The 69,349-nt window shown below is 49.9% G+C and overlaps 14 protein-coding genes across 14 annotated transcripts; 8 read left to right on the top strand and 6 right to left on the bottom strand.

Annotated features, from left to right (window-relative positions):
* Positions 1-2,885: 2,885 nt before the first annotated feature.
* Positions 2,886-3,759, top strand: UCRPA7_7977 (putative fad-linked sulfhydryl oxidase alr protein; the record flags this gene model as incomplete). Its single annotated transcript, XM_007920487.1, has 3 exons — positions 2,886-3,142; positions 3,250-3,675; positions 3,741-3,759. 3 exons carry the CDS (start codon positions 2,886-2,888, stop codon positions 3,757-3,759), a joined length of 702 nt encoding a protein of 233 aa, XP_007918678.1.
* Positions 3,760-4,354: 595 nt separating this feature from the next.
* On the top strand, positions 4,355-5,431 carry UCRPA7_7976 (putative proteasome component pre3 protein; the record flags this gene model as incomplete). Its single annotated transcript, XM_007920488.1, has 6 exons — positions 4,355-4,388; positions 4,476-4,521; positions 4,575-4,589; positions 4,644-4,678; positions 4,744-4,984; positions 5,113-5,431. The coding sequence occupies 6 exons, from the start codon at positions 4,355-4,357 to the stop codon at positions 5,429-5,431; spliced, it is 690 nt and encodes a 229-aa protein (XP_007918679.1).
* A 7,545-nt stretch (positions 5,432-12,976) lies between these two features.
* Positions 12,977-14,974, top strand: UCRPA7_7975 (putative amino-acid permease inda1 protein; the record flags this gene model as incomplete). Its single annotated transcript, XM_007920494.1, has 5 exons — positions 12,977-13,214; positions 13,280-13,393; positions 13,446-14,025; positions 14,091-14,646; positions 14,708-14,974. The coding sequence occupies 5 exons, from the start codon at positions 12,977-12,979 to the stop codon at positions 14,972-14,974; spliced, it is 1,755 nt and encodes a 584-aa protein (XP_007918685.1).
* Positions 14,975-22,067: 7,093 nt separating this feature from the next.
* UCRPA7_7974 (putative nadp-dependent l-serine l-allo-threonine dehydrogenase ydfg protein) lies at positions 22,068-22,597 on the bottom strand (the record flags this gene model as incomplete). The annotated part of the gene is made up of 2 exons (XM_007920495.1): positions 22,068-22,440; positions 22,587-22,597. The coding sequence occupies 2 exons, from the start codon at positions 22,595-22,597 to the stop codon at positions 22,068-22,070; spliced, it is 384 nt and encodes a 127-aa protein (XP_007918686.1).
* A 3,539-nt stretch (positions 22,598-26,136) lies between these two features.
* UCRPA7_7973 (putative dihydrodipicolinate synthetase protein) lies at positions 26,137-27,081 on the top strand (the record flags this gene model as incomplete). The annotated part of the gene is made up of 1 exon (XM_007920484.1): positions 26,137-27,081. One exon carries the CDS (start codon positions 26,137-26,139, stop codon positions 27,079-27,081), a length of 945 nt encoding a protein of 314 aa, XP_007918675.1.
* A 4,527-nt stretch (positions 27,082-31,608) lies between these two features.
* UCRPA7_7972 (putative hexose carrier protein) lies at positions 31,609-33,283 on the top strand (the record flags this gene model as incomplete). Its single annotated transcript, XM_007920496.1, has 3 exons — positions 31,609-31,685; positions 31,766-32,307; positions 32,379-33,283. The coding sequence occupies 3 exons, from the start codon at positions 31,609-31,611 to the stop codon at positions 33,281-33,283; spliced, it is 1,524 nt and encodes a 507-aa protein (XP_007918687.1).
* Positions 33,284-36,604: 3,321 nt separating this feature from the next.
* On the top strand, positions 36,605-38,366 carry UCRPA7_7971 (putative major facilitator superfamily transporter protein; the record flags this gene model as incomplete). Its single annotated transcript, XM_007920493.1, has 4 exons — positions 36,605-36,639; positions 36,820-37,931; positions 37,984-38,195; positions 38,253-38,366. The coding sequence occupies 4 exons, from the start codon at positions 36,605-36,607 to the stop codon at positions 38,364-38,366; spliced, it is 1,473 nt and encodes a 490-aa protein (XP_007918684.1).
* Positions 38,367-38,720: 354 nt separating this feature from the next.
* UCRPA7_7970 (hypothetical protein) lies at positions 38,721-39,293 on the bottom strand (the record flags this gene model as incomplete). Its single annotated transcript, XM_007920498.1, has 1 exon — positions 38,721-39,293. The coding sequence occupies one exon, from the start codon at positions 39,291-39,293 to the stop codon at positions 38,721-38,723; it is 573 nt and encodes a 190-aa protein (XP_007918689.1).
* Positions 39,294-45,974: 6,681 nt separating this feature from the next.
* On the top strand, positions 45,975-49,656 carry UCRPA7_7969 (putative serine threonine kinase irei protein; the record flags this gene model as incomplete). The annotated part of the gene is made up of 2 exons (XM_007920489.1): positions 45,975-48,453; positions 48,509-49,656. The coding sequence occupies 2 exons, from the start codon at positions 45,975-45,977 to the stop codon at positions 49,654-49,656; spliced, it is 3,627 nt and encodes a 1,208-aa protein (XP_007918680.1).
* A 206-nt stretch (positions 49,657-49,862) lies between these two features.
* On the bottom strand, positions 49,863-51,979 carry UCRPA7_7968 (putative choline dehydrogenase protein; the record flags this gene model as incomplete). The annotated part of the gene is made up of 3 exons (XM_007920490.1): positions 49,863-50,719; positions 50,774-51,351; positions 51,585-51,979. 3 exons carry the CDS (start codon positions 51,977-51,979, stop codon positions 49,863-49,865), a joined length of 1,830 nt encoding a protein of 609 aa, XP_007918681.1.
* Positions 51,980-55,030: 3,051 nt separating this feature from the next.
* UCRPA7_7967 (putative vitamin b6 protein) lies at positions 55,031-56,673 on the top strand (the record flags this gene model as incomplete). Its single annotated transcript, XM_007920485.1, has 2 exons — positions 55,031-55,356; positions 55,773-56,673. 2 exons carry the CDS (start codon positions 55,031-55,033, stop codon positions 56,671-56,673), a joined length of 1,227 nt encoding a protein of 408 aa, XP_007918676.1.
* Positions 56,674-60,903: 4,230 nt separating this feature from the next.
* On the bottom strand, positions 60,904-61,932 carry UCRPA7_7966 (putative swib mdm2 domain protein; the record flags this gene model as incomplete). The annotated part of the gene is made up of 3 exons (XM_007920486.1): positions 60,904-61,647; positions 61,720-61,859; positions 61,920-61,932. 3 exons carry the CDS (start codon positions 61,930-61,932, stop codon positions 60,904-60,906), a joined length of 897 nt encoding a protein of 298 aa, XP_007918677.1.
* Positions 61,933-62,997: 1,065 nt separating this feature from the next.
* UCRPA7_7965 (putative oligopeptide transporter protein) lies at positions 62,998-63,874 on the bottom strand (the record flags this gene model as incomplete). Its single annotated transcript, XM_007920492.1, has 4 exons — positions 62,998-63,015; positions 63,345-63,396; positions 63,483-63,605; positions 63,675-63,874. 4 exons carry the CDS (start codon positions 63,872-63,874, stop codon positions 62,998-63,000), a joined length of 393 nt encoding a protein of 130 aa, XP_007918683.1.
* Positions 63,875-65,640: 1,766 nt separating this feature from the next.
* On the bottom strand, positions 65,641-66,286 carry UCRPA7_7964 (putative oligopeptide transporter protein; the record flags this gene model as incomplete). The annotated part of the gene is made up of 2 exons (XM_007920497.1): positions 65,641-65,683; positions 65,817-66,286. 2 exons carry the CDS (start codon positions 66,284-66,286, stop codon positions 65,641-65,643), a joined length of 513 nt encoding a protein of 170 aa, XP_007918688.1.
* Between the last annotated feature and the right edge of the window lie 3,063 nt (positions 66,287-69,349).

The raw sequence follows: 69,349 nt of genomic DNA, 5'->3' as shown, positions 1-69,349 counted from the left end.
CATGCATGACGGCTTCCCCTCCTTGATCTTGCAAGGCAGCAGCACCTGGTGAGTTGACCATAAAGCTCAAACCTCTCTTTGAGCGTTTGTGTTCGAGACAATCATCAATCTCGTTGATTCGATTCTAAGGGTGGTCTTGTAAAGAGCCCAGATACATGGGATTTTCTCAATGGAGAGGACGTTTTATATGCATTGGATTTCGTACTGATAAATCTATGATCGCCCGATCCCGCCGTCGCCATGCAGCTCCGTTGTGTGTAACCCCGCCCCCACCCCACGATCCGAATGGTGTACAGTACAGCATTGTACTTGAGAGGCATCCAACAAGGCGTGCAAAACTGCAAGGTCTGCTGGGTATCTGCATCATCTCCTATCAGTCACATGTAGTAGACATGTCAGGGAGCAAACCACATCATGCAGCCCCTGGAGCGAATCTTTGAGGGCATGCATCCGGCTTGCCGCGATTGGCCTGGCATTCACAGAGCCAAGCCCGAGCTGATCAGGATATAGGTGCCAACACACAAGCCAGAATGGCATTGTAGAACCCCGACGTATTATGTGGTGCTTCTGATCATTCAGCTCGGGCCTTCGCAAACTCGAATGCTTGAGTGATGGGCTTTGTCTTCCACATTTTTAGATTCTTTGTGATCTTTAAGGACGTTTCATCTCAGGCTCGACACCAAATTTTCTTTGATTATTCCAAGTGTCAACCATTAATGTAGGCTACAATCAACTCAAACCCAATTCACCCACATCTCTCCAATTGAAGTCTCCCATTGAGTGCCACTCGTCAAATACTCAGAAGTTTACAGACTCGCACGGACCAGCTCAGTCGAGTATATAGACCCGAGCGCCCAGATGTCTTTCAAGATTTTACGTCCCTTTCTTTATCATACTTACATGTCCTGTCTGCTGGGAGATCATAGACACCGAGCAGTGGGCTGAGGGCCTGCATTGTACATCGTGGCGCTACTCATCCTGGTTGCTTCCTCTGGAGGTACTCAGGCGTAATTTTTGTTGGCATCTTCAACCCTTTTCCATTGTGATCGTTACTTCATGCGACGACACGAGGGGGAATTACGGATATGTACTTACCTTGAAGAGGTGCAAATGACATTGCCTGTCTCGAATCGGTGCCCACTAGGAAGATAGCGGCGAGAACCTCGATGGCCATGATAATCAAGAACCCTGATGGTTCTCTACTCTCCGTATGAGCATATGATAGATTATAAACTACGATAAGTCACCACTTGCTTGATAAGATTATGTTCAGGCTGGTCTATTCGATTTGAAGACGATTGGTACCATCATTGGAGACCATGACCTTGTCCTGTATACCCGATACTCTCGTGATCACCGCAACAGAATCCAGAACAGCTCAACCGCACCTAGGGTCTCTATCAATACTTCCCGCCGAGATTCGCAAAAGCATTTATGAGTACTACTTCTTTGCCGAGGATACTCTGTGTCGAGTATTCCAACCTTCACGGCAAGATCCCTCCGAGGAATGGATAATACCATCAATCTTCCCTTCCTGTTCGCAAACAAACTCTTTGAGGGGAAGTCTAGGCGGGCTGTCCCTTCTCTTAACATGTAGGCGAATGTAAGAATCTTATGATCTTATATCCTATAAGACAGACTTCTCATTACCACTTACACAGTTACATGGAAGCCAGCGAGGCGCTCTTAGCCGGGACCGAGTTTCACTTCAACGATCTGTGCGCTCTGAAAAAGTTCCTGCTCACAACACCGCGGCCACACCTGGACCTGATACGAGCGATACGTCTGGACTGGGTCAGCTTTGTTTGGTTTGACTGCGGATGCAGAGCTGTTTCCGGAGCGTATATCCGAGAATACTGGGAGCCCGTCTGCGAGCGTCTAGCTTCCATGCAAGGCCTTCGGACCCTGCATATCAGCATAGCCTCCTCCCGTATGGCAGGAAGGGGGAGGATAGGTTGTGATATGGCATATCTTGAGCCGCTGAGACATATTAAAGCACGCGATTTTGTGCTCGAATTATAATTGTATCATTGATAGATCCACACATGACAGCCAGAACACCTGTAAAGAATAATTATTTGATGGTTGAGAGGACGAACACCAAGGTCATTGCTTAACCAAGAACGATTGATTACGTCATACATCTTGGAATGTCGATATTATCTAGTAGTCTAGGATCTTTAAAGTGAATCAAGTGCTTTCCGGTAACTCATTACATCATCTTGAAGCGCCTCTTCCACCACTTGAACCACCTCCGTGGAAGTCAAAATTGATGTATCAAGGCTGCATGCTGCTGTCATCGACTGAACTGTATCGCAACGCATCGAAAGCTTGGAAACGCCATGGCTTCTTTAATGAGGGGGGAAAAAGTGTCGAAAAGCCTAAATTCATCTTAAGGTCTTGGAGCAGACATGTGAAGAAGAACTGTGAAATCGGTAAAGCAGGATTTGAAATCATCAATAATCCGTCTAAAGCCTTTGGTGGGACGCGACAAAGATCGCTAGCACAACCTTAACCTTAAACTCTCAGTTACAGGCGTCGCACACCCACTTATTAGCGTGTCCCTGGGGGCCATAGCGGCGCTGACACCGAGTTTCGGATGCAACCGAGGCGCCAGGCTGGCCTCCTTCAGGGGCCAGGGACGGGGACACGCTCCAGATTCGCTGGATTGGCCCATTTTTTATCAGCGTCGACTGATCGACTTTCTTTATGGACGATAATAGAGGAGAGGACAAATTACCTACGGCGAGGCATTCGCAGCAAGCTCCTTCGACCGCTACTTGTCTGCCCTCCGAGGGCAGGTCCGTCACTCGACCGTCGTTTCATTCTCAAGTTGCAATCCGCGCTGCAGTGGCTACCTAGGCATCGCATCGCGACCGGAAATCATGGCGCGGCGGCAACACCTCACGCTGATGGTGGTGCTGGCTGTCGTAGCATTCCTCAGCTTGACCTGGTTGATGTCTGGCAGCCCAACCGATGCCAACCCTCCATTTACACCCGCGAGCCCGCCGCTTGAGAAGTCGGGAGACGATGTGAAGCCTGCCGCGAAGGTGGACTCTACGGAAAAGGGCGACTTCGGATTGCCCGGCAGCATCTTGACTGGAGGCGCCATCGCGCCGAAGCTGGCAAATGCTACGGCCAAGTGAGAACCGTCTCCTTCTTCGCATTCGTGCGAGATACTTGCTTCCTCTCTCCCACGTGCCCTATAACGATGCCGTACATTGATGCTGACTTTGTCTCCTTCCGCAGAGCCGAACTCGGCCGAGCCTCCTGGAAGCTGCTCCATACAATGATGGCACGATTCCCCGAAGAGCCTACCGCAGACGACAGCCTGGCGCTGAAGACCTACATTCAGCTATTTGCGCGTCTCTACCCCTGCGGAGATTGTGCCGCTCACTTCCAGAAGCTCCTCGCCAAATTCCCGCCGCAGACATCCAGTCGCAATGCGGCCGCTGGCTGGGCATGCTTCGTGCACAACCAGGTCAACGAGAGGCTCAAGAAACCCATATTTGACTGCAATAAGATTGGCGATTTCTACGACTGTGGCTGCGGCGAGGAGGGTAAAGATGGAGAAGGAAATAAAGATGTGAAGGAGACGTCGGCGGACGGCGAGCTCAAGGAACGCGAAGGCGAGAAAAGAGAGACCGAGGCGAATGTCCCTGTCGAGAAGGAAGGGTGAGTTGCAATCTGTCGAGCTGGATCACTGGATTATTTCTCTAGGGGCTGACATGAGCTCCTAGACTCACCAGTGGTGGTTGATATGGTGCATCTTTGGCGTTTCATGGCGACATATAATCAGTGGGGACAGATTAGGTCCAAACCGATTTATTCTGGTTGTAATATAGAAAGTTGGTTCATAACCTGTATATATACATATGTTACAGCATCGAAGTCATGCTTTGTATATTGTGTGTTAGCCTTGCAAGTATTTTGTCCTGGTGACTGAGAAATAGGGATCTTTCAAAGCTCTCTTCATCTGTTCTTGCTTGAACAATTTGCTAGACTGTACTGCTGTTCTAAATATCATTTGTAATACATTTTGATTGAACAATTTCATGAATTGTCAGAACAGGAGGAAGTCCGAAGGAAAACAATTATCGAGATGATGGGCGGGAATCTGAGTCACGTGTATACGCACGTGGTAATGCCAGAGCTGTACCTAGCTGAGGCTAGGCGGAGGCCAGCCAACGCGTCGGAGCTGCCTGAGCTCGGAAGCTTCATCAATCAGCCTTCCCCTTCTCCAACCCCGAACATAATCTCCGTTGCCAACAAACCCTCAGAAATCCGAGCCGAATAGCTTCACTCCTACCGAGATACCCAAAGTCGATACATCAGCACAACATCTCGAACAAATATGGAGTTCGGCCATTCTGGCAAGCTGAGCGAAGGTAAGAACAGCGGCTAGCCTCAAATAGAGGCCAGCACAAGCTGTCTCAGCCAGCAGAGCAAGAGCGAAGCTGACATATCCTTCACAGATGGCATTCATCTTGATATGGATAGGTTGAAGAAGGGTGAAGTCAAGTAGGTTTCCATCATCGCCGACTTTTGCTGTCGGAAGCTGACAACCCCTCTAGTCTAGGAACATCAATGTGAGCTCGTTCTGCGGCATTGTATCATAAGAGTCGCATCTGATGATTTTACAGTATGGCGGTAACATTCAAGGATGGCGTCATTCTCGGTATGTCTCGAGATTACCCATCGGGGGGGTTTGCTGCGTTGCATTACTAACACCGTCTTGCGCAGGCGCGGACTCCCGAACGACGACAGGTGCATACATCGCAAACCGAGTGACCGACAAGCTTACCCGTGTTCATGACACAATCTGGTGTTGCCGTTCAGGCTCCGCCGCCGACACACAAGCCGTTGCAGACATTGTTCAGTACCAGCTGGGGCTATTTGCCATGATGAATGGCAAACCCCCGACCACGCAAACGGCGGCGTCTATCTTTCAGGAGATTTGCTACTCCAATAAGGACCGACTAACGTAAGTTTCACGGCCGGATTGACGCACAGAGGAGGACAAGAGACTATAGCTTGCTGCTGCGTTCTTCGCAGTGCAATGCCTCTTTACTCCTTGATACATTCAGTCATGCTTACTGTTTCTGACTACAGTGCTGGTCTCATTATCGCAGGCTGGGATGAGCGTCATGGTGGACAAGTCTACAGCATTCCTCTCGGTGGTTCCCTACACAAACAAGCATACGCGATTGGCGGTTCCGGATCGACCTATATCTACGGTTACTGTGACGCAAACTGGAGGGAGGGAATGGACGAGGCTGAAGCAGTTAAGTTTGTCAAGGGTGCGCTACAGGAGGCGATCAAGTGGGACGGAAGCTCCGGAGGCGTTATACGTATGGTTGTTCTCACTGCGAACGGTGCCGACAGACATCTGTATCTACCCGACTCCGACTACCAGGTACGGCATCAATAGAATCGGGCAGAGTGGTGTTGATGGTGGTGAGGCCGTTAAACGACCGGTCGAGGCCGGTTGCGACATATAAGACGGCGTCAGAAAGGATCCGTCCACTTGGGTGGACGTGTACAATACTACAACGATTGCTATGGCTAGAGTCCAGCCAAGACGGACACGGCCTGCTAAATGATTAGAGCATTGAACAGGAGAAGGGCGTCTTGCGGTGTGATGCCGAGTTGCCCTTGGCCTTTAACTCTTTGGTGAAATGGCTAGTAGTTAGAATGATTGGAGGCGATACCGGTTGGCTGGAACCCGGGGCAAAGGTCATTGCAGAGACCGTTGCCCAACCTTCTTGTCACATTCGCAAACAATCTGCTGATATCAGACACATCTCCCACTAGAGTCCATATCCACATCGAACCTGATCACCTTATATGCTCGGTAAACAAGAAGGCAGTAGATGCTGAAGTGGTCATCGTGCATTGACTACCAAAGATCTGAGATAATCCACCTCCGTAGCATCCGTTGGTGAGGCTGTCTCGCTCCGTGGAATGCCATCGTCAACGAGCGTAGGCTCTCTGTCGCAAGGCTCTCATAAGCCGATAACCATATACAATCACTTAGATCAGGCCGGGTCATCCTCAATGACAGCTTCGCAGAACAGCGATGGAGCAATATTGATATTTATGCCTTTTCTCAGTAATTTACTTGGAGAGCTGATATTTCGAGAAAGCCGGCCCCCTTGGGGCTACCGCAAAGACATGAGTCTGGCGCAAACATGCTTGGATTGTGCAAGTGCTAATATCCTGTCATGCCGGTGCTAGGATGAGCATTGACGGTACTGGGAGGTGTGCCTCGAGATGGCCTCCTCATTCGCTGGCGAGATCCAACCCCCTGCATGGGGCCACATCCCGCCGCCAGAATTAACCGCGTTCTTGATGGGCTGCCCGCGGTGGCTTGATTGGGCTTGGGGTTGCCCTCACCGCGAGAACAGAATGCGTGCAGCCTTTCCCTATCTAAGATTGATCAGCGCCGCCGATGCTTTACGTTATGTGCGCTCTTATCAGCAACAAGACGAGTCGGTCTGGGTGTCTACATATTGACTCCTCCCTCCCTGCGACTTTGTAAAAGGCAGTATATGGTAAATGGGTGGTGCCGAAGGGGATGACCAGGGAGAGGTTCGTGAGATGCTTGATGCAAATCTCGAAAAGATACACCACCGAGGAATTTTGCTGGAATAATGGTGTCATGTACCCCTATCCATGAGCATCGTCATCCACGAGCCTACCTACCCAGTCCCAGCAGCTCCCCCACGTGGCAAGGGGGCTTGAGGAGCTTGAAATTCAGTGTCTCGCAGCCCTCCAGATCGCCAATCTCAGAGTATCCTCAAACCTGCATTGGCCCTTTCCCATCCGTTGCTGAAGGCCAATCCTATTCTTAAGTCTCAAACCGTTCAAATCATCTGCAACTGATCTACATTCGAAGGCCTTCCTTGCAGGTCATGTCCGCACGTGTCCACATCCACGGCCGGTCAGTTCTTGGTTAGTTGTCCTATTCAACTCGTTACGTTAAATGGAGAATATTCCGGGTTGATTCAAGTACCAAGTCTACCTACTTGTTTTTATGTGGACGTATCATGAGGTTATTATGTCATAAGTGATTGGCTGGGATTGAGGCTTGAGGAGCAAGAAGATCAATAAGTTTTGAGAGTAATGCCAGTAATACCTACCTGATAGTGTAGACAGACATCCGTCTGATTGTCCCTGTTCAATTCTGGCGGTCAGAGTCTTTCATCAGTGAGACTTTGCCACGCATTGCGGTCGCAGCGTCCCGCCATCCGTCTGTCCATCCATCCATCCATCGCCTTGATTGGGGTTCACAGATCTTTTGGGGGGGAGAATTGGTAGTTAGGAGGGAGCAAGTTGCGTCAACCTGCTTTTGTATTTTGCCATCCGTCCATTCACAGCTGGTCATCGAACCACCACTTCGAGGTTCCCACCTAAGTGCCTACTCCAAGCCCCAAACCAACCGCCAGCTCCACCGCCCCCGACCGACTTGCCGGCTCCATTCATCGTCCCTCATCATCGACCTGGACTTTCTCCCTCCTAATTCTCCGTTCATCGACCAAGTCAGGGTCGGCCTTCCCTTGGGACACTTCAACTTGCAACATCAGTCAATTTGTGTCGTCCCCGCGCCGTCCTCAGACCACCAGCCGGCATCTGCATCTGCATCTGCATTGCATCTAACGTCGCCGTCTCTCATCCCATCGGGGCCCAGGACACTCGCCGCGCCGCATCTCCTTCGCCCGGAGATCGCTCCTACGCGAGTCAGTCCACTACTCTGAACTGAGAGGCGAACCTGCCACCGCCCGGGGACCAGCTTTGATGATACTAACCCAACGCCGCGCGATTCCCTATCTCTATCTGTCTATCTGTCTCTTATCAACCTCTGTCGTTTGACCGGTTGATTGGGCTCTTGTCATTCGACAACGACACAACAACAACGACGACCGTCATTGACAAACGAGGACGACGAAACTTCATTCCCTCACCTCTCATCACCACTCGACAGTAGACCCAATTCCAAGAAGCTTCCCATTCTGCGGCGTATTGTACATCACCGTTCGCTAAAGGCACCAAGCACATCTCGACGCCCGATTGTGACGCATCGTTTTATCTGCCCAGGTAAGCATCTTCATCCCTCTTCGACTTGCTCGTCTACATCTTGTTGCACCTCCTTCTTGTCCCTGGCCCGTCGCGTCCTCATTGTTGTTGTAATCCCTCTCCGAGCCTATCGGCATCTTAGAGACACGTGGTTCTACTCTTGCTCAAAGTCGTGAACCCTCTATCGGGCGTGACGTCGGTGTGCACACGCCAGCCCAGCCCAGTCCAGCCCAGCTCAGCCTATCCATCGCCATGAAAACACAGGTATTGGAGATGATGCTATTCCCTCATCTGCAGCTGATGCCACTATTCCCAAAGTCCCAAAGCGAGCAACGGCTGCGGTCGTCATCCATTCAATGTCTTGGACGCCATCGCTGAGATATCTGGGGCCGTCATTCGCTGTCGGCGACCGGCCAACCAACGCTCATTCCGCTGCCTGCCTGCGTGCTTGGACTGGAATCTGCACGGCGAGCTACTACTACGTAGGCAGCTTGCTGGGCTCTGACGTGTGCGCCTAACAGGAAGTCCTGGTTGTTGTCTGCGGTGCATTTGCGCAAGATCATTCAATTCTATATCCCCAAACTTGAGAAGGCAATTGAATTCGTGCATCTATTTTGCCTTTGCGTTTGTTGCCGATTTGCTATTGTCGACTATCCGTTGACAGTCTTCTATTTCTTCCCGGGCCTTTATCGTGTCTCGCACACAGCTCTCGAAAAGAATCAGGGACGCTAACATTTAATCGCCAACACAGCCTTCTTGATCATCGCAGCGCATCATCCACCACCTCCTCTTCTCCCCCATCGGACTTTGCTACAGTCCTAGATTTCCTGCCGTACGAATCCTTTTCTCGCGATACCGTACGATGCTATGGCTACTCTGATCGGTGATTACGCTACGGAGCCGTCTCGATTCCATACCATGATAGCGACCCCCGGCCTACAATACAATCAGCAACACTCCGAACCACCCCACTATCGCTCCACCAGCCGGTCGAGGGAAGCTCCTTCCCGCCAACAATCCTCATCCAGCCCGGCACGGTCGCAGAGGCCAGCACAGGCGCCACCGTCCTCCTCATCGCCGTCCTCGTCGTCAGCTGCGACATCGCGATACTCATCATCACAGGCGCACTCCGGTAGAGAATCTGCCCTCGCCGCTGCAGCGGAGAAGAATACCACATCATCTAGCGGCGGCGCCTCGCGCTTCCCATCTCCGCCTGATTCATCCTCACCGTCTGGGAGCGCCACGAGCGCATCACGTTCGGTGGAGAATCTGGCGCAGTCCCAGCATGGGATCAGGTCGTCATATATGGACTCCACGGCGCATGATTTCGCGCAGGAAGCGTCATCCTCCGCCTCGACCCAGTCCACAATAACCGCAGCTCCTCCCGCCACGACCTCCCGCGGTCCGCAGGCCATACCATCTCCGGCGTCTGATGCTGGTGCACCGTGGACCGCTTCACAGCAGGACCTATCTCCCACTGAGCCGCAAACTCAGACCACGATACGAGTTCGAGACTTGGCACATATACAAAGCTTGGCTCGAGCGGACCTCCTCTCGGGCAATGGACCGGGCATCTTGAATGACCCGCCGCTACAAGCGATGAAATATGAGATCTCGGGGATGCCCATTAGCGATATCATCGAGATGGTTGCTGCCCTGCTCACCAAGATTACTACTACGAACGACTTGCAACACGATGCTCTCAACCGCAACGCCAATCATGTGAAGCAGGCACAAGCGCAGAACGAAGGATCGGCCGGAGAGAACCACATGTCGCCGATGAGCAGCTCCGTGCTCGCTTTTCACGGCAAAAATGTTCCAGCAATCACAATACTCAGCTACTTGTCACGGATACATAAGTACTGTCCTACAACGTATGAGGTATTCCTGAGCTTGCTAGTTTACTTTGATCGAATGACCGAGCGTGTGAATGATATCGTCATGAAGGCCGAGGACGCGAGGCGGTCGGGGCAGGCGGCAGCCGTGGTGGAACAGCCCCAAGTTGATGTTGTAATGCGCGATGAGACGAGCCATGTGGTGGAGGACGAGACAGACGAGGATCTGGCAGATGACTCTGACGATGATCAAGATATGGGTACTGCTCCCAAGCCAGCCAGTGACAGTCGGGAAAACGCCGGCGCTGCCTCAGAGGCTACTAGAAGCACAAGTGCACCGATCAATCAGCAAGCGACCTTCTTTGTGGTCGACAGTTTCAATATCCATCGCCTGATTATTGCAGGCGTGACTTGCGCCAGCAAGTTTTTCTCGGACGTGTTTTATACCAATTCGAGATATGCAAAGGTAGGGTCTTGCTTCCAATCTTCTGTCGCTCGCTTGTTGGGCGACTTATTCTTTGATATTTGCTGACTTGCGAGATTTTAGGTCGGAGGTCTTCCCCTAGCCGAGCTCAATCACCTGGAGCTCCAATTCCTTCTTCTGAACGATTTCCGACTCGCTGTGCCTGTGGAGGATCTTGAGGCATATGCTACAATGTTAGTAGAATTCTATGCGCGAGAAGTCGTTGCGCAGCGATCGCGTCCGGTTGTCACGATGGATTAGAGCAATCTAGCCTACACACATGGGCAGACAGAAGCTCTCTGGCGAATACAAGTTGAAAAGGACGCCAGAAGCTTCATACAAGTTGCCACTTTGATAGGTACGCCAGGAGACGGAACTGCGCAACCTGAAAATGGTTGGCGGAACCGCTTCAAAAGTATCACAATATAAGAATTAATGGGAAGTTTTCGTCGAGGGCAGGTTTGAGACTTGCGCCCCGGTATCGGCGGGTGGAGGCAAGCGCCAGCGATCGTGCCTGTCTTTAGCTGTGGATGAGTTATGGCGGAATATGTGATGGATAAACAAGAGTTTTCACTTTTTGATACCCGGATAGATATGTCGGGCTCCTAGACGTCGAGGACAAATTGAGGGAATGCCGGAAGGGCTCGGTGCTCCTTGCCCGCAGTGTCGGTGGAAGGTCTAGCTTGATGCAGTTGGGAGAGCAGCGATTGTTGACGATATGTTCGACGCTCAAGATGATGATGGAATTCGGCTTGTGTGTGTGTGTGTGTGTGTGTGTGGTTTCATGAGGTATCTTTGTCTATTCGATATGCGCGATGATCAGGACCGGAAGAGATCATATCAACAAGGCGTTTAGAGGTATCTCTTTCTGATATGTTTGGAATCCATGACTTATAGATTGGGTGTACAAGGATGCATGCTTCTTCTGATTGTGCTGCTGGTCTTCGTGTCCGTGTTAAAGTGACATCTTTGGGTGACGTCTCGATATGTGGCTGAGAGTAACATCACGTTAACGCGTGCGTTCCTCTCCAGTAGATGGTACGTCTTATCATTCATGCAAATCTATTTGGATTGTGTCAAGACGATCGATGTTCTTGACGTCTTGTCTTACGATCAGGATCTGCAGACGAGCGATTGGCAAGAAGTGACTAGGAAAGGATAAGTTACCAAGACCAAATGATTAATAGGTATGACAGAGCGACACTGCTCATTACAGCCGATAATGACCATAACTTTCTCTACTCTGCTACATACTCGAGTAGTATTCGTAGATACAGCCCCATGGCCTGACCCCATCGTGCCCCCGATCGAAGCACTTATCGAAGCTTGGTGGCGTCGTCGCCGAGACTGCTACTACGCAAGGCCAAGGCGCCACCCCCGAAGAGCGTCCGACACAAGGCAACACGCAAATTTCATTCCACACAAGCTTCCCAAGACTTCCCAAGCGCGGGCGATCGCGATACCTTTATTCTCGTGGGAAAATCGGGTAGTGCGTGTCCGTGAACGTGACGATGCGGTCACTACGAGTTTCCTTGACGTTGATTTACCGGCGCCCTGGAGGAAGAGGGTCTGGACCCCGGATCAGCCAGCTACAAATCTCCGGCATGTCAGATGCAACCCCCGGCCGTGCTAAACACTGGACTGCATGCGGCGTCGTATCAGATCCGCATCCCATCAGTCGGTTTATTGACCGACTATAAAAAAATATCATCGTTAGATTTCGAAACAAGGAACATGGCAACGCAGTTTCAATCCATCATCGTCTGACTCGCAAATGCAACGGGCCAGCATTGATTGGGCAGGTCATTTGCGTCGCCTATCGTTATCTATTGCGTTTAGCTCTTCCAAGCCCTTGGCTGTTCTTGTCCTATTTCTTGTGCTCCTCCAACTGGACCTCGAGCCCCGTGCGGAGGCCAAACAGCTCTGCTTCCTGTCAGCTCTGGCTTGCTTCTAGCGGCTCGGCCATTCTTGGACGCTGCAACCGTGGGCCCGTGGAGCATTGCGAGCAGACGACCCCATGGTATTCATGGTATCCATCGCCTTACCACCTGCCCAGTACAGATGCCAATGCTCGCGGTTGGCGGTCTTGGGCTCTTGGTCTTTCTTGTCCGCTTGGCGTCGCCGCCCCCATTGGCCTGCGCGCACACGACAAGACCTATGCGAACGGGTGAATGTGTCGCTCCCGCCGAGGAGGCCTAGCACAGAGGTTCCAATGCAGCCGGCGCTGTGCCAGCAAATACCGTGCTAGGTGGACGAGGGAGTACTCGAGAGGTGTCTATCAGCAGACGATCCTTCGTTCAGTCCGAGGCAGCCCAGCAGGGAAGTAATGAATGAGGGAGAGAGGATGGGAGGCAAGCCCAGAACGGGAGAAGCTCTCCACAGCTTCCATGCATATATAGCCTGCTTGGGTTGCGCACCCCGTCTCCTGGGTCCTTGTGATGCCATCTCTGTTGCGCCTAATCCGATCTGTCAGCTCGTAGGTCGATCTCTATATTGCTAGCCTATCTGTTTGTCCTAGTAGGATAGTCTCAGCCTTCTGCATCTTTGCAAGTCTCCGTCTCATTATTGTTGCCTTGTCCCAAGCCTATAGGTCGCATCAACCATGTCATCGGCCGCGGAGAAGGGCGAGGTCGCTGCCTCGGGCAGTGACAAGGATGCCTATGTGCGAGACACCACGGCAGTTCATGGTACTCCTGATACTCCTCGGGCTCGAACTCAGGAAGACTTTTTGACCCGTAACGGTCTGAACCTCAGGTCCTTCCAGAAGCGAGAATATGGTGCAGAACTCGTTCATCTTGATCAGTCCATGAAGAAGCGACATTTGCACATGATTGCCATTGGTATGCATTATAGCCATTACAGGGTGAAATGGACACGGCACCCGAGAGATACTAACAAGGTCCAGGTGGCTCGATTGGTGCTGGTTTCTTCGTTGGTGCAGGTGGTGCACTCTCCCGTGGTGGCCCTGCTACACTGCTCATTGATTTCGCGATCGTCGGTGTCATGATGTTCAACGTCGGTAGGTGTTTCCTGCTCCTGTGCGACGTTGTATAGATACTAAGACATTACAGTATATGCTCTTGGTGAACTCGCTGTTATGTACCCCGTGTCCGGTGGCTTCTATACCTATTCGACTCGTTTCATTGATCCTTCCTGGGGCTTTGCCATGGGTTGGAATTACGTCTTCCAATGGGCTATCGTCTTGCCTCTCGAACTTACAGTCTGTGGTCTCGTCGTGCAATATTGGAACCAAGATATAAGTGTTGCTGTATGGATCACTGTATTTTTGGTTGCGATTGTGATCGTCAACGTTTTCGGGACTTTAGGATTCGCTGAGGAAGAGTTTTGGAGCTCCTGCTTGAAGCTTTCTGCCATTGTCATTTTTATGATCGTAGCGATGGTCCTTGTCAACGGTGGTGGTCCGTCTACTTCCGACCCGGCTACTGGTGTCTACGATGAGTACTGGGGCGGCCGAACATGGTCGAACCCTGGTGCCTTCCGCAACGGTTTCCGTGGCTTCTGCTCCGTCTTCGTCACTGCTGCCTTTTCCTTCTCTGGAACGGAATTGGTCGGTCTGGCAGCGGCTGAGTCTGCGAACCCTGCTAAGGCTCTCCCCGGTGCTATCAAGCAGGTCTTCTGGCGTATCACTCTGTAAGTTGACCACACACTCTGCTTCGACGAAGTATCTACGTGTTTGCTGGACTAACACGCTGCAGCTTCTACATTCTGGGTCTCATGTTCGTCGGCCTGCTAGTGAGATCTGATGACGGGCGTTTGATTGGCTCCGGCAGCTATGTTGATGTGCGCGCCTCACCCTTTGTGCTGGTTGGATTAGATGCTGGCCTCAAGGGATACGACCACTTCATGAACTTCATCATCCTGGTCTCCGTCATGTCTATCGGTGTCTCGTGCGTCTACGGTGGCTCGCGAACACTGACAGCTTTAGCTCAGCAGGGCTACGCCCCGAAGCTGTTCACTTATATTGACCGATCTGGTCGTCCCCTGTTCTCTGTAGGGATTATCCTCATCTTCGGATGCTTAGCCTACATCAACTTGGACGCCGATGGTGAGATGGTGTTCGGCTGGCTTCTCTCCCTCTCCGGTCTCGCCGCTCTCTTCACATGGGGCTCCATCTGTCTAGCGCACATACGCTTCCGCAAAGCCTGGGCTTATCACGGCCATACGCTTGACGAGATTCCTTTCAAGGCAATTGGTGGTGTCTGGGGTTCTTGGTTGGGCCTGACTCTGTGCTTCCTTGTTCTTGTTGCTAGTGTGCGTATTCATATACACATATCCTCTTAAAATGGTTTTCATTGGCTGACATCAGAAATAGTTCTTCAGCGCTGTTGCACCACCCGGCGCCGAGAATGGTGCACTCAACACCGTCGAGGGATGGTTCAAGGATATGCTGGCCTTGCCTGTGGTTCTTGTCTTCTGGATCTGCGGCTACTTCTGGAAGAAGCAGGGCTGGCTCCGCACAGCACAAATGGATGTTGACACTGGTCGACGAGAGCATGACTGGGATGCCATCAACTTGTACCGCGAGAAGATGGCTGCTATGCCGGCGGCAAAGAGAATCTTCCACCTTTGGTTCATTTAGAGACGTGGCTCGAAACTCACCTCATGCTTGTACGGTCGTGCCGCATTGACTAGAGTTCATGACGAGTTTCCTACAGATCTACCTCCTTGTAGGGTGGGGTTTACTTGGTTCAGTAGCTGTAGATCGTAAAGTCAATACAGATTTTCATGTATTCTAAATGTTTTGTCGCTGTATGGTGTTTCCTATCTCAAGCGTTTAATATATCGCAAGAACGTGCAACGGTACCTCACGATAAACTTAGTTGCAGGAAAGAGTAGGGAAACTTTTCATTCTTATGCACACTGTGCAGGTATCAAAGAACAAACAATAATTGGTGCCTACTGCCTCGATTAAAATGCGAGAATACAAATGAGTGGCCTGGTTTTTTGTCTGCCCATTTTGATGCACAGAGTAAGAAGTCTTGCTTAACCGTCAATAATTGGCAAATTATGATGACTCAATCGTCATTGAGATGTCATGGAATTGCGTATTGCAGTTTATTTTCAAGGAAACGCGAGCAACGGTTGGCTTGCAGATGTCTATGTACTCTTGCCACGTGAACAGTATCGAGAACATGCATCTAGCGAGCAATAGTACCCTCAGATTGAAAATTAGTGGTCATGAGCATGACTTGGTTGCCATATGTGATTGTTAGAAGAGGTAAGGTGGTGTCGCCTTGAAGATGTGTGCTAGAGACAAGGGGGAGACATAGAGGCGATTTGGCTTTGTTGCACAAGAAACATTGATGTGCATTGGTAACATTGTTCTAGCCTTTAGGTCTCGGAGGCCTTTCCGTTTTCTGTTCTGTCACACAACTTTTTGGACATGCATGCCCTGTATCCAACTCTCGATGCACACATGGGTCCGTTCTGGCCAGGGTGCAACTGTTCTGGTACACAAACAACCGACACTTCGTGCCAAAGCTTTTCTAAAACATTTCGAGAGGGGACAATGATGAGCACTTAATGGGACGAGACTCCACAGATTCGCCATCGTGTCCCGGAGTACGCTCCCGACGGCCAGACAGGAGGCTATTACAGAAACACTCACAGAGCCAAGTATTTCGCAAGATTAACGATACTATTGCGTAGCCATGGCACAATGCTATCACCCGCGTTCATCACCGAAGAAGTGCGGGTAGCCGCTGTTATATTTAGCCAGTCACTACCCAAAGTCCAGACTGGATTTTGTCGATCCAATATGTCCCCAAATCTTTGAATCAAAAGATATTTCCTCAACACTTCAATACCATTTTCAAAATCGTAAAGTTGCATTGCCGAAACATGCTCTGTTACCCTTGTATTGCGATTGTGTGTTTATTTACCATGGTTCGACTGGTTTGTGCCTTGCCGACCTCTGACCATAAAAATGTATGAGGAGCCGCTGTGTCATTCATCTTATTCTGAGAGAAAATCGTGCTAATGATCAAAGCTAACATCCACTTTGGTTCCAACTCCAGTGGAAGACGCCTCTGAGATGTATGGGCCACTACGTTGTGTCTATAAAATCCCACCTTGGTGTTCCGCAATCAAAGACGGCGGGCTATGGTGCCTTGATGGGGTTTGGTGGTGTTCGTGGCCTGATCCTGTATATGGAAGCCCGCTTTTTAAGCCAATCGACGATGCGTGCCAGTGTTAGAGTAGCACAGGGGGACAAGACATCGTGCAAACCATTGAAGGGTATTCAAGTTTACAAACATGGATGCATCATGGCTGATAGACCACAAAGATAGGAGGACATGGATAGCCTCAACTTCTATAATAACATCACGAGGCGTTGTATGCATCAATATCTATATTACTCATACTTCTTTCAGCATGGATAGTGTCAATACGTTTGCATACTGAATCATTATACAGTTATTTGCGATGCTGTCGTATTTCCTTATGCCTTGCTATGTATTTCGAATCGTTCGGTGAAACTAGTTACCATTTCTACGGCAAGATTGAGGCTTTTCTGTTTAAAAATATCTCGATGAAAGGAATCACTTCAAAAGGTGCATGACGCGTCAGTCTCAATAGTCAGACTGACTTCGGCTTGAAACCTATCTTCCCTACCACTCGGTCCTGATAATTCAGTCCAATCTTGACCAGAACCTATATCGACACAATCCGAATTCATGTCAGATCAAACAAGTAATCCCCCGGTTGCCAAACTCAGCAGGTGAACTACTCGATATAAGCGTCCCTCTTCAAAAGCTACAAGAATGGAACTTACCGCTGGTCCTCCGGGTACCGTATAATTGTTGAAGTTTGTGTAGATCTATCCCGATGAGTAGGTTATCCATAGTGGCAAGGCTTCTGATAAAACTTACATTGACAGTGTATCCGGGATCAGTACTCTTGAAGGCACCAGGAATCGAAATTGTCGGTGTAGGTGTCGTACTACCACCTCCCGTAACGCTGACTTGTGCACAGCTGATGTAGAACTAATTGAATCGTAAGTTCGTACTCAGGCAAAGTTTCTTTTTTTTTTTTATTTATCTTTTCTTAATTACCTGGGGGATTCCAGCTGGATATGGATTATGGATGGCGAGGGATTGGACTCTCAGCAGGTATTCGCCGTTGGCTATGCATTTAGGAATGGTATAGGTGTAAGTCTCTGAGAAAACTCAATCAGCTCAGGAACTAGGAATAAAATTTTTGGCATTAAATAACTCACGGTACATAGGCCAGGTCGCTTGACCGTTGCTAAATGTAGGACCGAAATCATATATCTTAAACCATGATCCGCTGCCGTCGTACTCTTTCGCTGTAGATGGAGCCTTGGACATAAATCTGGCCAGTCAGCATGTGATGTTCTATTCGTGATGTGGATTCTCACAGTGAGATTGGACCTTGGTGGTAAACAGCAACGTCCAAAGTAAAACTAAAGGAATCACCAGCTTTCACGCTAATGGTATCTGTGCTAGACCCATTTGCACCAACATTGCATCGTAAATCGTTCGAAGCAAGATCTAATCATGTTAAGCTTGTCCAATGAAAAAGATGTTTGTAAATGGAGTTCACCTGTGACTGGGGAGTTATAATTAGTGTTTTCGCGGATATACTGGTATACGCCATACTTAGTGGAGCCAATAGACAGCTGTTCGAAGATGTAATGACCGTAAGCCTCCTTGATGACCAGGGAGAGTGTGAGCGCAAGGCCCAAGATGAACTTCATATTTGCAGAGAAGCGGATAAAGTCCACTTAGAAAGACTATTTCCAGTTACCAGGGAATCCAACTGTCGGTAATATCGCACAGCAAGACGAAGGACGGCTTATAAGTGATTTTCATGCGCCAAGACGTTGTCATGTAGCCTTAATCCTGGGGTCAAAATGTTAACCCGGACAGCTCGGCATTGCACTATATATTTTGTAGTGTTACAGTGATGGCAGTGTTTATATGAAACGGGCCGTGTCCCCTTTCCAAGAAAGGTGCTTGCCCATAGAATGTTCTATGCTGTTACATTGATGTCGAGGTTGTATTGATATTCACGCTATTTGCAGTCTTGGATTCATTGAGGATCTACAAATGAGGAGCTTCCAAGGGTCTCTGCTGTGTGGTCCCCGCTATTCCCAGAAGGATCTTTTTGAGATAGTTGTGGCCAGCTCAGCCGTGGTATGTTCTTTCCGTATTTCTGTAATTCACAAGTGCGGAACTTGACCGTCCGAAACGTTCCTGTCAGGTGCTCAACTACCCCAGGTTTCTCCACTCAATCTCGGGGTTCTCAGGTATCGGAAGTGAAGAGACGAAGCATGATCAATTAATGGCAATTTAAAATAGTCAACATGCCCCGGTCGTTGATGTAATAATGCACCGACGTGTATGCATGCTGATATGCAACCATTCACGGACAGACGGAGATCAGTTCACTCTGGTTGTGTAATCCTGTAACATTTCGTGGGATGAAGTACACCTTATAGACTGTCAGTCTGCGACCGCCATGGATGTCTCGGATTGACTAGTGGAAATTTATCAAGACTCTTGTCTAATAGCGGGTCTGGATATCGCATATATTCTTCGGCCATATAGTTCAGTATGGTGAGCACGCAACGGCATTCCATGGGGTGATCGGTATGTCTTAATTGGCCCTATTGGTGCCGGTGGGTGCGAAGATGGGCTTCAGTGTCAAACCATTGCATTACCGGGGTACAATAAAGCATTTCCTTCGGAGGTGCAGATCTATGGCTTCCATGGACTAGGACAACTATTGTCTTTGCCAAATTGCTGCGAGCAGTGTGGATTATATGTCTCGTTGCCGTAGACGTCCCCACCATAATAGAAGTACCCTTCGCTCTCTTCGAGAGGTATTTTTTGTATATCCGCAGCATTCCCAACCACCCAGAGAGTTTGCATACCTAGCTTCTCGTTAACACTGATGTTTTTCACAAGGGAAGACGAACTTACCCATGATCATATGCTGCAAGGTGTGGCAATGAATCATCCAAACTCCTGGGTCCTGGACCCGAACACGCCATGCTCGCCAACCAGCATCGAGGCCAGCTTTAGTGACCGACGTATATCTGTACAACATTGACGTGTCCCGCTTGATAGGGTGGTAACCACTGGCCACGATCTTGGCCTCGTTCTCTGTAGCATTATAGGTCCCGTTTCCACTACCGATATCATAGAAATGCTGTCCATGTGCGTGAAACGGGCTAGAGGCAATGTTATTTTGACAACGACGAAAAATATAAGAAGGAAAACTCACTGTACGTCAACACCACCTCCACTGTTGGCAAGTGAGCCGGTATTCTGGAAGACAATTTCCAATACCTCCCCTAATCTAGCAGGGAATGCTTTTGTCTTGGGATCCCAGCCATAGTTTCCTATCGCCGCATCATAATCTGGGACTGCATCATCGCCTCGTTGGTAGATGTCCACAAGCAATGGTGTCTGTACAATATTCTGGGTCCATGATAAGTTTGCCATTCTCCAAATCCATTGCCCAGTCTCATTACTAATCATTTGACGTGCGTCTAGAACCACCCGACGAGTGACTTCTGAAAGGGTAGGGAAGTCTGGATCAGGTTGCAAAGGCTGAAACTTGTATTCCGCCCAGTCATAAGTTGCGTTTGGGAGGCTCAAAACGGGCTTCGTTGGTAAAATTGGTAAAACACCACAATTCTTATACCGCAACACGCCATACCCACGATATACAGAAGGCCGGTCTCTTGTCTCAAATTGGATGAAGTAAGACGACTTCCCCTCAGCTTTCAGCTGGTCCTGGGTCTTTGTCTTGAATAAGACATCGTAACGTTGGCCAGACCCGAGCTGAATTCTGTCGAGCGTTGCTGGCTGGGTCCACTGTCCCCCGTCTACTTGGATGATGGTCAATTCATCGTGCCCCTCAAAGCCAATACTTGTATGTGACAGGCTCGTTGATCCAATGAAGCGAAAGCGATATGTCTTTCCCGGCTTTACATCGATGACTGGTGGTCCGCATGTACCGTTACCGGTCTCGTTCGCATTATGCCCAACACCGATACCCTTTCCATTCAGAAGCACAGCATTCGTTTCGCCGCCAAAGACGAAGGGAACACCTACTAGACCAGCTTCAAGGGACTCATCCGTCTTATTAAAATAGTCATTCCAAAATAAGATTCGCTCTTCGTCGTAGTCGTACGGAGGCTGCACGCAATCATCGACAATAAGCGCGCCGGCGGCTGTAAGAGCTTGAGTGCCGATATGAGAGTGATAGAAGTAAGTGCCCGCATCATCTACTTCCGTTTCAACTTCGTAGTCGAAGAAGTGCAGGGGCTTGATAGGCCATTGCGAAGCTTGCGGGCTTCCATCCGAGAAGTGTGCGAATCGCTGCGCGAGACCATGCCAATGCTGGACTATGTCAATACGATGCTACCAAATAATCCCCAAATGCTTGCTATATGCTCACCATGGTGAGATTGCTATCCGTCATATCGTTATATACTCTGATCCAGGTCGATGCTCCTGGTTTGAGTCGTAGCGTTGGACCAGGGCTCGTGCCATTGATAACCACTGACAATCGAGACTCGCAAGCGACCGAAATGTTCTGTTTCGTGATTCGCAGGACATGGTCGGGGGTAAACGTTTTGTCGTGAGTAACCAAGACCGCTTGCACCAAGCTTAGCGTACACCCGATCAGGATGGATAGGGCGCCCGATGCCCTCATAGTAGCTACCCAGGTTATTACTGTGAAAGTTGAATCAAGCGCAAGGCATTTCACATGAAGTCGCGGGCCAAGCTTCATAAGTATTCAGCAACAAGATCTAGGACAAGGGCATCTAGGCTGATGCCTGAAGGATTTAAGATATTCGACGTTGTCAGCACCTACTGCGCGTTTAAGATGATATTTACGATATACGCCAATGCCACGGATGGATCCTAACTTTAGCATCAGGATCGCCTAGGATCATGTCTTCAATTGGGCACTATTTGGTCGATCATCATAGCTGACTGCCCTGCGGAGGGAGCTAAAATCTCACAACGCTTCGGGCTGAAAACACGTTACTGGCGAGCCACATACGAAATCCTTTTTTCGTCGAATGCGTCATTTGGTGTGGAATCAGGTAGGCTGAGCTTATTTCATTCTTTTTTGAGGCGGTAATATGGAGCTTTGCAGAAGGATTAAACCGCCATTTCTTTTTTGGGGCTTGGTGGCCTACCAGCTCGTCGGTAATTCCCCTGATGATGTTGTACTTGACTATGGAAACATTGACACTGGCTGCTTGTTTCAATTCTCATCATAGAGGGCAAAGGTTCTTGGTCTCCCATGTTTTTTCAATTCTCTTCTTGTCCGATTATACCCAGGCATGTCAAGCTGAATCCGTTTGATTCTAATCCATTATCAAATTAAGACTAAACACACTTTGTAACTCTTACCAAGGCATTTCCCCTCTCAATATGGTCCGATTAGCGAATCGCTCGCAATTGCTTTTTGTCTTCAGGACTTGCGGTGCATAATAGTAGCACTAGCTTGGTGGTTCGGGAAAATAAGAGTATCTGCAACAACAACGTTTTCCCTTCTTCCAGCAGTGAAAACAATCACCTCGGCAATATCGTCTGGTGTTAATGGTTCGCAACCTCTGTAAAGGCAAATAATTAGCTCTATTGCAGCACCACCCGTAGCAGATACGGGACCATAACCAAGACTTACGCATAGACCGCATCGGCTTTAGACTTGTCGCCGCCGAATCTTATAATCGAGAACTCCGTCTCAACCTGGCCGGGGTCGATGCTAATGACCCGAATCCTTTTGGCAATGAGCTCTTTTCGTAAACTCTCGGTGAAAGACCGTACGGCTGCTTTGGTTGCACAGTATATACCACCGCCAACGTATGGTTCGCGGCCCGCAACTGAACCTATGTTGATGATGTCGCCCGCGCCTTCGCCATTGTTACGCTTTAGCATAATGGGCAGGATCGCCTGTGCCATATTGATCAACCCCAGCACGTTCGTGGCGAACATGATGTTCATGTCCTCCTCTGCAATTTCGGGTGCCTTGGCAACACCCTTGACTAGACCGCTACGTTCACCCAGAGTCGGTCAGCTAATTACTCTGCAAATCACATTTTATATGCTTGGAAAGAACGATAAAAAGTCTCACGCATTATTCACCAGTACATCAATCTCCTGAAATTCGGTCGGCAAAGAAGCCACAAACTGCCGCACCTGATCCGCATTGCTGACATCTAGCTGTACCGGTAGAACCTTCACTCCATCGCCGATCTCCTTTGCGATGTCAGCCGCGACTTTGTTGAGAGTATCGACTCGGCGAGCTGTGAGAACTAGCTTTAGGTTTGTAGGGCATGTGCGAGCAAATTCAAAAGCGGTAGAACGCCCGATGCCTGAAGAGGCCCCAGTGATGAGGACTGTCTTGCCTTGGAGGCGTTTAGCCACAGCAGATGCCATTGTTGCCAGATGGGCTCTAAACGAGGGGAGGGTTTGGTAATTGTGCGAGCTAACCCTATTGCGGTTTCCAGAGGTATGCACCTGTAGAAGCCATGATTAAATAGAATCACAATTGCGAATCCGGATACATATGCAAGCTGGCCAGAGTCTCATGTCATGTGTGATGCAGAGACGGCCTTTGACGGTGCGTGTTTGCCATCCACAATGGAGCGGAACTTGGCACCCTTAGGGGCTTTTCCGTTACAGCGATGGATGGACTTTTCCGCGTCGCTCTGCTTGTGCCGCAATTAGGCTATGCAGATCAATCCGTGCCATCCATCAGCTTTGACCATTCTCACTCAGCATGTCAGCCAGCTTGCTTGGGTTAGAACGAGTAAATAGCAGACCTTCTCAAAAGCTATTATCAGTAAACTATCACGTCCGCAATTCTTACGAGCGCGATAGGCATACCAATACTCAATCATATTGCTATTCAGTTTCGACCTCTTAGAAACCAAAACCGTTATCTTCGAGAAACAGGTCGAGATTACCCAACCCTGACGAAACCATCGACGCAAAATGGCCCCAGTCTGAAGAGTCAGAGGTTGTGGAACCTGGCACATTGTTGAAATCCACAGCACCTGCATCTCCCAGTAACTCGGCATAATTGCCAGCGACATCATTATTGCCATTCATAAGCATTGAGGGCGTTGCAATATGGAAATCGCCTTGCGTGCTATGGTCGGGCCCATCAACTGTCATGGCCGGATTCATGCGTTTCGCCTGACGCAAGGCTTCAATACGTAATTCTTCGAGCACAAGACAATAGCGTTCTGACAAGGAACCTTTCTCGGCCATAATAGAGATGTGAGACTGACATCGGGCAGCAGCTGCGAAGTAGGAGCTGTACATCTCAGGCGGGGATGCTCGCTTCTGAATTACGTAGATATATAAGACAATTGTTGCGGTGAAAGCAAAGTATGCTGTGATCTATAACTCGTTTAGTCTAGGTTTTCAATCAACTCTTAATTAGACAAGCACTCACCCAGAACGCACGGAACATCCCTTGGGTCGTCGAGATTTCATCAATAGTATTCACCGTATTCATAGAAGCTGTTAGGCATTGCCGCACGCATTCCTCGGTGTCTATGTCTTCACTACCTGTGTTCCCACTGCCACGCCTGGAACTTCGAGCAAAGTTGTTCAAGAGAAATGGGCGATAGGTGAGAATTATGGCATGCCAATAGGTGAAATTCAAGACATTGCGTTGTCGTTGATAAAGGGGAACAGATAAAGATGCAGTGGAGAAGTCGGCATCTAGGAATCGTGACAGTTCAACTCGCCAATCACTAAGATTCTTTGAAATCCTCTCGGTTAGAATTGACCGACGGCTGGCTGATATTGATTTGATAGAGTAAAGGTCGCGTACAATCTTGCTCATAATGCGAGCAAGCCTATCTCGTTAGCTAAGTTGTCTGGGGATAGACGGAAAAATCCTACTTAATATGAGCAAGCGGAGCAAGCATTGTTGACAGATTCCTATTCGAACTGATGGAATTAATTTGGTCTATGGTGATTTGGTGATCATCAAGGCATGCTGGGTATTCTACATCAATGTCATCGTCGTGAAACGATCGTGGTCTACCTAAGGTAACGCTGAGGTAAGCATCTAAGGTATAGGCGCACCAAAAGGTTCGACGACGAGATTCAGCCTCAACGATGCCGGAGCCGCTTGTCGCATCGGGCCGCCGGCATCTATTTAGACCAAGGGCCAGCGCCAAACGTGACACGGTTCCAAACAGACTCCAGCAATGATTAATACGGGATTGTGTAAGCAGATAGCAACATTGCGTAAGACGGACTTGTACACTGGTCAACCGTATAGATCCCCGCTCTTTCGTGAGTTGTTGATCTGCCGCGAGGAAGTAACGCGTGCTACATCATGCCTTAGCTTATTTGCTTCACGGAATTGCTGTAAGTAAGACATAGACTGACCTCAAGTCTGGCGGACCTGGCCTGTCATTTTCGGGCATATATACCCTTGCATGGGCAAATATCGTAAATAGCAAGGCAACCTTCGCTGGAGCGCCCTGCGTACTACGCATTGTGCCCAGCGTGTCATAGAACTCGTTGAACCATTCCTGAACTGTTGGCCTATGAAGAAAACGGTAGGTCGGCATAGCAAAATCAAAATATCGATCGACCAAACGCTGCGCATCGTCCCTAGGGAGCATCATACAAAAGCTTGGGTCGAAATCGGGAATCTGCAGAGGAGCATCGCCGAAAGTAAAGATGGTCCCATCGCCAGAGAAAGACACGGCCTGATGGAGGCGCTTCTGAACTCTGAGCAAAAATGAAACTCCTGATGTAGGCCCAACATAATGACCTTGCAAATCTGTTTGAGCCGGCTCGGGGGAGCTTCGCGATGATGGAGCTATAGCCGCGTATTCCAAGGTTTCGGGAGCCAAATAACTCGATGAGATATCACCGGTCTGTAAAGGCGCAATTTGCGGTATCGTTTCAGTCAAAGCATGCCCAACTGGGACTGAGTCACTACCAGCGTCAACAGCAGCCGTTGGTAGAATGACAGATGACCGTCGACCTCGTCCGTAGGCAGACTTGAATGTGCAACTAGTCTTGGCGCGCGTACAATACTCGCACGGTTGTTCGCCATTGCATTTGATCTTCCTTCTGGATGATTGGTTAGTCGATGTTTCGCAGTGAAAGCAAGAGTACCGTTACGTTTTGCACCTATCGCACGCCCGAGTGACCCTCACCCGTTCGCCGTTCCTTCTCCGCTTCTTAGACACGGCCCTACCTCCATTATCTGCAGAGACCGGTAGAGCTTGGCCGGCCGAAACCATGAGATCAGCCGTCACTGATTCCCGAAGGCGGATAAACTTGATATTTCTGAAATCCTCCGGCGAGCTGCGGGTTGTTGTTCTTGGATGGAGATTCCGTTAGTGGAGTGGCATTCAACTACCTTATTCGGGGCATCTGGTTTTTCCGACGGAAATGACAAGGCGGATCCGCCATTAGCGCACTTAGGTATGCATCCGTACTCGATGGAAGAGAATCTAGGTCGAGCACCTACCAGCCCCCATGATCATTTCTCTTCTCCATATGACTTTCTGAGATGAGCAAGCCGGGAAGGAGTGGGAGAAAAGCAGCCTTGGTGTTTGGTTAAGTCAACACACTCCATCTAACCACTAACCACGCAAAGAGCTTTATGTATCTCCCCACAACCTACCCCTATCTCCAATAGTATTTATGTGCGACTCTCTACACAAATCAAGCCAACTTCTATTCTGACCTGGAGCAACCAGCCATCATGTCTTCAACTACAGTACCGCCAAGCGGGGTCTGGGCCCCGACTATTACCTTCTTCGACCATAGCACAGACACACTCGACACAGAATCACAAGCAAAGTACTTCTCATACCTTTCCAAAACTGGCCTTGCTGGGCTTGTTGTACTGGGTACCAATGCTGAAACGTTTCTCCTGACACGTGAGGAGAGAAAGACCCTCTTGGAAACTGCTAGGCAAGCATGCGGGCCATCGTACCCCATCATGGCTGGAGTTGGTGGCCACTCAACCAAGCAAGTATTAGAATATATCACCGACGCCGTGGAGGCTGGCGCCAATTATGTTCTTCTGCTGCCCCCTGCATACTTTGGAAAGCAGACTACGCCAGTGGTTATCAACAACTTCTTCAATGATATCGCTAAGGAATGCCCACTCCCTATCATCATCTACAATTTTCCGTCAGTCTGCAATGGGATCGATCTCGATTCGGCTACCATTGCCAACCTGGCAAGGACACATAAAAACATCGTTGGCGTAAAGTTAACCTGTGGTGCCGTGGCTAAAATTACACGACTTGCGGCCGAGCTTCCGGCAGGTTCCTTTGCGACTTTTGGAGGACAGTCGGATTTCCTGATAGGTGGTTTGGCTGCTGGTTCCGTTGGCACTATTGCAGGCTTTGCCAACGTATTTCCCAAGACAATCGTACAAATCTACAAGTTGTACCAGGCGGGCAAATTTCAGGAGTCAATGGATCTACATAAAAAGGCTGCTCTCGCAGAGCAGCCTTGCAAGGCTGGTATCGCCTACGTCAAGTACGCCGCAGCTCTGAACACGGCAAAGGACGCTGGAATTGAGGGGGCTTTAGAAAAGTTGAAGCCCCGGCGGCCCTATGTCGAACCTACAGATGCTGAAAAGAGGTCTATCGAAGCGCAAACTGCTAGCCTAGTGGGTATCGAGGCGAGTCTATAGTCGCAATTATGAAAACAATATCCTTATAGAGAATCCTATAATTCTAGTCGTTCATGACTATGTGACGCAAAGATCCATGATATTAAATGGAAATATGAATAAACCGCGCAGCATTAGCGTGATCCATCGTTAGTTGATGGATGGAGTACCCCATCCATCCACTGTGATCAACTTGAATGGTAGGGACGGAACTTTGCTAGCGCTTACTTACAGCACGGAAATGCCTCCATGAGCATTTCCGCAGTGGACCATTGTGACACTTCCCCGCACAATGACTCCAGATTGGCAACACAAAGATATCCCGTGCCTCCATGCACCCCTATGGTGAGAGCAAAGACTGGCTCCCAATCTTGCCGGAGCATTGAAAGAGCAGCCCTGGTCTTGCATTTTCTGTGACCAATGTATAGCCCATCTGGACAAGACCAATTCTTAAGACGTGAAGTTTGAGCAAAAATGAGCAATCCTTCAATAGAAGTGCTTGTCTACGGCCTAGGAGCGTGTGTTAAAAAGATATCCTCCAAGAACATTCTTTTGATAGCGGAGATAACTAAAATCTTACCTCAGAATAGGCTCTTTTTATGCATTCATTTTAAGCCGTGCCGAACAAGTCCGGCTTACCGTGGTTGCTCGATCTAATTACGATGCCGTCAAGTCAAACGGCATCAAAGTCGTAAGCCAAAACCATGGCGAACATTGTGTGCAACCACACAAAGGTCAGCAACTATCGTTTCAAGATCATCACCCGTGTGGTCTGATGTTGACTTCTTCAAGTGGTGAAGAGTGTTGCCGAAGCGGATGATCAATTCGACTACATTGTTTGTGCACACAAAGCGATAGATCAATCTAGCGTTCCACCACAGATTGCACTTGGAGTCGATGAGAGAAGAACGACTATTGCCATTATTCAGAATGGCGTTGGCAACGAGGAACCGTTTCGTAGCATGTTCCCAACAGCAACTATTTTTTCGTGTGTGGTGAGTCATCATAGATTCACTCCATTCTGATATCACAGTTCGCTAATTCAACTGAATTGTGACTTTAGACTTGGACCGGCGCGCGACAGCCCCAGCCTGGACTCATAACTCACACCAAATCAGAAGATTTGCAAATCGGGCTGTTTCCCAACCCGGGTGGCAATCAAGCCTATGACGCTGAACGGCTTGACAAATTTGCTACTCTATTAGCCGCTGGTCAAACGTCTTTCCAAATTGTGCCCGACATTCAAGTGCAGCGATGGGAAAAGGTGGTCTGGAATGCTGCTTGGAACTCATTAACAACGCTTACCCTCCTGGACACTCACGCTTGGCTAACCTCTTCAGAAGATGCAATTCCCTTGACAAGAAAGCTGATGGGAGAGGTTATTCACGTTGCAAGGGCGCTGGATGTCGCTTTGGAGGACGACTTGATCGACAGACTAATCGATAAAATCAAGGGAATGCCACCTATTGGCAGCAGTATGCGAACAGACTACGAGAAAGGCAAGCCTATGGAGATTGATATCATTCTTGGCTATCCTGTAAGACGAGGTCGAGAACTTGGCCTTGACGTATCGACTATTGAGACAATCTATGTTATCCTGACGGCCATCAACAAAAGGGTTATGGCTGCATGAAGATTTTAGGAGTGCAGCTGTAAATGAACAAGAGAAACATCACATGTTTCTCAATCATAATCGTATCTATCCAAGTCAATAACAAAGATCATCGCGTATTCTTCGTTGTTAGTAGATACACATCACTTGAAAAATGGTGAACGGCTTTGAATAAAATGCGGTTGTAGTGAAATGAAACTATTGCCTTCCCTTTGACAGGGCTCCAATTAGGCTTTCCGCTTCGCCTTCCAGCGACGGCAGATCCGTTGTGTGACGCCACTCCGATGCTTTGCCGATGTTTTTGAAGTCGCAGACCCCTGTCCCTGGTTACCCCATCTATAATCGTGCACATGACCCGGAAACACCGGTCGCCGCTAATTGCAAGATGCCATGCGGAGAAGGTCAAGGTTCGGAGGAAGGGTTGCTCGAGCCGTTCGCGCAGCCTACGGCATACAATAGGGTTGAAAGTCTTACCTTTGATGAATAAAGACGCACTGGGTCGTTTGTATGTTTCCGCAGTCTGCTCAAATAATTCTGTAGCTTACTGCAGCGTTCCCACCCAAAGTAAAAAAGCCACCGAAAACAAACCATGTCTCCACGCAGCACTATCAGGGATGTCATTATTACACCAGTGGCATTCCATGACATGCCCCTGTTGAACAGTGTCGGCGTGCACGAACCATGGGCACTACGCAGCATTATTGAGGTAGTAGCAGATGACACTTACGGCTTGGGCGAATCATACGGAGACTCAATTCATCTTGCTCGCCTCGAAAAGGTTGCCGTAAAAATCAAGGGCCTCTCGGTGTACGACACAAACTTGATTGATAGGATATGTCGTGAATCCCTAGTAGACGACACTACCACTGATGGAGATGGCATGGCCGGCAGTAAGCAACCTATCTTCCGTGGCTCAAATTTTGTCTTTTACGTCTTGGTTTGTGCATGTTAGACGGAGTAGCCTCTGACATATCTGTGCACTCTTTCTGAAAATTCTTCAATTCCCTATTCTCTACGTCCATGAGGCAATTACTGACCACGATATCTTAGTGGTCACTACAGCATCTGTTTCCGATAAAGTCTTCTCACCTTTCGAAGTTGCGTGCCTCGATATACAGGGGAAATTGGCAGGCATCCCGGTGAGCGAGTTGCTCGGTGGGCGTGTCAGGGACAATGTCCAGTATTCAGCTTACCTCTTCTACAAGTGGGCAGGGCACCCAGGAGACTCCGACGATGAGTATGGTGCCGCACTTGACCCCGCTGGTCTTGTGGCACAGGCGCGCAAGATAATAGACGAGTACGGTTTCCAGGCTATCAAGCTCAAGGGCGGTGTCTTCCCGCCGGCTGATGAGGTTGCAGCTATCAAAGCATTGCATGTAGCTTTCCCCGGTGTGCCATTGAGACTTGATCCCAATGCCGCGTGGTCCGTTAAAACTTCCATATGGGTTGCCAAAGAATTGGAAGGCATCATTGAATACCTTGAAGACCCAGCGGGTGAAATTGAGGGCATGGCTGCCGTCGCGGAGCGGGCGTCGATGCCACTGGCTACAAACATGGCTGTAGTAGCCTTCTCTCAACTACCTCCTGCCATCCTACAAAAAGCCGTTCAAGTTGTCTTATCCGATCACCACTTCTGGGGCGGCCTGCGAAAATCCCAAACACTAGCAGCCATCTGCGCGACCTGGGGCATGCGGCTCTCAATGCATTCCAATAGCCATCTGGGCATCTCGCTCGCGGCCATGACTCATCTAGCGGCAGCAACGGTCAATGTCGATTATGCTTGTGACACACATTGGCCATGGAAGCGTCGTGATGAGGACGTCATCGTGGACGGTGACTTAAAGTGGACAAAAGGTGGCGTAGTAGTACCCACAACTCCCGGATTGGGAGTCGAGCTTGACCGAGAGAAACTCGCGCACCTCCACCAGCAATATCTCAAATGTGAGCTTCGAAAGCGCGACGACACGACCTATATGAGAAAGTTTCAACCGGACTTTTCAGCCGCAATCCCTAAGTGGTGAAATGATGAGGCAGCACTTTGGTTCATCGATCTTGTTTACGAACCAGATAATGGACACAGCACTGTTCACTATCAAGAAGAAGGCTTTCTCACTCTTAATATTGTACGATACCGAGCTTATTAGCATACAAATGACGAGAGATATAATCTACAAATCTCTTTATTACTCTAGTGATAACTTGAGGGCTGCTTCCTTTTATCGTTCCCTGTTGATAAATTGAGACAATTTCTTTCGAAGGCTAAATTTTCTGTAACTCAAACGAAACAAAATTTTACCGATCTCAAAAGCCAAGAAAATCTGCAACTTTTATTGAGTACTACCTCTGTCTGTTGATACAAAGATCCATTGGCCAATTCTACGTGGATGCCAAGATATCTCTCGGTTTGTTATTAATGTGATTGATACATGAATCTTTAGAGTGGACCGAAATGAACAAGGCTCTTGAAGCACGTTGATTTGCAGTAACCTACATCCCTTCTGCAAGTGGGCTACACCGAGCTTGCTTAGGCCTTGTCAACAAGGCGACAAACGCGGATGTGCGACGGAAAAGCCATCGGAGGTGGACGGATGTGCTAAACTAGACTACCCCACACCAGTGGAGCAAAGAGAATTCCCCACGGGGAGGCACGAAAGCCGGAATTTGGACAGAGGGAGAGTCTTCACTTCCTACCGCCGATGGAGCACCTCCAAGTGACTGCTGATGATGGATGGTTATCATCCTATTCTTCCTATCTAATGCGGGGAACCCAGCTAGCTCGAGCCATAGCAATGCTGTGCTCTGAATACAGCAGTTTTTCAGTTATAAATACCACATATTGATACTGCCAGAGGTTGGCCGACGGGTCGACTCACTCGCAACACACAAACTCCATTATTAGTTCTTCCCCAATCACTTCAGACACAGCAGGTCGAAATATGGACAAAAAGCACACAGGCCATCGCGGCAATTCGGCTAGGTCAATTCTGATCGGCTTAGCAATTAGCCTTGCAGGGTAAGTTGTTTGATTTAATAGTCGTTGTAGTGCTGCCAGCATTCACAGCCAGCTCAACTAACCCCTCGAACTACTATTAGGTTCATCTACGGTATCGACACAGGTATCATCGCTTCTACTATTGCACAATCTACTTTCAAAACATACATGTATGGCGGACTCACTGCCAATGCCTCGATAACGGGTGGCATCGTTTCCGGTTACTACGCCGGCTCAGCCTTTGGCAGCGGCGGTGCCGCTTACTGCATGGACAAGTTGTCCCGCCGCTGGACACTGCTCTTCGGCTGCTGTGTAAGCATTGTTGGCGCCATTCTACAGACTGCAGCTCAGGGTCCGGCTATGATGATTGTCGGTCGAGCCTTCTCCGGCTTTTCGACTGGCATGGTCTACCCAACTGCCCCTGTCTACCTCGCCGAACTCTCCCCTCCAGAGAACCGCGGCTTTCTGGTCGGCCTGAAGGGGCTTATGAATACACTTGGCTTCTTTGCTTCCGGATGGATCGGCTACGCAGGGTCTTTTGCCGCCGGGCAAGCCCAGTGGCGTATACCTTTGGCCACTCAGATACCGCCTGCACTATTGTTGGCAATTCTTACTATATTCTTGCCCTACTCGCCTCGTTGGCGTGAGTATTCCCACATAAATGACTGCCATACACACAAGAGACGGGATCTAACCATTTTTAATGTATTTTAGTCGCTAAGCGAGAACGATATGACGAAGCCAAGCAGATCATGTACAACCTCCATGGTCACCGTGGGAGAGAGTTCATCGAGACTGAATTCGCCGAAATGTGCAATCAGATTCAACTCGAGGGCAACACTAGCAAGAGGGCCAACTTCGGCAAACTCTTCACCCGCAAGTACATGCGTCGTACTCTCTTGGCCTGTATGACGGTCAACATGATGAAGCTCTCCGGATCCAATATCATTCAGAATTATCAGTCAGTAATGTACAATTCTTTGGGCTACAAGGGCCAGACGGTACTTTTGATCGGTGCCCTGAACGGGTTCATGGCGGTCATTGGACAGATCATCAACGTCTTCTTTGTTGCCGACCACTGGACTCGACGAGTCACTGTCATCACAGGCAGCTTCTGCCTTGCTGTGATTCTAGCAATTTTGACCGGACTGTCGAAGAACTTCACCGATTCGTCCCATCCGGCGGGCTCCCGTGCCGGGGTGGCCTTTGTCTTCCTATTTGCATTTACATATTCGTTCTTCTTTAACAGTGTCAACTGGGTTCTTGTTGCAGAGATCTTTCCTCTTGATCTGCGAGGTGTCGGTGTGGGCTTTGCTGTGTTCACACAGGCATGCACCGCAATCTGGCTATCATACACTGCCTCTATCGCTTTCGAGGAGATCTCTTGGAGGTTTTATTTTGTCTTCATTGCTTGCAACCTATTTGCGGGGACCATCTACTTTTTCTTCCTCCCAGAAACACGTTTTCTGGCTCTCGAAGAGGTTGCTGCCAAGTTTGGTGACGAGGTTGTTGCTCATCCGACACCCAAGGAACTCGACCTGGTCACAGCTGAAGAGACAGCTCCTGCAGCCAATAAGAGCGAGTTGTCATCGGACCATGTTGAGATGTCACGGAACTGAAAATTTGGTTGGCAAGTTTGACATTCAGCTTAACTATGTCCTCGTTTTACTATCAAGTACCTGGAAAAGATCCTACAGTGATAAGCAGCGTGCGCCATTATACTTGTCGTCTTCAATGAATCTTTCCTGTGATGTTTTAACTTGGTCGAATTCTAAATGCTGTGGGGATGATTGCACATAAAAAATATCATTGTTTCCCCGACCCATGGGTCGACACGAACAAAGTTTGCAGGCTCCTCACAATAACATAAGTTAGCCAGTAGAGCATCAGTGACATCCCGTCTCCATGAACTTATATTTATGTACTGTTGTCCGTCCGAGCAACGTGCTCAGCTATTCATTTGACCTTTCTCTAACTCGTGCCTGTTCTTTGATTGCACATTTTGTCGGCTGTAACCAAAGAATAACTCGTCATGAAGACCACAGCGTTTGTGCTTGCAGCCCTGTTCGGGGCGGCGTACGGGCAGGCTGATGCGATCTCTGATTGTGCGGTAGGTCGTGATGCTTATCTCACTACTCGCTTCATGGAACATCCATGCTGAAAAAATCACAGGAAGACTGTACGCTTGACTCTTTGAGCAGCACAAGCTGCTCTTTGAAGGATTATGCTTGCCTATGTGCCGATACGACCTTCTTCGCCACTATCTCTAGTTGTATTTCTTCTTCTTGCACCAAGCAAGAAGCCAGTGGTATTTATCCATCATCCCATTTCGACACCCTTCGAGCTTACTGTTTATTCATTAGATGCGGCTGAATATGCCGAGCAACTGTGTGCTTCTGTGGGTGTTGACCTTCCGTCCTCTACTGAAGGCGCAGTTTCTACCGAATGTGAGACTGCTACTGAGCAGGCATCCATGACAGACATCATGGCATCAGCAACGATATCGCTAGCAAGTCAACCAACTATCGGCATCATGAACGCCACGGCTAGTAAGCCGCATTCTACTCCAGTAGCTACATTCATCGGAGGAGCCGCGACCCTGAACAAAGGTTCGTGGGTGCTAGGTGCATTGGGAGCACTACTGGCTGGAGCTTTGTAAAGGACTGTGAGGAGTGACAAATTTGGGGCGGCCCTTGAGAACCTTGAGAGATGCGGCGAACAGAAAGTTTTGGACGGGCCAGAAAATAAGCAGAGTTCAACAAAGTGTAATAAACACTGATCTATTTCCGTATCATTCGAAAGACAATTCAGTTGACGAGTTTTGCGTAAGTTTGCTTCATTGAGTTGGGAACCATGAACATAACAGCCGTGGCCACACGAATAATTAATTGAATACAACAAGTACATAGTACTGCTGGAATTGTTCGAGGCCGCCGAAACGGCGGGCCTAGTTTAAAACGTGGCGCTCAGAAAGAGGCGTAAAAGCATCCCGAAAACGGGATTGATCATGAATGGGTCACTAACACTAACGTGGCTGCAGTAATCCGGGTCGTTGCAGCAGTGAAAACCCGACTGTTCAGCGGATGTTTTTTAGGTCCGGCACTCTGATCACGGGGCTCATTTGTCATCGATTTGTGCCAAGACAGTCTCTCGAGCAAATGAGAGATGGCGCGGCTGTATCTCGAGACCTGGAAAAGAAATATAAGAAGGGAACGTCGTGCCAATTGGAGATTGATTTGGCCGACTTGATGCCTATGTACGATCTCTAATCATTATTGACTGTTGATTGAATGGAAACCCATTGAATTTCATTGATCGGGTCGAGTATCATCGCGACATGCCCGGCTCTAAAGTCTTAGTCCTCGGCGGCACAGGGCCTGCCGGCATCTGCCTTCTGCGGGAGCTACTGTACCGGAAGCACGAAACGGTGGCATATGTTCGGAATGCCTCCAAGATCCCCGCCGACTTGGCCAGCAACCCACTCCTCGAGGTACGTCTTGCAATGTTGCATGTGGGCAACACAACACACCTATAACCAGCATAGGCGACACTTGTAGTTCACGCTTGTTTCGGGTTACTGACAAGCCTGACAGGTCATTGAAGGTCAGATGGATGACGCGAACAAACTTGATCTTGCGGTTGCAAAGTGTAACATAGTCCTCTCTCTCCTCGGGCCAAATACGTTGCGGCTGCCGGAGCCGTCACCTTATCCCGGCTACTATGCAACGTTATTCCCGCTGATGCGCAAACACTCGGTCAAGCGCATATTAGCGATGAGTACACTGTCAGTCTATGATCCGAAGGATGGAACCTCACTCCTTCGATGGTTTCTCGTTCTTTTTGTGCGTCTCTTTGCGGGATCGGCCTATCGCACCGTGACTGGCATAGCGCGAGTCTTCGAGGAAGAAGCCCAGGGCCTCGACTGGACCGTGTACCGAATCGCGGTCATTCCTGGGGGCCATGACGAGGAAAGCTGGAAAAAAGACCGCGAGGATGGACCGGTGCATGCCGGATATGTTGCGGACCCGGGCTGGCAGATTTATACAAGGAGGGGAGCTCTGGCGAGATGGCTGGTGGACTGTGCTGAAAACGGGTTCGAGCAGTGGTATGGCAAGTTGCCTGCCATTAGCAAGTCCAAAGTCGCCAAGGAGAGAACTGACTGATCGAAGGGTCGCAGCGTGTCCGCTTGTACGTTATATCTATGTGCGAGTAATGTTGGATGCCCTTTTCGACGCTGAACTCTGTACTTTTTTGTTCGTTCTCTATCACTAAACAGTATCAATAGCTGCCTGGCCCGTAGAGTGTGTTCAGGCCATCGGCGGCTAGCCCAAGCTGCTTTGTTTCACAGCTTAGATAGTTGATAGCTCCTTGTTGACAAAAGGACCAAATATCTACGATATGCACATCTTGCACCTGGCTCTGCAGATATCTCAGTCGGACAATACGGTGAGCATCTGTACGCAGATCGGCCCCGATGCCGCAGTGATACGCAGACATCTAGAGTCTGATTGGGTGCGAGACGCATGGCACCGTATTATTCCCGCCCCTGAAGGTGCCCGACCGGGCCTTGCTAAAATGGGCAGCTCAATGGCGCGATATGGACCTGCACCAGCGAGATAGCGGCGGCATCCCGCCCGCATCGGCAGTCGATCGGCGAACCGCGATCCGTCCAACCGCCTACAACGGGCGGGGTCGGTGGATAAGAAATGTCGTCAAGTTTTTCTTCAACAATTGATCTTTTCTTGCTTCTCAAACAACTCGCGGCTGTTCCGGCTTTTGCTCTCTGACGGTTGGATGCTGTGTGAGTAATTAACGCAGATTCCGACGGAGGATAGTTATGGCCGGCGACCGTGATGAGAGAACGCCGTTGCTCAATGGTAACGGCCATTCGAACACAAGTGGCGACACCGGTGCCAACGGCAACCGCAATGGCAACCACCATGAACTTACGAAAGAGACCAAAGAGTCATGGTTGGTGAGAGTTTTTGGACCTCCAAATACCATCAAGATCCTACTCGCCGGGTTTATCATCTCATTGTCCTTCAGCTTCACACAAGGTAGCCCACTCCGTCTATTTTCAACAGGACAATTGCTGATCATTCTAAGTACCAATTTTTTACGTTTTCCATTTGATGGAATGTGATGTCTACTATAGCAATCATCCGCCATTTACTGGCACAGGTGACCGATGTAGTCTGAATGAAATCGCCGCGGGCACTGCCACCCAGTTCTCAATACTTGGAATGAGCACCACCTTCTGCGGCACGTGGAACCTCTTTGTCTCTGGCTGGACGGTCAAGAGATGGGGTCCCAGGTTTGCTCTTGTTCTTCAAACGTTCATCCCGGCCATCCGTGTTGCAACCCAGATCCTTGGCGTCATTGCGGGTGGCAAGTCGGGAATCATCATCATTCAATGCACTCAGCTAATCACAATTCTTGGCGGCCCTGCTGGGTACATTCTTGTCGTGAATACAATTGCTGGAGAGCTTGTCGAGCCAATGCAGCGGACCGCTGTCTTTGGTAGGCTGCAGGGATGCATTATGCTTGGGCAGTCCATTGGATACCTCCTCGGCGGCATGGTGGGAGACCGGTTCGGAATACAGATGCCCTTCCAAGTCGCCTTCTTCCTCTTCTGCCTCTCAAGTCTATATGTTGGTCTCTTTCTCCCCTACATCTCTCCCGACTCGTTGTCCGATGGCAAGAAAGATACCAAGCGGAAAGGCGTGGGTGGCTTTCTGGCTCCCCTTAGGATATTGGCACCTCAGCGCATTCGATACCCCGATGGTCATATTGCAAAGCATTTTGGAGTTTTCTTCCTGTGCTGCGGTGTCTTCCTTGGTGTGCTGGCAACTGGCTATGCGCCCATTCTGATCCAGATGTATGCGACGGCTGTCTTCGAATTCAATCAAGCCGACAACGGCTGGCTAATGTCCGGCAACGCCTTGATGCGGAGTTTCTTCCTCATTTTCATCTTCCCTCGAATCATTGCTTTGGGACGCCGATGGTGGGTGTCTACATCAACTGAGACAGTCTCAACCAAAGACGAGGATCAGAACACTCTCGCTAGAATTCCGTCTCACCCAGAGGAGTTTGATGCACCAATGGGTACCCAATCTGAAGAGGAACCCATTCCCCCAAAACCGGTGCTTGAGGAAGATCGTAGCTCATGTCACTTCGATCTTTTCTTCCTCCGGTGGAGTTTGCTCGTGGATGGTGCTTTAACGGCAGGCGCTGCTTTGGCCCAGAAGCGATGGCACGTCTATTTAGGTACGTATCATCATCTGTCACTGCAAGGCCTCAAGCTCAAACGATGTCTTAGCTGCCTTCCTTCTCCCATTCGGCTCGGGAACGGCCCCGGCTGCCAAGGGAGTCATCACTGAGATGTGTCCTTCTTCTCAAAGGACAGATGCGTTGAACGCCATCACTCTAGTCGAGAATATCGCGAGACTAGCAACCCTCGGCCTGTTCGGGTTCGTTTTCTCAGCACTTGCGGAGATTGGCCAGGAATATCTCACGTTCTTTTGCAATGCGGTGAGTAATCATATGAGCTAAAGTCCCGGAAATGGGTTGACTAATTTATACATTCAGGGTATTGCGGTCATCGGAATGGCTGTTTTGTACTTGTCACGTTTCCCGCCACGAGAAACAACCATGGTAGAAGAATCTCCTAACTCGAACGAACCCATTGAGAACGAGTCTTAGAGACAGGCTCATCGATATAGACTTCAAATCAGCAACTATATATATACCCTAGGAATATAGAGAACTTCGACATGTTGTAGTGTTCAGTCACCATTGCAGTCAGGGAACCGGATCTGATCTGATAACCCCCAGCCTGATACAGAGCGACTCAGATTTTATTCAAATCAAGCTACCGAGTGTATTTGACTGAAGCCACTGACGGATGCCCACCACAGGATCGTTGGATTGCCCGATCAAATCTCACTATAGCTACGACGCAGATGCTGTCGTTATCCTTGTTCTCGTTTTACGTCACGCGAAAAGGCTACTATGGTCGCATCCCACGACTTCTGAAGATACTGGAACACTTCCCATTTAAGAAGAGTTCATGTCTTGCTCCTTAGCGGGAGAACTCAGCGGCTGAGTAGGATGTTCCTTGATTGCCCTAGCAGTCATCTCCTGCATCAGCGAGTCCCAAGACAAGGTGTTCGTGTTCATGGCTCGAGCTAGGCTGTTGTACCATCTCGAATATCGCCCTTTCAATCCATTGATCGTGACCCAGATACACATCTTCTCAGATACCGCACAATCCAGTTCGGTCAACCGTCGGCGAAGGTAGATGACACGAGACTGGTACGCCGCCAGACTGCCAAATTGTGCGCGATCAATATGAGTGAACTCGAGGACGACATCACCAGCCAACGTGTCGGGTGTCTTTGCAATCTCGCGCAAGACAAAATCGAAGTGGTATTTGGGATTTTGGACCTCGGGATCCCAGCCAGCATTTTGTAGGACAGTTCGGACCTTCGAAAGCGAGCTCTTGATAAGCAGATTAGCGGTCGCGCGCTCTCGTTTCCACGCCTTCTGCTTCCTGCTGCCCTCAGGCTCGGGGATATCCTCCATAATGTAGCGCTCGAGCTCTCTGCAGCAGAGAGTACTGGTGAGCATGTCTTTCCACTCGTGGAGGTTGATCGCTCCGACGAGCGCTGGAATGCCCGGGAGATCGAGCGGCGAGCTCTGGGACGAGACTTGACTGGCCATTGCGAAATCTCAGAACTCCTGCCTAAGAGAGCTGGGGAACAGTCAAAGCGTTGCCTGGAGTCGTGTCATATATGTGACCCAAGAGAAATTGGCGGGCTGATATGATGAGAGTGGAAAAAGGTGATATGGTGGTAGGATCAAATGTGATGCAAAACTCAACGACTTCTCGTTGAGCTCATCGTCGGAAAATTTTGTCGAGTTGTTGTGTTTGGGGAAAGGTGAGGGAAGCCTTTCGAGAGGGCTCATTTGGTGACATGGTGCAGAAACTCTTCAACCGACGCAAAGGGCTTCTCGTCTTCGAAGGCATTCTGACTGATCGCGCTGGAGACAATGAGACTAGTAAGGCAGAGGAGAGGCACGGGGGTGTCAGACGCCGAGAATGAAGCCCTATCCACCATTTTGTCAGTCGGACGAATGTGGTGACATGTGGTTCCGTTGATTTCCCGAATATCTTTCAGCAGAGACAAGGTTGCGAGGATGAGCTAAGCCCAATCCAGTGGCATGAGGTCTTTTAGCTAAAGGACCTCATGCCACTGGATTAGGACTAGCCCTTCCCATGCATTGTGCGATATCCAAGAGCCTGGGGCTGGGCTACCATCCTCTGCAGGCAACTAGTGGCACACTCTACTCTTTTGTGAGAGGATTCTAGAAAGATAACCATTCTGACCATCATGCCAAAACTTAGAGATCTCAGAACTAACATCAATTATTGCAAGGTTTTCTTTTCGTCTAGGTTTCTTTCTGCACATTTTTTCAGTGACGTAAAAGTCAACGGCTCATACCAAGGCAAGTTAAACTGATATCACTAGGTACGTCGTAAGTGCCCCTCTTATTGTCCAACAACTCATGAGGTATGGAAAATCTTTTTTGATGTCTCAAATTTAAATCGCAACCTGTGATCTCAGTAGGAAGTAACAGAATGAGATCCGGCTTCACTACTATCTCATACTAGTGAAGTTGAGCAATCACCTTTTCGAAAACTCCGCTATCCAATCCACTCAGATATCCAAAAACACATTCTTAACGATGCTCAAAATCGATACATGTTTGATGACTGTAAACTTTCAGCTTCGTATAAGAGTGGATCCCATTCAGTCACTATCTCAATGGGACAATTGGTTAGGGAGAGCAGGGGTTCATTTCTGTCGTCAGCAAAAGTGATCGACTAATTATGTCCCTATGCGGCACATCCACGATCGGCCAAATGTACCAATCAATTGTCTCAAATTGTATCCATCCAGAGTTTGGTAACGCAACATTAACCAGTTCTAGTAACTCGTCTTTGTAGCGTACTACGCAGTTGTTATTATAATCTATTGACTAATGGCTAGGAGTATACGAGCTACTGCCGTGCCGTAAAGCATAGCTTCTCTACTGAAAGGTGACGAGTATTTAATCACGGGTTCTCTGTGTTTTGACTAGATCCCTTACGCCAAGCACTTATACCTTTATTATATGAGGCTAAGCCTACAACACGATCAAGATACAATGGCGACATTACCTCAGTCTAATTCATTCTACGCGAATGGTGAAAAGCAGCCTTCTTCGAAGGTTGTTGACCCTTGGTCGAAAACTGCTGCTGCATTTGACAAGGTTCTCACACCAGGAACCCTTATGTGTTCTGCAAAGACAGTTGAGATGGTTGAGCAACTATGTCCCATCACACCAGACTCCAACGTCCTTGACATTGGTGCGGGCACGGGCAGCATTACCAGGACCGTACGGCAGAAATATCCTGACACTAGAATCATGGCTACCGACAGCGCTCTTGGAATGGTAGCCAACCTAGATCAACAGAACATACCGGGAGTTGTTACTGCTGTTGCTGACGGGAGAAATCTGGATCGAAATCTTATTCCTGACGGGTCATTCACTCATGCTCTTGCAGGATTAATGATTCAATTCTGTGGTGACGAACAAATATCGGTGTGCAGAGAGCTTTATAGGGCTCTGGTCCCAGGCGGTGCGGCAGCAGTATCCATCAGCTACAATGTTGATATCCCTGAACCCTGGCACAAAGCTTGTGAGCGAGTTGATTCTTCAAGGTATACTCGTGTGCCACTGCATGAGCCCAAGGCTTGGACGACAACGGAGCGAGTGAAAGAGGCAATGCAGAGTGTTGGATTTGTTGATGTACAGGATGCCCAGGTATACATGAGAGGAAATATCGGCTCAGTCGACGAGTACCTCGATTATTGGTTGAACAGCAAGCATCCATTGTTCGCAAAGATGATTGCCGCATGGCAAGGAGATCTTTCAGAAGTACTGCCAACACTGAAGAGCATCTTGGAGAAAGAATATACGATGCCAATGGAACTCGGGGGCATGTCTGGCATTGTCGCTGGAAAGAAACTATCATAACCATGCAATTCCAGAGTAAGCTTCAATTTTATGACTAGAGACTTTAGCTGAGCAAATAAATAATGTTACAGCTGTATGTTGCCAAAAATACCGATACCGTGGGATCAGCACTTCTTGGCAGGGCCAAGAATCTCAGATTGAGTTGAATGCCAAGCAGATCTCTCCAGCCAAGTGATGGAAAACTACCTAGCAGGTTTCAGCAAGACAGCGCTCTGAAACCAGTTGGTGCAGACGCACCCTTGTTTCCCCAGGTGGCGGGGACAATTCCGTAACATCAGCCTCGTTTATGGTCCAAACCTTTCAGCTATCTCCCTGTTTCGTGCAAATCGAGAGAATTTGGAAATCTGGGCCAAGCTTTTCCCGGTCTTGGCTTGCCTCGGAATCTGGACGGAGCCTCAATCTGTTCAGTGAATGGAAAAGAGGCTGTTGCGCACATTCACAGTAGAGAGCTCAAGTATAAATGATGAAGGACTCCCAAACTATCGAATGCATCATTTACTCACCGTGGTGCCTGTCTACATCTGTCTCGTCCGACCATCTTCCGGATATCTCGAACATTTCGCTCGTGGGGCTGTGCCCGTACTTTCTTTCTTCTCTGGTCTGGAACCATTCGCTTCTTCTTTTTCTTTCGCAAGTTTGTTGTCATTCACTCGCCGGAGCGGTTTAGATCGAATTGTTAAACGCCATGTATGCTAAGTGGATCGTTCTCTATGCTTTCACCCTCGCGTGGCTTGCCAACAGTCTCCCGCTCAACATAAACCTTGGTGCTTACTCGCCTGCCCTCGTGGTCGGTGATGGTGCGATATCTTTTGAGGGTGCTGCGGAAGGAGGTGCCGGCGCCGGAGAAGAAGGAGTGGTGGAGACGCCTGGAGGCGAAGCTCCGGAAGCCGAGCCTGAGGCTCCCGTGACGGAAGGTGCTGCATCGGCTTCGGCAGACGCATCAGGGGGTTTAGAGTCGACCGGGACGTCGGACATCCCCGTGGTGGAAGGCGAGGTAAGCAACATCATCCCAGACTCCTCCACATCTCTCACGGCTGACCAGGTCTAAATCAGTAGGACACTACTTTGCCATCAGGACTGTTTGGAATTGGAAGACAGCGGATCCCCGACGCCCGGGCCTAATATTGTGGTGGATTATGTGAAAGTGGTCATGATCCTTCAATGTGTTGAGTTCGTCCATCAGATGGCTGCCTCGGCACAAGGAAGTCAACTTGACTCGGCCGATACAAGGCGTGAAGCAGCAATTCAAACACATTTCCGCATGCCCCCAAGATCTAAGTTGCTTCACTGTGATCTGGACTTGAGACATTATCATGACACGAATAGTAATATTTTGCAGAGCAATACGAGGTACAAATGGGTCACCTCACGCAACAATTGGGGATATCTCATCTAATCGAGACCGTTCCCGGACACTTCCGGGCGAGGAACCGATACATCTACGTTAAGAAGCTTCGAGAATTTGTAAATATTAGTTTCGACATTGTTGGCGGCTGTAATGAGCCTTCTTTGCTTGCCGGCTAGTCTTGCATGCGATATACAGCGCCGTCCCCACAAGCCGCCGCGGCTTATATTGCAGTGGCAACAAGAGTCATGAGGTATATTAACTATGCATTACGCATACGACCGTTATTGTCAAGTGCATGATCTCAAAATGCGGGGAGACTGGCAAGTTATAGAAGTGATGTTATGTTATACACAAGATCTCGCTTGAGCGGCAGTCTTGCGGCTGATCATTAGTGGTGGGCATTTGGTGTACCAATTTATCAAATAATTGTGACAATACCCGTGCTAGCGAATGGCTATGATCCGAGGACGAAAATCTCCGATGGCTCGTGATGATTTGAGATCTAACTCTTCGAGGCAAGCTTGTATGAGCTGGCGGGGGACCTTCAATCATAGCATCACTTTGCTCTCCAAAGGGGCAAAGTACAATCGATAAGCATCGCCCTGCATACCTGTCTGTGTCAGATGGGAAAGGCAAAACAATCGCATTGTATGACGGGCTCTGATGCGGGATTTAGGTATTGTGGAAGTGGTAGAACAGGAAAGCCGAGATGGATAGCGGGATGCGAGGGAGTTCGGACGGCTTTGCCGACCGGCTTGGAGGTCGTTTCCAATTGGCCTGCTTTTTGAGTCTTGAAAGAGGCCACAACAGGTGAGACAGGGAAAGAAGGAAAGTGGATCAAAAGACGACACAGACTTTGGATGAATGCATGGATATCCACGACCGACCAGCCGCGTGTCATTCGTTTTGAAGATGGATGAGCAGTTCGTACGTCAGTTCAGCAAGCAAAGCGAACCTTGGAAGCAAGGCACATGCGTATCGCTGCTTTTCATTCGCAAGCGTCCTGCTAGCCCCTTGCATAGGTCGATGTAGGGCACGGTTCGTTGGTGGTAGCGTGCTCCATTCAGGTGGCTCGTCCCGCTGTGGTGGGTGCGGGCTAGCAAAGGGGAAGAGGCGAACTTGCTGCATACCAGTGCCTTGCCTAGCCTGCTTGTCAACAAGACAACAAGGATTTCCCATAGCTGTCGTGTAAAACCACCCATCACTCGTAGTTGAACTGGACTCAGTTGAGGCCCTAAAGATCGAGGTGGCTCGTGGAATGCGATAGAAGGATCGACAGACAGCACTCCCAAGGCCAATGGAAGGTGTCCCTCAAGGTGTGTGTCAGTCAGTCAGTCAGTCAGTCAGCATGCATGGGCTCGAGATGGGCCATCGTGCTGTGGTGCCGTGACGATCTCGAACTCTGAACAGAGATCCAGTACGGGAAGAATGAGCCCAATGGCCCGTGGGTGAAACAAAGCGTCGCACACCTCGAGTTCGAGGGTCTGCCGTTTGGCTGAGGGTCTGGATCAATCGGATGCCATTGGAAGTGGGCTCGAATGTCGGCTGCGCCTCTGCTGTTGTTCTCATCCCCATGCTGTGCATCCACAGCTAAATGCGAGCTCCACACGCTCCAGTAAGCAAGTATCCTTGGGGTGCGTAGCTCCTTGGTGAACTGTCTCAAGAGGTGCTGAAGTATGTCGTGGACACAGTGTTAAGAAGATGTTTCATCGACGACGAGACCTGACCTGCCCGCCCCCGAAACAAACGACGCACGTCAGCCCTTGGAAGCTCGGGGGATGAGCCCATTGCCTATTGCCCATTTAGCCACGCACAATCAACCCACCAACCTAACACATTACTGCGTAACTTATTAGCAAAATGTGGGTGAGCGAAGGGATGGAGGCTTACTAGAAACACCCCCTAGGGCGTGAACTAAAGTGTCTGAGGACGAATCACCTGCCTCCACCTCTCCTCTTCACCTTTTGGATTGCACCATTTGAATGAGCGTTGCAACACCAAGCACATCCCAGGCCTCTCCCACTCGTTCATACTCAATCAAGGTGGTGTGGTTGTCATCGGTATCTTCGGAAAAGGATACGTTGCCATGAGAGAAAAGGAAGATATGCAATCCTGCCCGGACTTCTTGGAAGAGACACGAAGATACCCGACCATCGAACCATCGACCAACTGTCTGTACCAGTAGTTGTGTGTTCGCTCGCCTGTTTTATGCTACCAACATACGGACCCAACTTTTCCATGGAATGTACTAACCTTAGACTACAAGGAGCATAATCTGCTGCTGAGCTGCACTGATAATATACTCGATAACAATAGACCTGTGGGAAGGGTAAAATCAGGGGATTGGTTGATATAGATACACCAGTCTCTTTATATTCACGCCTCCCCTCCCCCAAAATCCTGCCCTGAAGCGAGCCGAACTTTTGGTGCGGTGGGTGGAGCGGGCTGCTGCTGTGGGTGGCCGGCATCAGCCCCCCTTCTTTCTTTCTTCGAGGCCACTAAAATTCACCAACAGTCCAACGGCTTCTTTCCTACTCCATCTCCGTTCTCCCATCATAAACCTCAACCTCATCATCAGCAGCATCAGCATCTCATCCCCCGACGACCTCCGACGCTCTCTTCCCATCAGTCCAACCATCCATCATCCTTCCGGGTCCGAGATCTTGACGGTAGCTACGCACAAGAGTCCTCGCTACAACCCTCTCGGCTCACTGCTGTGCTCTCGACTTCCCTCGTGCACATAGTCTCCCTTGGACGAAATCCGGTTTCCATGGGCTGATGTCCTTGATCGAGGATAAGACCACCTAGCCAATGGTCTTGATGTAAAGCCTTTACGAGCCTCTCCGTCGAACCGCTACGTCAGCGTTGTTGTCCTCAAGATGATGCGGCGGCCTCCTGACCAAGGACGGCATGGCGCCCAACAACGCAAATATCTCTGGGCATTCGCCTTCTTCCTCCTGCCCTGGCTCCAGCTTGCAGAAGCACAGCAGCAACAGCAGCAGCAGCAGCAGCCCATCGCTGCTCCTATAATTGCTGGTGGATCCCGTCAAGATGGAGGAGGAGGTAGATCCCGCAAAGAGTCCCCCCTCGAGGGGGATCGAGTCCTCAGCAATCCTGCAGCGACTGCCTTCACCCAAGAAGTCATCGAGACTCCCCATATTCAACGCAAGAATACCTACTCTGTCGTTCACACCGACGACGACAACAATAATACCAAAAACAAGAAACGCAACTCTGAGAATATTCTAATTCCTGACGATGCGAGCGCTATCGCTACTTTGGCTCCGGGACAGTCCGTTCGAGCACCACCCGCCAGACTTCAATCCCTGCCCTCCTCAGTCGGGGCCGGGGTCTCCACGCCGCATATTGCGCGGAGTCTGGAGGATTGGGAAGTGGAAGATTTTGTTTTGCTGGCGACCATCGATGGAGATCTTTACGCCAGCGACCGCAGGACCGGCAAAGAACGCTGGCGCCTGCAGGTCGAGCAGCCCATGGTCGAGACAATACACCATCGAGCCAACGTGTCTGTCCTCGATGACGACTACCACCCAATCGATCACTACATTTGGGCTGTCGAACCCACAAAGGACGGTTCATTATACCTGTGGATCCCTGAGAGTGCCACAGGCTTGGTCCGGACCAGCTTCACCATGAAGAAGCTTGTCGAAGACTTGACCCCCTTTAGCGACGGCGATCCACCCGTCATGTACACGGGAGACAAACGCACGACAATGGTCACTCTGGATGCTGCCACAGGCAGGGTTTTGAGGTGGTTTGGCTCTGGCGGGTCCCAGGTCAATGAACAGGACAGTTGCTTACGACCCAATGCCCTCATCGACCCGGATAGTGCTGAATGCAGCAATAGCGGCACAATTACCCTTGGTCGAACTGAGTACACTGTCGGCATCGCTTACAAGGACACACGTCCTATCGCGACACTCAAGTTCTCCGAATGGGGCCCTAACAACTTTGATAATGATCTACTTCTTCAGTACCATTCGACCATGGACAATCGTTACATCACTAGTCGACACGATGGCAAGCTTTACGGATTCAATTATGAACGACACGCAAGAAATGCTAAACCATACTTTGCCGAGGATTTCACTTCGCCTGTCGTTCGTGTGTTTGATGTTGCTCGGCCATGGGGTGCTCCACCCGAGAGCAACCCAGAGCTCATCATTCTTCCACAGCCACCGCCGCCAGACAAGGATGATACTCTAGGTCATCTACGCAGTAGCAGCATTTTCTTGAATCAGACACAGAATGGCAGCTGGTACGCTATGTCCGGACGTGCTTACCCTCTGATCATCGACGCCCCTGAGGCTCAGCTCAATCAAAGAGATTGGTTCGATCTGCAACAGTCATGGGACATGATGAACGAGGCCCAGATATCCAAAGCCTTGGTAGGAACGCACTCCCTAGGTAATGCATGGCGGGGTATAAAACAACAGCCGCCAACTCTCCCTCCAGGCACATTGACTCCTCCAATTTCCGAGGATCCGGACAACAACTCTGCAGTTCCTACGTTGCCGACAGCTGAGCCGGAGCCCCCCACAATCATTGACAAGGTGAAGACTCTGCCTCAAATCGCTGCCGATAGTATCGTGGACTTCGTCAAGAATCCTGTCATGATCATTCTCTTCGTGTCTTTTTTCTTCTGGTACCGGAAGGAATTGGGTAAGTGGGCAAAGAGCAAGAGTAAACATCTCTTCCTCGAACCCGTGCCTGAAGGAAGCTTCGTGAGTGAGCGCGAGGCACTCAACACCGAGGACGCACCGGCAGAGAAGCCTTCTGAGAAGTCCGCTGAAGTCGTGGAAGAGTCTGGTCAGACAGAGAAAACTGAGCAGCTGAACGAAGACTCGTCCGATAAGGAGACCACGCGTTCGGTGACATTTGATGAATCCGTCTTGGTTGGCGAAGGCAAAACAAATGATCAGGTTGATGGGGTCACACCTGCAAAGAAGAAGACACACAGGGGTCGTCGCGGTGGTGTGCGACATCGCAAAGGTAAGAATAAGCGTGAAGACTCACAATCACGGGACGATGATCCGGTCATAGTCACGGTTGAAGAGGCTGTCAACAAAGCCAAGAAACTGGGTGAGCAACCACGTGGCCCTGAGCCAGACATCATCACTGTGCCAAACGACGTAGAAGAGGTCTCTGGGCCTATTCTCAAGATGGGCAGTCTAGAAGTGAACGAGGATCAGCAGCTGGGTACCGGCAGCAATGGCACCGTGGTGTTCGCAGGCAAATGGGACGGCCGAGAAGTTGCCGTGAAGAGAATGTTGATCCAGTTTTATGACATTGCGTCTCAAGAGACGCGACTGTTACGAGAAAGTGATGATCACCCCAACGGTTAGTACTTATTTCGGGTTTCACGCATCATCTCCCACTAACTGTCTCTGTCTAGTCATCCGATACTTCGCACAACAGCAACGCAATGCCTTCCTCTACATAGCTCTGGAGCTTTGTCAAGCATCACTCGCAGACATTGTTGAGAAGCCACACATTTTCCGCGATCTCGCGCAAGCTGGTGAGCGAGATCTACCAGGGGTCCTCTACCAGATTACCAATGGTCTGAATCACCTGCACTCCTTGCGCATTGTCCACCGAGACCTCAAACCACAGAATATTCTTGTCAATATGGATAAGCATGGTCGGCCCCGTTTGCTTGTCAGTGATTTTGGCCTGTGTAAGAAGCTAGAGGGCGGACAATCATCCTTCGGCGCCACTACCGCCCACGCTGCAGGCACCTCGGGATGGCGAGCACCAGAACTGCTCCTTGACGATGATGCTCGAGATTCTGGCACGATGATTGATGCCGGAAGCTCGACTCACAGCGGCACCGGCAGCAACTTGGTGTCTTCGGACCTCATGCCTAACCGGCGCGCAACTCGCGCAATTGACATCTTCTCCCTTGGTCTAGTGTTCTACTACGTCCTCACTAAAGGTTCCCATCCCTTTGATTGTGGCGATCGTTACATGCGGGAGGTCAACATTCGGAAGGGTAACTACAATCTTCGTATGCTCGATGTCTTGGGTGACTACGCTTTCGAGGCTCAGGATTTGATTTCGGCTATGCTCAATGCTGAACCGAGAAGAAGACCAAATGCAAAGGATGTCATGGCGCATCCCTTCTTCTGGTCGGCAAAGAAGAGGCTTAGCTTCCTCTGTGATGTCTCTGATCACTTTGAGAAGGAGCCACGAGACCCTCCGTCACCAGCTTTGCAAGAGCTTGAACGTCACGCTTCGGAGACTATCCGCGGCGACTTCTTGAAGCAGTTACCGAAGGATTTCGTCGACTCCTTGGGCAAACAGAGAAAATATACTGGGTCAAGGCTTTTGGACCTCCTCCGTGCGTTGAGGAACAAACGCAATCATTATGAAGACATGCCAGATTCATTGAAGAAGACTGTTGGCCCGCTGCCAGAAGGCTACCTGGGCTTTTGGACCCGCAAATTCCCTAACCTCCTCATCGTATGTTGGAATGTTGTTTATGAAGTTCGCTGGGAGGAGACAGACCGTTTCAGGGAATATTATGAACCTGCAAACCTTTGAGCTAGAACTTTATTATCGTGATCTGGGAAGATGTTTTTTTTTTGGGTCCCGCTCTAGATAGTAGTAGCAGTAGGATAATCTATCATCACCCATAAAGTCGTGCCTCTCTGGTTGGCTCATTCGCTCCTTGTAACGATACTCCTTATATTCTTCCTAGCGCTGCTTGATATGCGTGTGCATCTCTGCTCTGCTGTGAAAATTGTTTGTCATTCCAAACTCTGCAAGATCATGTCTGCAGCTTTCTCCGCAATAGCATACACCGTCGCCTGCGTATGACCGCTAATCTGAAGGGGAATTATGCTTGCATCAACCACCCTCAAGCCCTTCACTCCGTACACCTTCAGCGAGTCATCGACAACACCGCCCGCAATGCCCTCATGCCCTCCCATCGAACATGTTCCGACGGGATGCCAGTCTGTTATCGTGCTTTGCACAACCCAGTCACGGAGCTCGTCGTCCGCTAAGGAGGGCGGGGGGTACGCTCGCTCGCGAATGATGTTAGCTAGAGGCTGAGTACTGCAGATCTTTTCGGCGAACCGCTGACACTCTGTCATTATTTCCAGGTCCAGATGGCCTAAAGCGCCAGTATAATACTGGGGGTCAATCAAGGGCTTGTCGGAGGCTGTCACCTTGGAGGAGCCAGGGGCTGGAGGGCGGATGTGGATGCTGCCCACTGAAAATGGATGCTGGAGTATCTGTAGCATCGTGGCATACTTCTTGCCGCTGGACGGATCAGCCTTGAATTGAGAACTCCAGTTGCCGAGATCGAAGATGTATTCCACTTGGCCTAAGTTCTTGTGCTGACTGAAGCGCCTGTGGAGGATGCTTTGTCGCGAAGAGGACGTTTGATCTGGAGGCCGAGATGCTGTTGCGACTGACTGTAAAATCGTATGGGGGACGACCTTTTCGAGCGGTAGGTAGCACATTGAGCAAGCCAGGATGCTCAGAGGACCTGACTTGGACTCTTCAAATTGTTGGCGGGCAACCGTGGCCAGCTTTCCATCTACCTTCAAATCATCGGGATTTGGGAGAGTTGGATCAACTTCGAAGATCATAGCAGTCACTATATACTAGTCAGCGAGTCACCAGCAAGACAAGTGAAGATGGAAGCACTTACTCATATGCTCTTGCAGATTCTCCCCAACATTTGGACTATTCACTTTCACAGGAATGCCAGCGTTGGCGAGAACAGTAGGGTTTCCAATACCAGATAACTCAAGCAGTTGGGGCGATTGGACACTCCCAGAGCACACAATCACTTCACGGGACGCGGAAACGATATACTCAACGGAGCCATGGCGGAACCGAACGCCCTTGGCCACCCATTCTCCACTCACTTCTTCCAGTAGAATCTCCTCAGCTAGAGCTTCTGTCAAGACTGACAAATTCGGCCGCGATGCATTCTTGAGATAATATGCCGTCGCGGAGTACGATCTCTTGCCGCTCTTGGGATCAACGGAGCAGACATTAGTCCATGCCCCCACATTCGATCCAGATAGATGTGCCTCGTTCGTCTCAATCCCCAGCGAGTTCAGCGTGGTGTGCCAGAGGGCATGGCCGCCGTAATACTCCTTTGGATAATAGATTTGAATAGGTCCACTGGCCCCAAGGGCTTGGGCATCGTATATAGCTTTGTGTTGAGTCTGAGTTTCAGGCTCGGGTTCGAAGAAAGTCTCAGACTTCTTAAAATAAGGACTGTACTAGTTCAGTATGAGTCCCAAGGCATTGTCTTCATTCAGATCCGTGACCTCATTATCGCGAATTCAATGTCCGGACCGGGATTTAGTAGAATTGATCACTGCGTACTCTGCCCCAGGAAAATCCGCGGCGATCCCTTCTATATGTGCAAGAACCCTTGGCACCTACCTAACACCCCGGTCTGATAACAAACAAGCTAGAAATTGATGATTGAAAAGATAACAACTTACAGCAAAGCATTCCACCCCCAGCCCCTATTTCCTAGTTCCTCCCAAGCATCGTAATCTTGCTTGTTTGCGCGATTCCAGGTCATGAAATTCAAGGCCGAGGTGCCCCCCATGACTTTGCCTCGAGGGAAGTCTAACGATCGTCCCCCGAGGCCCGGCTGAGGGGTAGTTGAGAATTGCCAGTCCAGATCCGTGCCTAGGGTCTGACCGTAGTTCCCAGGTATGTCAATCGCGTCATGACCGAAGACGGCGGGCCCAGCCTCCATCACACCGACGGTCAAGTTGCTTTCCTCCGAGAGGCGGGCGGCGACTGCCAAGCCGGCCGTACCACCCCCGACAATCAAGAAATCGAAGTCGCGCTTTGCAAACTCGGCCGCGGGCATGGATGACCCTACCATCCTTTCGCCGTGTGTTTGTAACACAAATGAAAGGCGGCGGCCTACCCAAGTATGAGACACCAGCGAGATAAGGGGAGAGCAATGACTATCGCTATCAATTACTCAACTGGCGTTTTCCAGAAGAGTGTCTGATCACTGCTGCTGGCTGATAAGAGAACAGCTGAAGAACCCCCCGGCCGGCAATGGCTTCAAGGCATGTCGTTTCCAAACCGGGGAGATATTTAGTGGCCCGGCGCCGCTATTCATGCGGATAGCCCAATTGGAGAGCAGGCCGCTTCCCGCGAACAGGGGCAAAAGCCCGCTAACCCGAGTCCATCCCACGGAACCCATACTCTCTTCAAATTGGCGTCGGCATTTTGGGGATAGCTTCGCTAACTTCGCGTAGCGTGGACTTTGACATGTCGGCGGAATCAGCAGCCCCTGTATGTACTATTACGGGGGTGTGACCCGGTCTGCTCGTGCCGTAATGTAATGTCCCTGGATGGCTTGACGGCGCTGTAGGCTTAATTCGGCGCTGTTGACAGGGCTCAGTCATTCCCTGGGAAAGTCTCAGCGTGGGATGCCACCTGAGACAGGATCTGCTCCGGGCGGGTTGGGGGCACCGAAGACAGTCCTAGTAGCTAGATTTTAATGGACTCGACAGCACAAATAATAACTACATGTGGATGACCGCGAACTTCCTCTCTCCAGTAAATCACCCTGACCATCCGGCCCGGTCGTCTGGACGACTGCGGAGTTCCGACCGAATCGAATGCCGTCAAGACAATGGTCGATTTCGTCGACGGCCTCGCCGCAGAATCATGGAGTCTCTACGCGCTGGGGATGATATTAATTGCCTGTCGACTGTGAGTTTCCAGCCTGCGAAAAATGTCACCGGCTTGCTTGATCAGCGAGCGGTTCGATATTCCCCAGCAAACAAGAGTAGATTCACTAAACGGAGATGCCCTATTAGCGCTTCACGTCGAATGAAACTAGGAGGATGGACCAAGTTGCAGATTGAGGACTATCTCATGTGTTTTGTTGCTGTAAGAGAAAACTATGTGCAGTACATAGGTCGCCACCTAACATAACTATTCCATTCAGTGTACCTTCACAGCCAACATCTGGGCTGTGAACGAAGTTGCAAAGAATGGAAGCAACTACATGTCACCCGAGGTCGCCGCATCTCTCACACCTGAGGAAGTGGATAGAGCAGTTTATGGCAGCAAGATGACACTCGCCTTGGAAATGTTCACTCTTGCTACCGTCTGGCTTGTCAAGGCATGTTTGTTGATCCTGTACCACAGGTTGACGTGAGTGCTCTATACAGGTCACTCGACCTTTGCACTGACATTGCTAACCAAATACTGATAGGCTTGCGTTCGATAAAGAGTATTTAGCTGTAAAGATGATTGGCCTGTTCTGTATCGTGGGCTACATACTAGTTACCATGCTCTGTCTAACCTACTGGTGTACTCCTATCGACGAATACTGGCGCGTTCCAGTAAAATACTGTACGAATCCCCGTTCCAAGCGATCTACTCGCGGGATATTTCGTCAGATTAATCACTGACTTGCTAGCACAATGCGCAACTTACTATAACCACATGATATTTGCAACAACCTTCAACATCTCGTCCGATTTGATGCTTTTGGCGATTCCCATCCCAATCATCATCCGCAGCCAGTTGCCACGGAAGCGAAAAGTCGTGCTATGTCTTGTTCTTGGACTAGGCGTGCTCAATGTGAGTATTCCTACATAAACGCCGGTATTTGCTATTGGCTAACCATGAGCTCCTGGACAGATCTTGGCCGCCGTTTTGAACCGGTACTTCAACTTTTCAAATCCAAACGATCTACGATACGTATACTGGTATGTTGGCGAAGTGGCAACTGCGGTCTACGTCGGGAATATACCCCTTTGCTGGCCACTGTTCCGGCGCGTCTTTCATCTGGATACGTGGTCTCGCCTTGTTGGCGAGCAATCACCAGACCAACCTAATAGCAGTATACGACCAAGAACTAAACGATTTCCCGGCGGAAGGGCACTATGGGACACGCACACGGAGACCGTGTGGGATAAGACGAAAAGAAATAGTCGGCCAGTAGATGCCGAGACATCGAGTGTGGGCAATGCAAGTGAGGAGAGGATATGGGACGGTAATGGGACAATACCAGGAATGAATAACAGGGGAGAGGCTCTGGAGCTCACGCCAACTTGGCAACATAAGGCGAATTGGACCTTTGTCGATGCGGAACCTCATGGACAAACGACGGTGGAAAGCGGGATTGCGGATGATAATAAGAGTGGGATACATGTGGTGCATACTACATCTATCTCTCATGAGACATGTCCGAAATAGAAAGTAATGGCTCTTTATGACTAACTAGGAACTAACAAATATCATGTTGTACAGTGAGACTTGATTTTCACCATGGCACTCGTAGTCTGGGCGATCCGCGGACATCAGTGTGTTGATAGTACCCCTGAACTCGCTCATAGAATTGGTTCTCGGACTCATGAACAGTCGTTCAAGACAAGTATCATGATTATCGTGTATTTACGATTGAAATCTGCATTCTTCCGCGTCCAAGGTCCTTGTAGTCCCACTATGCTGCGCTGTCGCAACGGGGGTTCGGAAAGTGTTCCTCCTAATCCCTGTGACCCTGTCTGTGCTGCTCACTGAATGCACTGATGGCTCGCAGTGGCGCTCCTGCACGGCGACCCCTCCAACCACCCATTAAAGACAGGAGCTTCACTACGAATGTCACCCACGCCGCCACTGCAACATGTGCATTGGAGCCATGGGTTTATGCATATCTATCCGGCTGAACTGCCCAATGGAGGGCAGACAAGCATTCTATCGTACAGCATTGGTAAAGCTTCTGTATGCAAGCTACATCTGAGAGCGGTAAGCATATAATCGTAGGCTTATCGAACTGTATAGGCTCCCCGCCTAATGCCACAGATAAAGAGGTCATGGAGGTAGCTCCAGACATGCAAGCGAGGATTACTGCTTTCTTCTGTCCTACAGCCCTGGAGAGCAAAGATTGATCTAATCTAAGCCCATAATGGCGTCTCAATTGCAGGACGTCGAAAAGAGAGCAGACAGCATTCAAATTGTCGGCGATAGCTCTTCTAAAGAAGAAGCGGGCTTGGACCTGACGATCCCCGTCCCCTCCTTCCTTCGCCAGCTGAACGAGCGCATTGAAGGCCTGGCTGGGTTCGAAGCTCGTGGAATCACGCGAGTACCGCCTGAAGAGCGCCAGCCGCCGTCTCTCGCCAGTGATATCCAGGTCGCCTTGCTATGGTTCAGTGCCAATGTCTCGGTCAATAATCTTGCCGTTGGACTCTTTGGTCCCCTTGTCTTCGGCCTGGGTTTCCTGGATAGCGCCATGTGTGCTGTCTTTGGAGGGCTCATTGGCAGCTTGTCGACGAGCTACATGAGCATATGGGGTCCTCAAAGCGGAAATAGGACAATGGTGCGCTCAATATCTCATATGATGTATGAACTCTTCTGAACTAATGCCACACAGGTGGTGGCGCGTTATTTTATGGGGTATTGGCCGTCTAAAATCCCGTGCTTTCTCAATATTGTTCTGATGGTCGGCTATTGTACAATTGACTGTATCATTGGAGGTCAAATGCTATCTGCAGTCAGTGGGGGAACTATGACAATTGCTGTAGGGATTGTTGTCGTTTCTCTCGTTAGCTGGGTCGTTGCAGTCTTTGGAATGGCGCTTTTCCATCACTACGAGAGGTAATCCATAGCCTATTTCCAGCGTTTAATTCTCGTTGCTAACGATCCAACAGGTTTGCATGGATCCCCCAGGTTCTCGTCCTGTTCGTCTTGGTAGGCTGCGCTGGCCCATACTTCGACGCATCTGCAACCTCCATCGGTGACAAATCAACAGTGGCAGCCAACCGCCTGTCGTTTCTCTCCCTCTGCCTCTATGTCCCCAACTCGTGGGCAGCTGCAGCTTCTGACTTTTACGTGTACTACCCGGAGAAGACATCCAGGCTGAAAATATTCTTGCTAACCATGACCGGGCTGTGGCTGTCATTCTCTCTTGTGTACGTGCTTGGAATCGGGCTCGGTTCGGGGATCGCGAATCACCCTGCTTGGGCTGACGCGAACAGTGTTTCAACCGGTGCTCTCATTGTCGCTGGCTATGGACCTCTGAACGGCTTTGGAAAGTTCTGCTCCGTCGTCGTTGCTCTCGGCGTCATTGCAAACAGCATTCCGGGGACATACTCCGCCGCCCTAGGCGCCCAGGTCCTAGGTCGATACGGCAAGGCAGTTCCGCGCTGGGTCTGGTCCTGCGTCATGATTCTGATCGAGCTGATCTGTGCTCTGGCCGGGAGAGACCACCTGTTCCTTGTCTTCCAGAACTTCCTCGCGTTGATGGGCTACTGGGTCGAGATCATGATCTGCATCGTCCTGCAGGAACACTTGATCTTCCGTCGTAAGAAGCTCGGCTTCGACTGGGCTAGATGGGAGGACAAGTCGTACCTGCCTCTTGGCATTGCGGCTCTGATATCGTTCCTGCTTGGCTGGCTTGGCGCCGTGCTGGGCATGTACCAGGTTTGGTACGTAGGACGACTGGCGGAGTTAGCTGGCGGCTCTGATATTGGTGTGTGGGTTGGGTGCGGATTTGCGTTGATCTCGTTTCCACCATTGAGATATCTCGAGTTGAAGAAGTTTGGCAGGTAACAAAAGGCTCGATCTATCATCGACATGTTGAAATTAGTTCACGTTATAATTGATGAGTATACCATCTCAGGAATGATATTATTGGCTACAAACTCTGAGCAATTGTGTGGCTAGAGTCTTATAGCAATTCGTCCAACGTGACATTGTATTTGCCCTCGTCTATACATCATATAATTCATGGCTTCGTGGCTCTGATCGCACCGTCACTGTGTGAGTGACAGGACAGAATCCTGCAGGTCCTATAATCCGACATAATCTGCACATCTCAAGTGTTTCAACCCCATTGAACGAGCACTTGCTTCTTCCCTTGTTTTCCTTTCTTCTTTCCCTTACCACCCTCCGCATCAGCATCGCCAGTCGTTTCTGACGAGCCCGTGGCCTCTGGTGCTGAAGAACCTCCCCATTGGAAGCCCGTGCCTCTTCCCGTGCCAAGATCTCGTCTCACAGCGCCAGTCCCGTAGCCAAAGATTGTGGTAAGTGGCTTCGGTGCGGCCGGCAGCGCTGGGAATGCATCTTCGCTATTGGCACTAGCACCGCCTGTTCTCCTAATTGGGGCGGCTGAGGTAGTAGTGCGAGGTGTAGCCGTGGTAGCGGAGCCAGTGCCGCCAATCCACGACGGCTGTGAGGGTCTCGACGTCTTGTTTCCGCCAGGGAGTGCCGGGAAAGCCGCAGAGGATGAGGACGCGGACGGCAGAGCTGTCGTAGTCCAAGTGACGCTTGTAGTACTTGGTCCCGGCGTTGGTACTGGGTTGAGGCCGCCTGCGCTGCCTCTTCGTGTGCTGTTCTTGAGCTTGAGTACTCGGGTTGTATGCTTCTGCTGAGCAGCTGATGAGCCTGGATGAGTGGTCGGTGAGGACGCAGCAGCATTCGCCCAACCACTTGACGATGTTGTAGCACCGTGCATGCCTCCCAGGCCAGGTAGTGATGGATAATCCTCGTTGATTGCCCTCCAATCATGCCATGCCTTCCGTAGTGCGTCTGCCTTGCCCTTGTCCTCGAAGAGGTCAGCCACCTCCCTGACAAGGGTGCCAAGCGAGTTTGAGCTGGTGTCGGAAAACAGCGCAAAGAATCCATCGATTAGTTGCGGCGCTGACATTTCGCCAGTCCGGAATGCTGATATATGGGATCTAAATGTCGTCATCTTGGTGGCGTCGTTGCCCAAGAGGTTGGACGCCCGCTCAATGACTGCCCCATGACGGACAAGGCGTGCCCGCTCTTGCGGAGGAAGAGAAGCGGTATCGGTTATTGTGAGAGAGTCTAAGGCGTCGGCAAGTGGTTGTGATTGTTGAGGAGCGGGAGCACTTGTTCGAGTAGTAGGCGTTGGGCCAGATGAATTGGCGGTTGATGTCAGCTGGCCGCCAAATGTACGGTTGGATACGGACTGCGCAGAGTGGATCGCCATCTGCCGCTGGAAGGCGATCTCGTCTCTCCGCAGAGGTTGTGCAGAGCTCCTGGGTAAGGCCTCTGCATTCGGATCCCTTCCACGTCCTCGTCCTTCTCTCGTACTGCCACCACCGCCGCCGCCGCTACTACCTCCACCTCTCCGTTCTTGTTGGTATGTCTGGCGGTAGTCAAAGCCAGAAATATCGACCACTCTTGCGTCCCTTCGGACATCTTTTGACAAGCTGTCGGCATGTTCGCTGAGCTGATGGGCTTTGAGGTCCATCTCTGACTCAAAGACCACGAATTTCTTCTCAAGACACTCGCGATCAAAGCACAGGAAGTGGTCCTTGCGAAAGTGCTCTTCTAAGGTATTGTAGTTGAGGAAATAGTGGGGTTGGCGCGAGTCTCTTCGATCGCAGATAAAGCAACGTTCGTGCTTGTTCCTGCAGTGCTCATAGAGCTTGTCGCCATCGTAAAATCGCTCTCCACAGAAGGTGCATAGCGGATGCCCCTTGAACCCAGTCTGGTCGACTGCGCCCGGTTTGTCATCACCATGCCTCATATGTCTCTCCAACTCCTTGTCAGTAAATAGTTCGTGCTCGTGGGTGAACACCTTCTTGTTTCGCGTGCAGAGGTCGCACATTTTCTTGTGGTGGACTGAGCGGACATGGCGATGGAGGTCGGGCCAGCCGAGGCCAGCAAAATCGCACGATTCATCAGGACAGTTGTATCGCAGTAGTAAGATTGTATCCCCTACGATGTCCTCGTTCGCGTACCGAATACCAATATTGTCGTCTGTACTTGAGATATCGGCGTCTGTATACTCTTCGAAACGTTTCGCCGGGTCATCGGTGAAAACGACGAGGGGTGCTGGTGTCTACAACAATATTGAGTTAGTAAATCACCTCGCGAAGAATATGAGTTGGGACTGTACTCACCCGACAATGTGCGCAATCCTTGTTCTTGTAAAGTGCTCGCATACGGAGGGCGCAAATGTGACAAGTAAGGTGATTGCACGGCGCAATTGAGTGGTGGATGATGGGGTTGGCACAGATGAAGCAGACTTCAGCATCAGCATCGTCGTCGCCTTCGACTCCATCCGCCTTGGCTGTCGCGTCGCGGGGGCGTAGGATGGCATCTTTGGAGCCAGGTTGAGTCGGTTGCGAAGCTTCAGTAGTTGAACTCTCTATTGCATCTGGTGCGGTTGTAGAATTAGGACCAGCATTTCCTCTTCCACGCCCTCGACCTGCCCCGCCTCCACGACCGCCGCCGCCGCCGCCGCCGCCTTCACCGCGTCCCCGTCCACGGCCTTTGTTGCCTCCTCGACCTCGGCCTCTTGTCCCGTCGCTTCTAGCGCGTGCGGAACCTGGGGTATTGTCGGAGCTTGCGGCTTGATTTGTCGCCATGTTGCCGTTGGCCGAGGCCATTCTCTCAGCAAGTGTTCGAGGCAACGGGGCAGCTATCAGTCTTGATGTATGCCTCTAGTTTATTTCTTGGGATCTGCTTGAGGTGCGAGGAAGCTTTGGATCGCGACGATATGTACTGTATACTCCTGTGATTGACTGAATCTGTGATAGCAATTTTTATCACAGAAGGATTTGGTGGAAACCAAGCTGCCTTTAAGGCTGAGGAGGGAGGTTGCAAGGTCAAGGTTGAGGTCGTCGACGGCGGGGCAATCGAGGGCAGCTTTTCGTTAATCAGCCATAGAATTTGCCAGATGATGGCCGATAGGAAGTGGGATGAATGTGTGGCGTGCACGGACCAACTGTCCAATCATTTGGTAAGAGGGCAACTGGACATTAGCATTCTCATAGTGATAGACTGGCCCTGGGGCTAGGACAAACTGGTCTGGCCGGGCCTGTCATCCAAATTCCGATGCGTCATCGCAAAGCGCAGCACAGCACTACACTGCACTCAGGTAGGCTATCCCTGCTGGCGAACTGGCGCTTTAAAGCCCTGGCTGACAAGGGGAGAGATCCATGTTGAACCACCAGGTTGGTTTGCTGGGTGCAGGTGGCGGAGCAAAGCAATTGATCCTTTTCATTGGTAGTAATCATATAGCCTGGCCTGTTAGTCACCCCGAGAGAAGAGATCTCTTTGGCATGTTTGAGATGAGCCATAGCCAGTCATCTCTGCAAGTCAGCTCGCTACTCTTTGCTGGCTCAGCAGCTTAGGGATAATCGTTGTACAAAGAAACAAACACATGAAGGGTTTTGAGCTCTGGTTGGAGAGGCCATTAGAACAGTAATAGACAATGAATAGGACAGGATTTGGAGGATTGTCACTAGGCAGTCACTATATTTACTATATCTCTTCATTTCCTACCTGGATCGCCAATGCCTGGAACAGATGACATTGGCTCGTGTCGAGCAGGCCGGCACCGAGTAACTCCCACCCAACTGTCCCTAACCTCAACTGTGAGCTATATGCCTCCCTAATATCGAAACTATTGTCCACGGCAGTTCACCCGTTACCTCCTCCCTCAGCAAACATCCGCCTCCAGGTGGTTAAAACGGTCGAAGAATATTGATACCACGTAGAGGGCGGAAGAAATGGCACCCCCAAGCAAGATACTCAAGTCGAAGATCACCACGCCGTTCCCATGTGAGTTCCATATTGCTCTCATCAAGTCATAGCAAAAAAACAAAAAAAAAAAAAGACAACGCCTCTTCGACTCTGCACGGCGAGGTTGTGCAGAAAATGGGCGTTCCCAACGGTCATATCTGATCCAGGAGACTGCAAAATAAAATGTGACACCACCAAGTGCTCCTTACCAAAGCAACGCCACCGAGGGACGCCTCCCACGCAACACTCCTGTATCTCGATGTGTGGTGGTGGAAAAGATCCTCACTCATCAAGGGGATAGAGCTGGTTCCCAAGAAGCTTGTTCATCTGGAACATGTCAACCCTGGCTTGCTTAAATATTGCTTGCATCTTCTCATCGCAGCGTATTTGCCGCTTGTCGCTGGGGTCTTGGAGTTCGTTGGCCTTGATATGCTCCCATAGCCGCTTGACAACCTGGGGGCGCGATAGCTGTGCAGGAAGATATGTTAGCAGACGCTTATAAAAGCTTAGGGAGTAGCAAATAGAACATGCCTGGCTGGTGCCACAAAGCTCGGCCAACGGATAGCTGAGATTGAACTCTTTCTGGAACCCACCCCCGGCCTTGCGCTTCTTGGTGGTTCCAGAATCTCCGCTTGCATCTAGGTCGCTGTCGTCGTCGGCCTTGATCTTCGATGCGCTCTTCTTTTTAGGTGTCTTCTTCTTGTTCTTCACGACCTTGCTCGGGCCTCCTCCCCTGGTCGTTCGAGAGCGGCCAAGCTGGTTCTCCTGCGCCTGCAACAGGGCTGCTAGTCGTGCGTCGTCATCTTCCGTGGACTCGCGCTTCTGCTTCTTCTTGGCCGGCTCAGCCGGGAAAGATACCTGGATCTCGGCGTCCGCCTCGTCTTCGTCGTAGTCTCGCGACGAATGACCGTTTGCCGCGCGCTCGGTTGAGGGCAGAGGGGCGGGAGGTGGTGTGGCGGCGGTCTCCACGCTCGGAACGGAAGAGATGGCATCGAAACGAGCTTCGATCAAAGCCTTGATCGCGATCTGGGCAGTAGTTCGTGAGTCTAAGCTTCCAGCGTGTGGGGAAGGGCCGTCACGGATAGAGGCATTGCATACCTTTTGTTCGCTCAAGTCTTTACCACCGAGGGCTCTCTCGAGTCCTTGACGGACCTTTTTCCGCGAGATCGTGGCGAGATCGGCGGTCGCGAGGATCGCATCGATGATCCCCGTGTACTGGGACTTCTCCTCCGAGGTCACTGCGTACAATTAGCCATGTTGTGGCGAGAGAAATATGCTCGGGGACCGGTGGGACATACAAGGTGCTGACATTTTGTCCTCGTAGCTCGGCGCATCAACCGGTGTGGTGGCAGGAGGACAAGCTGACAGCAAAGGCCCGAGGTGCAGCCCTTGCTTAGACGGACAGCGGGGAGCTCAGGCAGATGAGCCTTGAAAATCGAGAGATTGCCTGATGAAGTGACGAGCAAAGCAAGCGGAAGCGGAAGCGGATAATGGTGGTGTAAGAAGCGAGTGAGGGTTCAGGCGGTGGTGGTTCGGTCACAGCATAGCTCCAGCAGTGCCGTCGGGAAGAGCTGATGTGGAGGATCGGCGCGGGCGGTTGACGATGCGACGAAATTGGCGAGGCCGGAACCCTGCCCAGAAGAGAATGTGGAGAAGGTGTCCGCACGCGGGAGACGGGCCCTCTAGCTCGACTCTCGGCGATAGATCGACTCTGCAGAGACAGCAGAATGCAAAGTAGGAAATTGAGTCGATGGCGACCTCAAGATGTTGTTAGATGATGCAAGTTGTCAGGGCCTGAAAGTCTCGTTGGTGTCTGTCCTGGCTCTTCACATCAGCGTGTTGGAGGAGGTGTGGCCGGTGTGCCATTCAGTGTCAGTGTCAGTGTCAGTGTCAGTCAGTGCCCCGTTCCGAAAAGCCAGCGAATGGGTGATGGCGCAATGCTGGATGTTACAGTAGAGTGGTCTACTGCGTAGTAGTGCAGCCGCCACCTGTGAGGCTCGATCGTGTGGCTGGGAAATGCCCTATCGTCGGAAGAAAAGAAAAAAGGTACGTACCTCGCCTCCTCGGGCAGTTTCTACGGGAAGGTTTTCGGGTGCCCCACCTCCGCCCTAAAAGCAAACCCACTGGACTCGTCCCGGCGGCACTTAGTTCCTCGACTACCGAAAATGGAAAGCAGGGGACAAAGCCGTGTTTAAGCCTCACATGGTATCAAAGGAGGTGCGAACGGCTCATTGCTAGTGGTGATTTCGGGACTATACTAGGGCCGGAAAACGATTCTTCACTTCTTTTCCCTTTATTGAAAAGTGCTTCAATGATATCAGTGTCAAATACTATGGGGACTAAGTAGATTCCCCGACAACTAAAGATACTGGTTCCTCACTTGTCTGGAATGACCTGTGAATTCGGCATCAGAGACCAGCCCAAATGGAGAAAACATAACCCTGTAAAAAAGGATTCGGAAGCGTCTTAACAGTCTATACGTCATATGTCAAGAGCCATGTTAGCCATGTGCTGTAGTAGACCTCCTACAGGGTAGGAGGGCCCAAAATGGTAGACGTTGCTTAAGGGAAGGTTCCACGGTCAGGGCCAAAATATCCCCTTTCAGGAATTGGCAAAATGCCCACGCTTGATCCGTCGACTCCAGCCCAACTAACATCATTGCCCCACCAGCTCAGGCTCTTGGGATGATACCCAACAGCAAAAAACATCACCAGTGCACTCACGGCAACCCCGGCTGTCAGTGCGGCCGAGAGAGTGTAATTGTACTTCTCCCACCTGTGAATAAGTATTAGCGTCGCATTTGGAGCGCCCTTTCCTTCTAGGTGTGGTGTTGATCTCTTCTCCCGGATTCAATGACTTACCATGCTAGTCGATGTCTTGGTAGCCAATACATGAAGATATAACTCAGTATGAAACCGGGAGTCTTGTATGACATGTTAGAGGGCGCCCAATGCTGCACTCCCTGCACTACAAGAATGGGGTTCCTGTGCCAGGAATCAGTTTATTTTGTGGTCATTCGCGGGGGAACATTCGAATGTTGGTATTTGACTTACAGCCACAACAGCGATCCCACAAATGGGAAAAGAGTCTTGTCAAGGACTGCAAAGACTCGAGGGCTCAATTTCAATCGCAGCTTTTCCTTGACGGGTGGTAGATATTTGGGACCAAGGCCTTGTCCGACGAGGAAGACAATCGAGATTCCGAGGCCGATCAGGAAGCACCACTTGAGAAGTGGATAGATAGAATTGAACATTCGAGACGACCCAAGCAATCCCCACATCAAGCTATTGGAATACAAGGGTGCGCCGTCGTTTGCACATGTAAACCGACTAGGCTGATTTGGTGTGCATAGCCCTTCAACGTTGTTCAGGATGAAGTTCTGCGTCGCCACCGCCACGAAGCATGTGATGATAATAGTACCAATTTGCGACCTGAAGACGGCGCGAGGAGTAAGTTTTGAATAGTGGGCCATCTTCTGATCTTGGACGTAGTTATCACTATATCCAGCGAGTGCCCAAGATCCCAAGGTTTGTCCAAAGAGAAAGGCGTTGGGGTTGTTCGGCAACAGACTACATTTTCAACGGTCAGCGAGTCTTAGGCAACCACCACAACTAGCCGCGACTTACAACCCCGTGATAACTTGAATTAAGCTTCCCAAACCTAGGTTGGTCCCTGTGGTTGCTGATAAAAACGATAGCGGAACCGCAAAAATGAGGTTGATGCCAATGAGGAGGAAGACCAGCCAGATCGGAATGTCAAGCGGGTAGATTTTTAAAAAGATAATGGAGAGTATGATAGCTCCAACCATGATAATTAAGAAGAAGTAGTCTGGGACCTCTGGGAATTGGCTCATGATGCGGCTGTGCACATCCATATGGCTTTCGTAGTTCCCCTTGCCATGTCTTAGGCCTTTGTAAAAGTCGATGTAAGCTTGGCGCATGGTGCGCCACTGGTTACCCATGATGTATAGAAAATATATTGGGTAGAATGCAAAATTTGCTCCTACTGTCAGTATATACCCGGCGGAATAGAATGGGGGCGAATATTGCTGGTATAAATCCGGGTCAAGCTTGTTATTGACGACCACATTTTGGACAACATATGCTGTCCCATCATTTGCAAAGGCCGAGGACGAATTGATTGGAAGGTATGCTGTGTTATACATATTACCGTAGTATATTCCAAGGATTATCAAGCCACCGAGGATGCCCCCAAAATACATAGTACATGTACTGAAGAATGGCTGGGCAAGCGGCGCATACGACGATGAAGCCACGACCCAGTCGAAGGTGGTAATTGGGTTGAATAAGCCCAAACCTAGGGATGAGCCTGTCAATATAGCGAGAGTCACGTTGCTCGGGGCTATCCAGGTCATCCAGTTGAATGTTGAAAGTGCCTTGAAGAGAAAGCCTGGCAACCACTAGCAAAAGGGAGTTAGTATCACATACTTGACGTTTCCAAGGCTTGATAGCTTGTTTCTGATTGACTTACATAGTAGAAAAACATGCCTATAGTGACAATGTAGAAAAATTTATACCGTGATATTGTCCACCCTGAGATATTCTCTCTCGTTTCAGGTCGAGTTAAGGTGCGATTCATGGCAATCGTTGGGAGAATTGTCGGCCAGAGTGCTTTGACAGGATACACACTGAAGCGCCGCAAGTAGCCAGCGAAGCCCATACCCATTAGCTGTACAAAGAGTGTGAGGAGCATCATGTATCCTGACGTGATATAAGTCTGACCGTAGTAGACTGGAGATCTTTGTACAAGGATCATGCCATAGCTATTTGTTGTATATATAGCAATGTTATATGTGATAGTTGCAAACATCTGCTCTCGAAAGTGCCAAGGTCCAGGATTAAGAGAATGGCGGATGCCTGCAATTGTAATGCCCCAGTCGGGAAGGACTTTTTCCAGAAATTTCGCGCAAGGGTACAGTAGGATTTGTATAACAGAACCACTAAGACCTTCCCTGGTATGAGTATTTTTGACTGGTATTCCACAGGTTCTGGCTTAGACTTACTGATGGAAGGGAATCTCGAGTTGAAGAATGTAGACATGACTAGGGCAAAAGATTAGCAATTGTCTCAACAATTTAGTAACCCAACCCGTGACAGTAAGCTCTAGACAACATTCAGATTGCCTTGAAAACCCACAAGTTTCTTTCGCAGCAAGGTAGAGAATTTGGTGCCTACTCACAAGTTCCAATGACAGCCCAACCAATACCCAGGAAGTATGCTCGGACGGTTTCCACGGGTAAGTCAATACGCTCAGTCGGATCGGCGACTGCACGAACTCCTGGATAAGGAGAGGAGTATCGCAGCATGGTAGCATCAATTCTCAAGTCACGGTCATAAAAATCTCCGTAAAGTTTATGTCCTTGCAATAACGCTCGCATGCGCTGCCGCATCTCATCTGGAAAATTCCAGTCATCCGAGTGAAACTCGAGGCCTTCCTGAACAATAGCTAGCGCATCTTCCTCGCTCATGTTGTTGATCTTGTCCAGAATATAATCACCCTCGCCATTGGGAGCCAAGATCTCAAGCATCTCGTGAGAGATCTGGTCTCCAAACCGCTCGGTCGCACCTCCCGCTGGGGTTTTCTCCGGATCTGAGGCGACTGGCCGGACGCCCTCGATATCGTCTACCACTTCTGGCTTCGACATCTTGGCCGACGTCTCAGTTTAAACGCAATGAATATCAGAGAATGGGAGACAGGAAGAGCGTGACAAGATCTCAAAATTCACAATCTAAACATAATCTCATACTCTTTACTTGCATCGAAATTATATTCGCCACGCACAGATGACCCCAGCGGAAAGCGGCCGACAAGGATTCGGCAAGCTCCATTTTCTGGTGAGACCTTCCTTATCTTAGCCGCGGGACGTTACATTGCTGCATACCCACGTCTTTCTACAAAGGGAAGGAATGAAAGCACACTGGGATGTGATACTGCTTTTTGCCGTAGGTTTGGTTGTGGCTCTTGTGGGACTTGCTCTACTGTGCCGAGCGCTAGCATGGGCCTCGAGCCAATAAATACCAGGATTGCTTATCCGGCTGATACTTTACTGTCGTGTGGTACATACCCCGCAAAAGTGTGTTCCGTCGAGGTGTGCCGAATTGACAGCAGCCAGTCTTAACATACCCGAAGCTGGAATCTTAGCTTTGATCCCTTGGCATCTATACATCTATAAACTTGAAATAGTAAGTGAGACGTTCACACGCTGCGAGCACTTGAGAGCCCGCATGTGAAGAGACATTGGCGTAAACGCGAATGTGTAGATCAGAGAAAGATGCAGGCTTTGCTGCGGGGGTTGATCATGTGGTCAGCACCACTTAGCTGTTGGCTGTGTGGGTTCTGTGTGAGTGTAGATAACCCGACCCACCCCTTATCCGGGTCACGATGTCCCGACTCGCTCCAGACATCCAGGATGAAGATCCCAAGCACCATCACTGCGAACAAGCGGCACATACTCGGTGATTAGGTAACGCCATGCTACCATAAGAAGAGGCCTACAGAATAGCTTGGTTTTATGTACTTAGGTATAAACGGGTAATCAACGCCGGTAGGTAGGTTAGCTGGTCCAGGTAGTCAACGCTATCATTGGAGGAAGACGTATAGGTATACCCACATTTTAGATTCCTGCCGCGATGAAGCTAAACCTCGCGAACCAGTCGAACCAAAAACTTCTATTTCTCTTTTGTTATAGTATATCCAACGTTGTGCTGTAAATGCTATGCATGTTCATTCTTTCAAGTCTTGACGGATCTCAGCAAGGTGTTTGTAGGCGCTGAACTCTTATAGCCGAATTTGATCCCGAGCTATGATGGAAAAACCTTCAGCAGAGCATCGCCATATGCTTTGTATGATAATTTCATTCGCTCGATGTCATATTCATTCCAATAACCTCCTCCGGCGAGAGCACTTTGTGAATTCCAATTAGAAAATTTGGCTTGTGCCTGAGCGGCTGTAGTGCCCTGTGATGGCTTGGAATCATTGACTACCCACAATAACGGCGTGACCTTCATGCCAAGTGTGCTCTGCCAACCTCTGGGATCGTTACCTGCGCCGCCATCATAGCATTGTAGGTAGACCCTATCGAGTAATGGCCTCTCAAGGCCTTTGTTCAGCTTCGTTTTGACATTGCTCCAGAATGCGGAGTTGGTGTAAGGTGCAATTGTGTAGTTATAGCCGATTGTCCCTAACATGCGTGCGAATGCAACTGTGCTTGCAACGTCATATATGGACTCGTCGTCATTATTGACAGCGTCGAGGTTCCATGCTGTTTTGAGGGCCTCGAAATTGCGGTGTAGAGGCGAATTCGCAACTGGGCCTGGGGTGCGCATTAAGTCGCGTACATGCTGGGCATTCATTGAAATCTCGACGCGATCGATGCCCGTTGAGTTTCCTTCTTTGAATGAGCGTACTTTCTCCGCAAGCGCTACACCGCCGACGTAAGTGCCGTTATTGCTTGCGACGATAGTGTCCTTGCTGCCTGCAGTGTTAGAGTAATACATGATATCGCCATTGTCGAGGATTCCGATATTGAAGATGACGAGAGTGTTGAAGCCAGAGGTTTTCAACGCTATAGTGTCAGATTTCAATACATCTTTGAATAGGAATATGCTCCTGATATTAGACCCGCTTGCTTCGGAAAAGTCGAAAAGATATTGCAAAAATAGCTCGAGGAGTAGAAATCTGGTCAATGAGTGAACCATCATCATTCTTGAGGAATTTCATTGTGAAGGGGTAAAGAGTAAGGGCAGAGAAGGTGAACTTGAAATAGCTTAATTTTTCCCAGTCGCTTTCAGCATGCTGAAGACCAGACATTAATAATTGAATTAGTCGTTGTAATACAACCTACTCCGGAAGGACGAATCATAGCATAATGCGATCCACTACTCAATAACAAAAAGTTTTGGGGAATAATCAAAGGGAGGAGAAACTCATCAAACGGCTAAACGAAAACACCATATTTTCCCTCATGTCATTATAATGCAACGCAATTTTAGATTGAAATCTCACCCTAACACAACATACAAGACGAAACTTGAAGTTGTAGATCTTCTCCTTCGTAGGTTAGCAGATGTTGCTGCGGCTTGAGCAAGGCGGTTGATGTTCGACGTATTATTTAGTACATCCTCTCCTGCCACCAGACAAACCCCGTCACCGTTGACATAACGCGACTTAAAGTAAATGCGTCATAATCACTCTCTTCGTGACTTGCTATCGACATGAACTGTAACTCAGGATAAGTAACGTCAATCATGTCTGACGGGAGGTCACCACCTCGGCACAATTGTCACCACTCCGACTGTGGGAAAAGCTTTCGACTCGCCGAGCATTTGAACCGTCATAAGCTAAACCGTACGTGCCCTACCCGTCAGGGAGCTACCGCAAGCGCAATAGGGAAGTCTGACCAGTGCCGTAGCACAAACTCTACAATTAAATGCCCTTAATGCGACCACCTTTTCTACAGAAGAGATACTTTGAAACGTCATCTTATCCTGAAATAAAACAAGCGTACAAAGATAACCTACGTGGATGAATAGTGCTGCTATCCTCTGACATTGAGTGTTGTCCGCCTGGCCTACAACACAAAACCCAAAGTCCAATGCAGCCTACTTACAAATCACTAGAACATGAGGAGCCTAGTCTATCCCGTGGAATAGCATTGACAGTCCCTGCTCCCGAAAATGGGCATTATCGGGAGCAGGGACTGTCAATG

This window comes from Phaeoacremonium minimum, assembly GCF_000392275.1.
Source record: "Phaeoacremonium minimum UCRPA7 unplaced genomic scaffold PA7_03_scaffold_561, whole genome shotgun sequence".
NCBI lineage: Eukaryota > Fungi > Ascomycota > Sordariomycetes > Togniniales > Togniniaceae > Phaeoacremonium > Phaeoacremonium minimum.
The sequence above is the reverse complement of the archived record's forward strand: the minus strand, read 5'-3'. Positions and strand labels throughout refer to the sequence as shown.